Below are 67,597 nucleotides of genomic sequence, written 5' to 3'. Positions count from 1 at the left end.
CTCCTTTACCTTCCTCCCCCACAACAGACACCCTGTGAGGTGGGTGGGGCTGAGAGGACTCTCACAGCAGCTGCCCTTTCAAGGACAACCTCTGCCAGAGCTATGGCTGACCCAAGGCCATGCTAGCAGGTGCAAGTGGAGGAGTGGGGAATCAAACCCGGTTCTCCCAGATAAGAGTCCGCACACTTAACCACTACACCAGACTGGCTCTCCCTTAACTTTTGGCCAAATCTCTCTTGTCTTAATTCCAAAATGGCTCTTTGTCTGCACACACACATTCCTTTTCCTCAGCTGGGTGTGTGACATTTTCCTTTGATGGTTCAGATGGTTCCTTAAACAAGAGGGCAGTCTGACCATGTCCTGACAACTAGTACCTATTTCCCTCTCAGCCATTAACAGACATTAACATTTTTGCAGTTTATTTTAGTGTAATCGTTAAGTGCATGGTTAAGTGAACAGATGCTGGTACCAGTCCATAGCCCGGGGGGGTTGGGGACCACTGTTCTATATGGCTCTTACATTAAGGAGGCTTGGCCACCTCTGTCCTATAGAGACTGCTCACCTCGGGTATAATGGAGAAACGATCTGTGGGTATCTGAGGCTTTGAGGGGAGGGGACTGCTTTTTGTGGTAAAAGCGACACATTTTCAACATTGCGTCTAGCGCCTCTCTTAAAAAAAAAAATCCCTAACGTTTCAAAAAAATTGGATCAGAGAGTCCAGCTCTATGAGTCCCAAAAAGTTCCTCTGCCCTCCATTATTTCCAATGGAGGGAAGGCATTGAAAAGGTGTGCGGTCCCTTTATATGTGATGGTCAGAACTCCCTTGAGAGTTCAATTGTGCTCGTCACAACCTGGCTCCTGGCTCTGCCCCCCAAAAGTCTCCTGGCTCCACCCCCGAAGTCCCCAGATATTTCCTGAGTCAGAAATCTTCCCCTACCCTTTTCTCAGGAAAAGGGGGGAAACAGTGCATTCCTTGTCCTGGGACATAATGCACCGTTGGACCTCCCAGGGCAGTGCAAATGCAAAAGAAACGTGCGCCTGGACATCTGGAAAGGTCTTCAGAAAAACAGGCAACCGATGAATAGTTGAACACGGATGGTTTAAAATAAAAAAGAGACTCAGGGTAATGCATGGAGGGGTATTTGTGAAACCTAAAAAAGGTTTTCGCAGGTAATGTAAAGCACATCTATGCTTAAAAGTTCATTACCAAACGGGAGGGGGTCTTTTTTAAATGGATTGGCTCAGGATATTCTATAGCGGAGGAGCATTTTCAAAAATACTTCCATCTGGATTCCTCCTAACAAAGGTCCCCCCTCCCCCCCCAAAAAGGGGATTTGCTGCTTTTAACTCAAAAAAGCTGAAACTGAACACATGCAAACCTTTTAAAAATTGAATGGAAAGAAAGATTATTTTAAAAAACCCCAAACCTTAGGGCAGGGGTGTCAAACTTATTTGTTATGAGGGCCAGACTGACATAAATGAGGCCCTGTCGGGCCGGGTGTCTCATAAAATGGAATGCCAGGGAGCAGAGATCTAAACTTTATAAAGGAAACAGTTAAAGACAAAGCTATTTAAAAGCTTAAAATAAAACATGCTTAAAACATTAGCGCTCGTTGGTCTTAAAGGTGCTTTCTTTGTATCTCTCCCATGGGATCCAGGGAACTGGGCAAAGGAAGCTCTGGCTCTTTCCGTCCTTCCCCAGAGGACCAAGTGAGGGAGGAGCCTCAGCCAATAGAAGGAAAACTGGGCAAAGGAAGCTCTGGCTCTTTCCGTCCTTCCCCAGGGGACCAGGAGGGGGAGGAGCCTCAGCCAATAGAAGGAAAACTGGGCAAAGGAAGCTCTGGCACTTTCCGTCCTTCCCCAGGGGACCAGGAGGGGGAGGAGCCTCAGCCAATAGAAGGAAGAGGGGCTTGGCTCAGTAGCTCTGCTGTGCGATGAAGAGAGCCTGGGAAGGCAAGCTCTCCCTCTCCTCCTCCTCGGCCAATGGAGAAAACAGACTCCTTGCTTTGAAAGCGATGGGGAGTAGGTTTAGGACAGACAAAAGAAAATACGTTTTTTGCGCAGAGATTAAAATGTGAAAAGAGAAAATCCTCTGACAGAGATGTAGCGGCGGCCAAAGGAATAAGCAGCTTTAAAAGGGGATGAGATAGATTCCTGGGAGGATGTGGCAACTAGCCATGGTGGCTGAGGGAACCTCCATGTTCAGTGGCACTAATTCTCTGAACCCAATCCAGGAGTAGGGTTGCCAATCCCCAGGTGGGGGCAGGGGATCCCCCGGTTTGGAGGCCCTCCCCCTGCTTCAGGGTCTGCTGGGCACTCCATTATTCCCTATGGAGACCGATTTCCATAGGGTAAAATGGAGAATTGATCAGTGGGAATCTGGGGTTGGGGGGGGGGTTGTATTTTGAGGTAGAGGTACCAAATTTTCAGCATAACATCCAGTGCCTCTCCTGAAAACATTCTCCAAGTTTCAAAAAGATTGGACCAGGGGGTCCAATTCTATGAGCCCCAAAAGAAGGTGCCCCTACCCTTCAGTATTTCCAATGAACAGGAGGCATTTAAAAGGTGTGCAGTCCCTTTAAATGTGATGGCCAGAGCTCCCTTTGGAGTTCAGTTATGCTTGTCACACCTTTGCTCCTGGCTCCACCCCAAAGTCTCCTGGCTCCACCCCCAAAGTCTCCTGGCTCCACCCCCAAAGCCCCCAGATATTTCTTGAATTGGACCTGTTGTTGGCTGCCCAGAGGCCACTGTGAGACAGGAGGCTGGCCTACATAGCTAGTGGGATCCAAGAAGGCTGCTCGTAAAGGTTTGTGTTCTGCTGCTTCTGACCAATAAGGCTAACCCACCTGAATCTTTCATCTATTGTGTGTTCCTCCTTCCTGGAGATGCCGGGGATTGAACCTGGGACCTTCTGCTTACCAAGCAGATCTCAGGCTAGCATACATATGAACATATGAAGCTGCCTTATACTGAATCAGACCCTGGGTCCATCGAAGTCAGTACTCTCTTCTCAGACTGGCAGCGGCTCTCCAGGGTCTCCGGCTGAGGTTTTTCACTCCTACTTGCCTGGACCCTTTTTTGGAGATGCCTGGGATCGAACCTGGGACTTTCTGCTTACCAAGCAGATGCTCTGCCACTGAGCTACAGCCCCACTGTATGTCTCTCCAGGGTCTCAGGCTGAGGTCTTTCCCATCACCTCCTGCCTGGTCCTTTTAACTGGAGATGCCAGGGATTGAACCTGGGACTTTTTGCTTACCAAGCAGATGCTCTACCACTGAGCTACAGCCCCACTGTATGTCTCTCCAGGGTCTCAGCAGAGGTCTTTCCCATCGCCTACTGCCTGGTCCTTTTAACTGGAGATGCCAAGGATTGAACCTGGGACCTTCTGCTTACCAAGCAGATGCTCTACCACTGAGCCACCATCCCTCCCTCTTCCTCAGAACAACCCTCCACGTTATGTTAGGTTGGAAAAGGATGACAATCAACCTCGTAGCAGAGGGGAGAGCCTGCAATGGTTTTGCACATTCCACTATTGTGTTGTAGCAAAGGTAGTTCCACGCAAAGCCACCCCAGCAGCCCATGCTGCTTGCTTCAGTCTAGCCGTTTCCTTGAGGCACCATCACTCTTCCCCGCCCGCGACAGTGTATGGAAAAAGAAGTTTCACCGTAACTTTAAATCTCATTTGAGCGCTCTACCCTCACCGCGCAGGCGCATTCTCTGCTTGCAGCCAACCTCGAGAGCGCATGCGCCGTAAAATCTCTCCCGTTCTGTTTTTAGTACTACGAACAAAACTACATATTGCGCCTGCGTAGTAGCGTGGTGTCCGAGTGTCCCGCGCGGCTCCATTCGAGCCCATAGAGTTATGAAGGAAAGCTCTATGCAGAATCAGATTCCGGTTACAAGTTGAACGTGCGGGGAATGGGGGACTGAATCTACATCCAGTCGTTTTCCAAACACCGTTGCGGGCAAGGAAGACTGATCTCGCTTCAGGGAAACGGCTAGACTGAAGCAGACTGCTGGAGTTCCTTTGCTTGGAACTACCTTTGATACAACATAATAGTGGGATGCGTAAAACCGTCATAGGCTCTCCCCTTTGCCATGGGGTTGATTGTCATCCTTTCCCAATTGCTAACTGGTATTAATATTTGTCTGCAGCTGTCAAATAGCAACGCTTTAACAAAATTCGTTGCAGCTCCTTATGCAATAGGATTGGGATACATTTTCTTTTGAGTTCTCTACATTGCCGCTATGGAAAATAGGATATCGATTTCGGCTGTGCTGAAGAAGAAGAAGATCTGAGTGGTAGGATCGAGAGATATATTTTAGGGTTGTGTTCCCCCCTCTGCTATGCCATTATTTATTTATTTTTGCGGGGGGGGGGGGAGAAAAGTACAGCTAAAAGAATAAGATCGTGGTGATGAAGGAGAAACCACATTGGAACCAGAAGAAGCGATCGCTGGGGCCGGGGTGGCCAAACTTGCTTAATGCAAGAGCCACACAGAATAAAACGTCAGGTGCTCAAGAGCCGTGAGTCGTGAATGTCAGCTGTCTGCGAGCCGTGAGACAGGAATGAAGGAAGGCAGGTAGATAGATGGGGGAGAGGCAGGTGAAAAGAAAGCAACTTTAACTTGAAATGCCTTCTCCAAACCAGCCGAAAAGAGAGCGGCGAGGGCTTCGAGAGCCGCACAATATGCGTGAAAGAGCCACATGTGGCTCCCAAGCCACAGTTCGGCCACCCCTGGCCTCGGGCCACACATTCCAACGACTCCAGAATGTTCCCTCTAAGCTGAAGAGTCCTGTGAGCAAAAATTCTGCTTTGTGCGCGAAAGTCGTGAGCTCCTCCATGAACGAGTTTAACTTTAAACGCAGGACAGGACAGGAAGGAAGGGAAATAGATGGGGAGGGAGGGAGAGGAGGAAAGAAAGCAACTTTAACTTTAAACGCAAGAAGAACTCATCCTTCCTGAGCTAAGACGAAACTGTGTGAGCCGGAAGCTCAAAATCTGTGAGCCGGCTCAAGCTCACTCAGCTTAGAGGGAACACTGGTCCAGCGTGCGTGCATTAAGTTGCCTTCGGGGTTGGGTCAGGTGCGACGTTCCCTCTAAGCTGCGGAGCCTTGTGAGCAAAAATTCTACTTTATGAACTACTGGCATTAAAGTTGTCAGCGACTGCATCAACTAGAGTGCTCTGGGGCAGGGCTGTAGTCAGGATTTCATGTTTTGTGCGGCTCACAGCGGGATTTGTTATTTGGAGGGGCTAGGGGCCCACCCAGTTTGGGGGCCCTGGGCTCTCCGCACTGTAAGCTGCCTTGAGTTCCACAAGCTAACCCCCCTTCACCTGGGCAGGCACAGCAGCTCCGCTCCTCCCACCCCTTTCTTATGTACTCTGCTGTCAGAGAGAATCTCGAACTGCAGTTGTGTGCTTGGAAGGCTGACTGCAAGAAGACTCCCCCACCTTTGCTCTGCATGCTGTGTTAGGGAGGGAAAGGAAAGGTCCCCTGTGCAAGCACGAGTTGTTTCCCACTCTGGGGTGACGTTGCTTTCATGACGTTTTCCCGGCAGACTTTTGACGGGGTGGTTTGCTATTGCCTTCCCCAGTCCTCTACACTTTCCCCCCAGCAAGTTGGGGACTCATTTGACAGACCTCGGAAGGATGGAAGGCTGAGTCAACCTTGGGCCGGCTACCTGAATCCAGTTTCTGCTGGGATCGAACTCAGGTCGTGAGCAGAGAGTTCAGACCACAATACTGCAGCACTGCTGCTTTACCACACTGCGCCACAGGGCCGCTGCTTAATATAAGAGCCACGTAGAATAAACATCAGATGTTTGAGAGCCGCAGAACAGGAAGGAAGGAAGGAAGGAAGGAAGGAAGGAAGGAAGGAAGGAAGGAAGGAAGGAAGGAAGGAAGGAAGGAAGGAAGGAAGGAAGGAAGGAAGGAAGGAAGGAAGGAAGGAAGGAAAATAGATTGGGAGGGACGGAGAGGAGGAAGGAAAGCAACTTTAACTTTAAATGCATTCTCCAAGCAGCCAGCTTGGGCCCTCATTTGACCGACCTCGGAAGGATGGAAGACCGAGTCAACCTGGAGATGGCTACCTGAACCAGCTTCCGCCGGAATCGAACTCAGGTCATGAGCAGAGTTCAGACCGCAGTACTGCTGTCACCACTCTGCGCCACGGGGCCACTGCTTAATGTAAGAGTCACGTAGAATAAACATCAGATGTTTGAGCCGCAGGACAGGACAGGACAGGAAGGAAGGAAAATAGATGGGGAGGGAGGGAGAGAAGGAAAGAAAGCAACTTTAACTTTAAATGCATTCTCCAAGCAGCCAGCTTGGGCACTCTTTTGACCGACCTCGGAAGGATGGAAGGCTAAGGCAACCTCAAGCTGTCTACCTGAAAACCCAGCTACTGCCGGGGATCGAACTCAGATCGTGAGCAGAGGGCTCCGACCACAGTACTGCAGCTTTACCACTCTGCGCCACGGGGCTTCTGAGAGCTGCAAGGAAGGAAGGCAAATAGGCGGGGGGGGGAGATAGAAAGAAAGCAACTTTAAATGCATTTTCCACGTTGCCAGTGATTTAAAGAGAGAAACGCCTTTTTCCTAGCGGCTGGCTGATGGGGTGGCGGAGGCTTCAAGAGCCACACAACAAATGTGAAAGAGCCACACGTGGCTCCCGAGCCTCAGTCTGGCCACCCCTGGCTTAGAGCGGGAACCCTGCTCCAGGGCAAGAAATCCCGTTCGCCCCGCAGAGGCCGGCAGGCGGCGTTTCGAACGGAATCCGGAAGTGTCCACTCCCCCCTCGGCGCGGCAACTCTTAGCGGAGGGAAAGGGGCGGGGGGGGGACGCGGCAGCCGAGAGGGCGCGCGCGGCCTGGCCCGTTCCGATTGGTCGGCGGAGCAGCGGGCGGGTAGCCGCGGTGCATGCCGGGGCGGGAGGCGGCTGAGGCGGCGCTTCCCTCCCTGCGTCCCTCGGCCGAGGTGGCGCCGCTTCCCTCCGGCCGCGCGGGGCGTTTGAAGGCGCGGCCCTGCCGCCATGCCGAACTTCTGCGCCGCCCCCAACTGCACCCGCAAGAGCACCCAGAGCGACCTGGCCTTCTTCCGCTTCCCCAGAGACCCCGCCCGGTCAGTACCCGTGTCAGCGCCTTCGCACGTGACGCGGCTCCGAAACGCGGGTCTCGAAGCTGGCTGCGGCGAGGACGGCGCGGCTCTGCCTCTGCCGGGAGGCTCGCGCCTGCGCGGGGTCGCGCCTTGGCTTCTCCCCCGCGAGGCTGAGCGGGACGCGCGTTTCGGACGCTCTTCGCACGTGGGGACCGGGAGACACGCGCGCGCGCCTCTCCTTCTGCACGCTTTCGGACGCGCACGTGTGAATCTGGCGTTCGGCGCGGGTTCGCGGCCGCTCACGCGTGTCTTTTGGTGCGCACGCCTGTGTCATGGAGAGATTGCTGGAGAGCCGCGCGGGACTCTTTCACACACATGATGTGCACCCCGTCAGCAGGCTTGGAGAAGGCATTTCTCTCTTGCAATCACTGGCAACATGGAAAATGCATTGAAAGTTGCTTTCTTTCTACCTCTCCCCCCTCCCCGGTGTCTGTTTCCCTGCATCTCTCAGAAGCCCCGTGGCGCAGAGTGGTAAAGCAGCAGTACTGCAGTCGGAGCCCTCTGCTCACAACCTGAGTTCGATCCCGGTGGAAGCTGGGTTCAGGTAGCCGGCTCCAGGTTGACTCAGCCTTCCATTCTTCTGAGGTCGGTCAAAGGAGTCCCCAGCTTGCTGGGGGGAAAGCGTAGATGACTGGGCAAGGCAATGGCAGAGTGGTAAAGCTGCAGTACCGCGGTCGGAGCCCTCTGCTCACGACCTGAGTTCAATCCCGGTGGAAGCTGGTTCAGGTAGCCGGCTCCAGGTTGACGCAGCCTTCCATCCTTCTGAGGTCGGTCAAAGGAGTCCCCAGCTTGCTGGGGGGAAAGCGTAGATGACTGGGCAAGGCAATGGCAGAGTGGTAAAGCTGCAGTACCGCGGTCGGAGCCCTCTGCTCACAACCTGAGTTCGATCCCGGTGGAAGCTGGGTTCAGGTAGCCGGCTCCAGGTTGACTCAGCCTTCCATCCTTCCGAGGTCGGTCAAAGGAGTCCCCAGCTTGCTGGGGGGAAAGCGTAGATGACTGGGCAAGGCAATGGCAGAGTGGTAAGCTGCAGTACCGCGGGTCGGATGGCCCTCTGCTCACAAACTGAGTACGATCCCAGTGGAAGCTGGGTTCAGGTAGCCGGCTCCAGGTTGCCTTCCATCCTTCTGAGGTCGGTCAAAGGAGTCCCCAGCTTGCTGGGGGGAAAACGTAGATGACTGGGCAAGGCAATGGCAAACCACCCTGTAAAATGTCTGTCGTGAAAACGTGAAAGCAACGTCACTCCAGAGTCAGAAACGACCAGTGCTTGCACAGGGGACCTTTCTTTCCTTTCTTAGCTGGGGGGGGGGGAAGTGTAGATGACTGGGCAAGGCAATGGCAAACCACCCATAAAAAGTCTGCCATGAAAACGCTGTGAAAGCAACGTCACCCCAGAGTCGGGAACGACTGGTGCTTGCACAGGGGACTACCTTTACCTTTATGAATATAATAGAATTTGGTTTGCAAAGGATTTAAGTGGTCTTTACGTCTTTTTCAAGGAGCTCCGTGGCACAGAGTGTTAAAGCTGCAGTACTGCAGTCCTAAGCTCTGCTCACGACCTGAGTTCGATCCCAGCGGAAGCTGGTTCAGGTAGTTGGCTCAAGGTTGATTCAGCCTTCCATCCTTCCGAGGTTGGTCAAATGAGTACCCAGCTTGCTGGGGGGAAAGTGTAGTGACTGGGGAAGGCAGTGGCAAACTGCCCCATAAAAAGTCTGCTGTGAAAACGTGAAAGCAACGTCACCCCAGAGTCCAAAACGACTGATGCTTGCACATGGGACTACCTTTACCTTTTTTTTTACTTGCAGCTCTCAAACATCTAACGTTCACGTATTGCGGCTCTCAGTCACCTGACATTTATTCTGGGGTGGCTGTTACGTTAAGCAAGTTTGGCCACCCCTGCTTTATAGGCTAGCATTTGTGGCGGCTGCAGTCCGGCGGAGTTTGCATATGTATGTCGGTGTGTGAACCGGGAGACGTAAATATGCTAGTGCGAACCTGTGTTCCAGCATGCTTTCAGACGCGCATGAATTTTGGTTCACACGTGCGTGTCCCAGAGAGCCTTCTTTATTGACCAGCATTTTTTTGGAGGCTGCAGACTGGGCAGGTTAGCATAAGCACGTTGGTGTGTGAATAATAATAATAATAATAATAAATTTTTATTTATACCCCGCCGTCCCTGCCGAGGCAGGCTCAGGGCGGCGGATATGTCAGGGCGAACCTGTCTTCCAGTGTGCTTTCAGACACGCACGTCTGAATCTGGCCTTCAGCGTGGTTTTGCAGGCGCACGCGCGTCTTTTGATTCACACACGTGAGTCCCAGAGAGGCTTCTTTGTCAACTAGGAGGCTGCAGACTGGGCATATGCACATTGTTGGTGTGTGAATCAGGAGACGCAACTATGCCAGTGCGAACCTGTCTTCCAGCATTCTTTCAAATGTGCACGTGTGAATCTGGCTTTCAGTGTACATGTCTTTTGGTTCACAGACGTATGTTTTAGAGAGGCTTCTTTATAGGCTAACATTTTTTGGAGGCTGCAGACTGGGCAGGTTCACATATGCGCTTCGGTGTGCGAACCAGGAGACACAAATATGCCAGTGTGAGCCTGTCTTCCAGCATGTTTTCAAATGCGCGTAGCTTTTGGGTTCACACGTGCATGCCCCAGAGAGGCTTCTTTATTGACTAGCATTTTTTGGAAGCTGCAGACTAGGCAGGTTCACATACGCACGTCGGTGTGCGAACCGGGAGACACAAATACACCAGTGCAAACCAAGATTCCCTCCAAGCGTGGAGTCTTGTGAGCAAAAATTCTACTTTGTGAGCTGGCATTAAAGTTGCGAGCGACTGCATCAATCGGTTTGCTCTGGGCTGTTTTCCTGAGCTAAGACAAAAATGTGCGAGCCAGAGGCCAAAAATCTGTGAGCTAGCTCACACTAACTCCGCTTAGAAGAAACACTGGTGTGAACCTGTCTCCCAGCATGCTTTCAGATGCACGCGAGTGAATCTGGCTTTCAGTGTGGGTTCGCAGGCGCGCGCGTGTGTCTTTTGCTTCGCACATGTGTGTCCCAGAAAGGTTTCTTTATAGCAGGGGTGGCCAAACTTGCTTAACATAAGAACCACATAGAATAAATGTCAGATGTCCGAGAGCAGCAAGACATGAATGTCAGATGTTTGGGAGAAGGAAGGAAGGAAAATAGATGGGGGAGGGAGGGGGAAAGAAAGCAACTTTTAATGCATTCTCCAAACCACCAGCTGGCTTGGCTTGGAGAAGTGCTTTAAAGAGAGAAATGCCTTCTCCAAGCTGACTGACAAGGCGGCGGGGGCTTTGAGAGCCACACAATATGTGTGAAAGAGCCACAGTTTGGCCACCCCTATATAAGCTAGCATTTGTGGAGCCTGCAGACTGGGCAGGTTCGCGTATGCACGTCAGTGTGCGAACCGAGAGACACAAATATGCCAGCGCAAACCCGTCATCCAGCATGCTTTCAGACATGCGTGGCTTTTGGTTCACATGTGCGTGTCCCACAAACACTTTATTATTGACTAGCATTTTTGGAGGCTGCAGACTGGGCAGGTTCACATATGCGCGTCTGTGTGTGAATCTGGAGATGCAAATACACCAGTGCAAACCAGTGTTCCCTCTAAGCCATGGAGTTTTGTGAGCAAAAATTCTACTTTGTGAGCTTCTGGCATTAAAGTTGCGAGCTACTGCATAAATTAGTGTGCTCTGGGGCTATTTTTCCTGAGCTGAGACCAAAATGTGTGAGCCGGAGGCCAAAAATCTGCAAGCTAGCCCACACTAACTCTGCTTAGAGGGGACACTGGTGCAAACCTGTCTTCTAGGATGTGGAGCTAAAAGATGGGTTCACATGTGGGTGGGTATGTCTTTTACTTGACATTTGTGCGTCCCAGAGAGCTTCTTTAGGCGTGTTTTGGTTTCTAGCTAGCTCAGCGGTGGCCAAACTCGGTTAACGTAAGAGCCACGTAGAATAAATGTCAGATGTCTGAGAGCTGCAAGACGTGAACATCAGATGTTTGAGAGCAGGAGGGAAGGAAGGAAAATAGATGGAGGCAAGAAAGGAGGGAGAGGTGGAAAGAAAGCAACTTTAACTTTAAATGCATTCTCCAAGCCGCTTGCTGACTTGGCTCGGAGAAGTGATTTAAAGAGAGAAATGCCTTCTCCAAGCCCAGCCAATAAGGTGGTGGGGGCTTCAAGAGCTACACAAGATGATGATGATGATGATGATAATAATAATAATAATAATAATAATAATAATTATTATTATTATTATTATTATTATTATTATTTTATATCCCGCCCTCCCCGCCAAGGCAGGCTCAGGGCGGCTCACAGACATGGAAAGTGCCATGAATTACAGTAAATACATTGTACGATAAAATACAATAAAATACATTAAATAAAGATTAATTAATTAAAACCACAACAGATAAGGTGCTATAATACAAAACGATGTATATCAGATGGCTGGATGTCATTTCAGGATTCAATCTTGTAGGCCATTTGAAAAAGGGTAGTTTTACATGCCCTGCAGAACTGATTATAGTCCTGCAGGGCTCGAACCTCGGCTGGTAGTTGATTCCACCAATGGGGAGCTGTTACTGAGAAGGCCTGTTCTCGAGTTGTTTTCAGTTTGGCCTCCCTTGGTCCAGGGATTTTTACGAGATTTTGGGAGCTGGATCTCAGTGCTCTCTGGGGAATATATGGGGAGAGGCGGTCCCGAAGGTAGACAGGTCCTCGGCCATATAGGGCTTTAAAGGTAATAACCAGCACCTTGTAATGAACTCGGAACACAAGATGTGTGAAAGAGCCGCACGTGGATCCTGAGACACAGTTTGGCCCCTTCTGGGCTAGCTTTTGTGGATGCTGTAGACTGAGCAGGTTTGCACATGTATGTCTGTGTGTGAACCGGGAGACACAGATATGCACATACAAACCTGTCTTTTAGTATATGTAGATGCTCAGAAACAGGTATTTGCTTGCATGTCTATGTGTCTTAATTCGCATGTGCGTGTCGCAGGAGAGCAGGCTCGCCTGTGTATGGCTGAACAAAGTTTGAGTCCTGGGGGCACCTTTAACAACAACATAGTTTTATTCAAGGTATGAGCTTTTGCATGCGTGCACACTTCAGATACCAGAAGCATAGAATCATAGAGTTGGAAGGGACCTCCAGGGTCATCTAGTCCAACCCCCTGCACAATGCAGGAAACTCACAAACACCTCCCCCTAAATTCACAGGATCTTCATTGCTGTCAGATGGCCATCTAGCCTCTGTTTAAAAACCTCCAAGGAAGGAGAGCCCACCACCTCCCGAGGAAGCCTGTTCCACTGAGGAATCGCTCTAACGGTCAGGAAGTTCTTCCTAATGTTGAGCCGGAAACTCTTTTGATTTAATTTCAACCCATTGGTTCTGGTCCTACCTTCTGGGGCCACAGAAAACACTTCCACACCACCCTCTATAGGACAGCCCTTCAAGTATTTGAAGATGGTGATCCTCTCACCTCTCAGCCACCTCCTCTCCAGGCTGAACATCCCCAGCTCCTTCAACCTTTCCTCATAGGACTTGGTCTCCAGATCCCTCACCATCTTCGTCGTCCTCCTCTGGACCCGTTCCAGCTTGTCTAGATCCTTCTTAAAATGCGTTGCCCAAAACTGAACACAGTACTCCAGGCGAGGTCTCACCAGAGCAGAGGAAAGCGATACCATCACAGCCCGTGATCTGGACCCTATACTACATCCACGTATAAACTTATGCTCAGAATAAAACTTTGTTGGTCTTAAAGGTGCCACGGGTCTCAAATTTTGTCCAGGTGCTTCAGACCAACACAACCGGATAACCGAATCTATACAGCTAGCTATGTGCTGCCTTAATTTGCCGTTGTTTGCTGTGCCCTTTGGCGCATATTCGCACATGTGTGCCTCCATCGCTCATGAGGTTTTCTAGGCAAGAGACGTTCAGAGGTGGCTTGCCGTTGCCTCTCCCTGCCTCACGACCCTGGACTTCTTTGGAGGTCTCCCATCCAATTAGCCAGGGTTGCTAATTAAGTTCTCGCGCGCTCGTCTGTGTCTCTTGGTTTACACGTGTAAGGCTGCTTCTCGGCTTTGTGCTTTAACCTAAAGGGCAGATTCAAGTGTGTGTTCCTTTACCTTTCCACCCAGGGGCGGCAAACTCATTTGTTATGAGGGCCGCATCTGATATAGATGAGACTTTGTGGGCCAGGCCGTGAGTATACCTATTTAAGATTAGGTAGCAGAGATATAAACTTTATGAAGGACACTGACAAACATAAATAAATATTTTTTTTAAAAAAAAAAACCCTTAAAATATGCTTAAAACGTTAGCACTTGTTGGTCTTAATAATAATAATAATAATAAATTTTATTTATATCCCGCCCTCCCCACCTCGGCAGGCTCAGGGCGGCTAACAACATTTTATAAAAACATACAGTAGTTAAAAGCCTTTAGATTTAACAATATAAAACATTAAACACTAAACTTAACAACATTAAAACCAATCCAATGAGTACAGTTATTCAGCGGTATAGATCTTCAAATCGCATTGGCAGAGCCTTAAAGGTGCTTTCTTTGTATTTTTCCCATGGGATCCAGGGAACTGGGCAAAGGAAGTTCTAGCTATTTCCTTCCTTCCCAGGGGACCAGGAGGGGGAAGGAGGAGAGGCTTGGCTCAGTAGCTCTGCAGTGCGATTGAGAGAGACTGGGAAAAAAACAAGCTCTGCCATCCCCTCTTCCTCTCCAAGGAGGAGCCTCAGCCAATGGAGGAAACAGAGGTTTTGCTCTGTAGCTCCTGTGTGATTGATTAGCCTTGCAAAGCAAGCTGTGATGCAGAAGGAAGCGAGAGAGAGGGAAAAGGAAGCAGATTACAGCCAGTTGTTCAGGACCTGATAGGAGTCATCCAACGGGCTGATTCGGCCCCCGGGTCGCATGTTTGAAATCCCGTCTTAACGTTTCAATTTCTACACCTTACAGATTGAACTCAGTTCTCGATATCCCACTGCAGTTTCCAAACCTATGTCTTTGCTGTGTGGATGCGTTGGGTCTCATGATCTACTGGCTCTCCATTCACTTAGAGTGGACCAACAGCCACCGGCCAGAGCCCAGGCCTTTTCTGCTGCGGTTCCGGCTCTGTGGTGCGGGCCCCCTCCCTGTGCTCCAGAAGTGAGGGGGGCCCTCCCTTAGAGATGCAGAAGAAGAGGAAGACTGCAGATTTATACCCCACTCTTATATATGTGTGTTTGTGTTTGTGTGTGTGTGTATACACACACATATTGGCCACTGTGTGACACAGAGTGTTGGACTGGATGGGCCATTGGCCTGATCCAGCATGGCTTCTCTTATGTTCTCTCTGGATCAGAGACTCAGAGTGGCTTACAATCACCTTCTTCCACAACAGACGCCCTGCGAGGTGGGTGGGGCTGAGAGGGCTCTCACAGCAGCTGCCCTTTTAAGGACAACCTCTGCGACTGACCCAAGGCCATTCCAGCAGCTACAAGTGGAGGAGTGGGAATCAAACCCGGTTCTCCAGATAAGAGAGCTCTGGCTGACCCAAGGCATTCCAGCAGGTGCAAGTGGAGGAGTGGGAATCAAACCCGGTTCTCCCAGATAAGAGAGCTCTGGCTGACCCAAGGCCATTCCAGCAGGTGTAAGTGGAGGAGTGGGGAATCAAACTGGTTCTCCCAGAGAAGAGAGCTCTGGCTGACCCAAGGCCATTCCAGCAGCTGCAAGTGGAGGAGTGGGGAATCAAACCCGGTTCTCCCAGATAAGAGAGCTCTGGCTGACCCAAGGCCATTCCAGCAGCTGCAAGAGGAGGAGTGGGGAATCAAACCCGGTTCTCCCAGATAAGAGACCTCTGGCTGACCCAAGGCCATTCCAGCAGGTGCAAGCGGAGGAGTGGGGAATCAAACCCGGTTCTCCCAGATAAGAGAGCTCTGGCTGACCTAACGCCATTCCAGCAGCTGCAAGTGGAGGAGTGGGGGAATCAAACCGGTTCTCCAAGATAAGAGAGCTCTGGCTGACCCAAGGCCATTCCAGCAGCTGCAAGTGGAGGAGGGGGGAATCAAACCCGGTTCTCCAAGATAAGAGAGCTCTGGCTGACCCAAGGCCATTCCAGCAGCTGCAAGTGGAGGAGGGGGGAATCAAACCCGGTTCTCCAAGATAAGAGAGCTCTGGCTGACCCAAGGCCATTCCAGCAGCTGCAAGTGGAGGAGTGGGGGAATCAAACCCGGTTCTCCAAGATAAGAGAGCTCTGGCTGACCCAAGGCCATTCCAGCAGCTGCAAGTGGAGGAGCGGGGAATCAAACCCGGTTCTCCCAGAGAAGAGAGCTCTGGCTGACCCAAGGCCATTCCAGCAGCTGCAAGCGGAGGAGTGGGGAATCAAACCCGGTTCTCCCAGATAAGAGAGCTCTGGCTGACCCAAGGCCATTCCAGCAGCTGCAAGCGGAGGAGTGGGGAATCAAACCCGGTTCTCCCAGATAAGAGAGCTCTGGCTGACCCAAGGCCATTCCAGCAGGTGCAAGCGGAGGAGTGGGGAATCAAACCCGGTTCTCCCAGATAAGAGAGCTCTGGCTGACCCAAGGCCATTCCAGCAGCTGCAAGTGGAGGAGTGGGGGAATCAAACCCGGTTCTCCAAGATAAGAGAGCTCTGGCTGACCCAAGGCCATTCCAGCAGCTGCAAGTGGAGGAGGGGGGGATCAAACCCGGTTCTCCAAGATAAGAGAGCTCTGGCTGACCCAAGGCCATTCCAGCAGCTGCAAGTGGAGGAGGGGGGAATCAAACCCGGTTCTCCAAGATAAGAGAGCTCTGGCTGACCCAAGGCCATTCCAGCAGCTGCAAGTGGTGGAGCAGGGAATCAAACCTGGTTCTCCCAGAGAAGCGAGCTCTGGCTGACCCAAGGCCATTCCAGCAGCTGCAAGTGGAGGAGGGGGGAATCAAACCCGGTTTTCCCAGATAAGAGAGCTCTGGCTGACCCAAGGCCATTCCAGCAGCTGCAACTGGAGGAGTGGGGGAATCAAACCCGGTTCTTCCAGATAAGAGAGCTCTGGCTGACCCAAGACCATTCCAGCAGCTCAAGTGGAGGAGCAGGGAATCAAACCCGGTTCTCCCAGAGAAGAGAGCTCTGGCTGACCCAAGACCATTCCAGCAGCTCAAGTGGAGGAGCAGGGAATCAAACCCGGTTCTCCCAGAGAAGAGAGCTCTGGCTGACCCAAGGCCATTCCAGCAGCTGCAAGTGGAGGAGGGGGGAATCAAATCCGGTTCTCCAAGATAAGAGTCCACATGCTTAACCATGACACCAAACTGGCTCTTGGGTAGCAAAGGGGGTTAGATGTCCAAGAGACACTGCGAGGTCTGCCTTTTTGCAAGGGCTTTTGAGGTGTGGGGGGTGAGCACATGAAGCTGCCTTCTACCGAAACAGACCTTTGGTCCGTCAGAGTCATCATCGTCTTCTCAGACCGGCAGCGCTCTCCAGGATCTCAATCAGAGGTCTTTCACCTCCTCCCTGACCCTTCTGACTGGAGATGCTAAGGATCAAACCTGGGACCTTCTGCGTGCCAAGCAGATGCTTGGCCACTGAGCCGTAGGTGGAAAGCGTTGGGGCTTTTTGTCTTAGCTGACCCTAGGTGGCCAAGATTAGCTTGATTGGTCGGATCTCAGGAGCTAAGCATGGTGGCTCTGGTTCGTATTTGCTTGGGGCACTCTAGCTTGGAGAAACATCAGCTGAGGGGTGACATGATAGAGCAGGGGTGGCCAACGGTAGCTCTCCAGATGTTTTTTGCCTACAACTCCCATCAGCCCCAGCCAGCATGGCCAATGGCTGGGGCTGATGGGAGTTGTAGGCAAAAAGCATCTGGAGAGCTACCGTTGGCCACCCCTGTGATAGAGGTTTACAAGATTATGCATGGGATAGAGAAGGTGGAGAAAGAAAGACTTTTCTCCCTTCACAATACGAGAACTCGTGGGCACTCCATTAAATGGTTGAGCGGTCGGGTCAGAACGTATAAAAGGATAAAATAGTTGAGCGGTCGAGTTGGAACAGATAAAATCACCCAAAGGTTGATTCACACGTGGAATTCACTGCCACAGGAAGCGGTGGTGGCTACAAGCATAGCCGGCTTCAAGGGAGGATTGGATAAGCATCTGGAGCAGAGGTCCATCAGTGGCTCTTAGCCACAGCGTATTGTTGGAACTCTCTGTCTGGGGCAGTGATGCTCTGTATTCTTGGTGCTTTGGGTGCGGGGGGGGGACAACATAGGAGGGCTTCTAGTGTCCTGGCCCCACTGATGGACCTCCTGGTGGCACCTGGGTTTTTTTGGCCATTGTGTGACAGAGTATTGGACTGGATGGGCCATTGGCCTGATCCAACATGGCTTCTCTTATGTTCTTGTGTCTGGGGCAAGTGATGCTCTGTATTCTTGTGCTTGGAGGGGGCACAGTGGGAGGGCTTCTAGCCCCACTGGTGGACCTCTTGATGGCACTTGGGGTTTTTTTGCCTCTGTGTGACACAGAGTGTTGGACTGGATGGGCCATTGGCCTGATCCAACATGGCTTCTCTGATGTTCTTGTGTCTGGGGCAAGTGATGCTCTGTATTCTTGTGCTTGGAGGGGGCACAGTGGGAGGGCTTCTAGCCCCACTGGTGGACCTCTTGATGGGACTTGGGGTTTTTTTGTTTCTGTGTGACACAGCCGGGCCCTTCACAATACGCTGCGTCAAATAGCCACTGATTGACCTCTTATTCTATAATATCGTATTTATTTATTTTTTAGTAGGCTTATATTCCGTCTTTTCCCATAAACGGGCACAGAATATCATTCTGTGCTGCGGGGTCAGTGTGTCGAAAGCAATTGAGATCGGTTTAGTTGCTAGCGTGTCCAATTCAAAGGATCTTGGGTAGCAAAGGGGGTTCGGTGTTCGGGAAAGAGGTCTGTTGATGGGCACGAGCCATAGCTGCAGCCTCTCTCTGCAGAGGCAGTCGGCCTCTGAATCCCAGGGCCAGGAGGCAGAAGCGGGGAAAGACCTCAGCTTCTACGCAAAGTTGTTGGCCCTCCAGACGAACTGGTAGATCAGTGCGTGAGACAGGAAGTTGGCATAGATGGACCCCTGGTCTGATCCAGAAGGGCTGGTCTGATCTTTGAATCGTAGAGTTGGAAGGGACCTCCAGGGTCATCTAGCCCAACCCCCTGCACAATTCAGGAAACTCACAAACACCTCCCCCTAAATTCACAGGATCCTCTTTGCTGTCATATGGCCATCTAGCGTCTGTTGAAAAACCTCCAAGAAAGGAGAGCCCACCACCTCCCCAGGAAGCCTGTTCCATTGAGGAACCACTCTAACAGGAAATTCTTCCTAATATTGAGCCGGAAACTCTTTAATTTCAACCTATTGGTTCCGGTCCTACCTTCTGAGGCCACAGAAAACAATTCCACACCATCCTCTCTATGACAGCCCTTCAAATACTTGAAGGTGGTGGTCATTTCACCTCTCAGCCGCCTCCTCTCCAGGCTGGACACTAGACTTCTGTTGATACAGCCCAAAATTCTTCTTCTTTTTCTTCTTCTTCTCCTCCCTTCCTTCTTCTCCCTCCTTCCTTCTTCTTCTCCTTCCTTCTCCTCCTCTTCTTCCTCCTCCTCCTTTTCTTCTTCTTCTTCTTCTTCTTCTTCTTCTTCTTCTTCTTCCTCTTCTTCTTCTTCTTCTTCTTCTTCTTCTTCTTCTTCTTCTTCTTCTTCTTCTTCTTCTTCTTCCTCTATTCCTACCTGATCTATACGACAGCCCTTCAGGTACTTCCAACTCTTATGATTCTATACTTTGTGAGCTATTGACATTAAGATTGTGAGCTGCTGCATAAATTAGTTTGCTCTGGGCTAAGACAAAAATGTCTGAGCTGGAGCCTGAAAAACTGTGAGCTAGCTCACACTGGCTCAGCTTAGAGGGCACACTGATCCCTATCCCTTTTCGGGTTAAACAAGAGCCAGCTTTCATCAATGGCTGCAGGCTAGAAGGAAGGTATTTCTTGTGAAACTGATAGCTTTTTTCTTAGTCTCTTTTTTCTACAGAAGGTTGAAGTGTTTGAGGCAATGAATAATCAAGCCAAGCCGCATCGCTCCAGGTTCCCTAGTGAGACCTATTTGTGTTTTGTTCTACCTCTTTAAGGCCGGTAATTAATGCAGATTTCCGGCTTTGATTTCCGCGAAAGAAGCAGGCGATATTTCATAGCCTCCATCTTGAGGTTTCCATTTTAAAGCAGTGTTTCTCAAATACTTTGAGAGCTTAGGGGAGATTCCTTTGTCAGGAGTTAAAATCGGAAGTGACTTTTCTTGGTTCATTAGAAAAGGTTTGCTTGTCGAGTCAGCTGTCTGCCTTGTCTTTGTGTAAGAATGGAATTTTTTTTTTGAGAGCAACGATTCAGGCGTGTCAGATGCAGAGACTGCACATTCGTTCAGATTCGGGAGAGCTGATTGGGAAAGGGGCATGGTGAGAACAGTGACTCATTCAGAGACCAAGCGGTAAAACTCCTTCCTTTGGAAGGGTACTTGGGGCTCAGAGAAGCTTTCAGTTGAGTAACTGCTGGCCTGCAGTAGAAGAACAAATTATAGTCCAGTAGTTACTTAAACATAAACGAGATTTCCATGACAGAAGTTTTCAAAAGTAAAAAGTTTTCTTTGTCCGAGGGATCTCTATTCCTATTCATATCCGACGAAAGTAGCTTTGGCTCTCCAAAACATATGTCTAGGTTTTCTTGTTGGCCTTTAAGGTGCTGAAAAGGTAAAGGTAGTAGCTCCGTGGTGCAGAGTGGTAAAGCTGCAGTACTGCAGTCCCAGCTCTCCGCTCACGACCTGAGTTCGATCCCGGCAAAAGCTGGGTTCAGGTAACCGGCTCAGCCTTCCATCCTTCCGAGGTCGGTCGAATGAGTTCCCAGCTTGCTGGGGGGAAAGTATAGATGACTGGGGAAGGCAATGGCAAGCCACCCCGTTAAAAAGTCTGCCGTGAAAACGTCGTGATGCGACGTCATCCCATGGGTCAGTAACAACTCGGTGCTTGCATAGGCGAACTACCTTTACCTTAGAGCCCCAAGGTGCAGAGTGGTAAGGCTGCAGTACTGCCGTCCTAAACTCTGCTCACAACCTGTTCGATCCCGGCAGAAGCTGGGTTCAGGTAGCTGGCTCAAGGTTGACGCAGCCTTCCATCCTTCCGAGGTCGGTCAAACGAGTCCCCAGCTTGCTGGGGGGAAATCGTAGATGACTGGGGAAGGCAATGGCAATTCTGGCAGAAGCTGGGTTCAGGTAGCTGGCTCCAGGTTGACTCAGCCTTCCATCCTTCCAAGGTCGGTCAAACGAGTCCCCAGCTTGCTGGGGGAAAATCGTAGATGGCTGGGGAAGGCAATGGCAATCCTGGCAGAAGCTGGGTTCAGGTAGCTGGCTCCAGGTTGACTCAGCCTTCCATCCTTCCGAGGTCGGTCAAACGAGTCCCCAGCTTGCTGGGGGAAAATCGTAGATGGCTGGGGAAGGCAATGGCAATTCTGGCAGAAGCTGGGTTCAGGTAGCTGGCTCAAGGTTGACTCAGCCTTCCATCCTTCCGAGGTCGGTCAAACGAGTCCCCAGCTCGCTGGTGGGAAAGTGCAGAGGACTGGGGAAGGCAATGGCAAACCACCCCGTTAAAAAGTCTGCCGTGAAAACATCGTGATGCGACGTCACCCCAGAGTCGGAAACGACCGGTGTTTGCACAGGGGACTACCTTTACTGGACTGGAATCTTGGCCTTTGATTTTTCACTTGCTTGTGGTGTGCAATCTGGAAATTACTGCCTCGGCACTTTGCGACAGCTAAAAAATTCTATGTCTCCCGCAGATGCCAGCGGTGGGTCGAGAACTGCCGAAGGGCCGATCTGGAAGATAAGACTCCCGACCAACTGAACAAGCATTACCGGCTGTGCGCGAAGCACTTCGAAGCTTCAATGATATGCAGAAGCGTAAGTGGAAAGAGGGGAATCGCCTGCGCGCCTCTGAAGTGTAACTAGGTTTTCCTTTGCATGCTTTAGTGACGTTAACGGCAGCAGGGAATTTCTTCAGCGTTCGGGTCTCGTCAAACGGGATGCGTTTCTCATGGCTTGATTTATGGCCTGTAGCTAATTGGCCTACCCCTCTCCACGATAGCGAGAAGTTCAAGATCTCAGATTCCCATCTTCTCCCGCGCATGCCAAACCCGTGTATTTCAGTGCCTGGAAACCTCTCCGGGTTACTTAAATGCAAAAACATGCGGGGGCCGATTGGTGTTCTGGGAATGCCCGCAACATGTGGTGAAGCAGCGTAATCATGGGGCCTTCCCCCTGAGGATACCACATTTCAATAAAAGAAGCTCATCTGAAAGTCTTCGGGGGGGGGAATTGCACTTTCGAAAAGAGAACAGCATCCCCGTGACCCCCGGAATGCTTCTACGATAACAGAGTCTCCGAAATGGCCCAATGAATTAATGACTCCAGAGGCTGTGGGCTTTTGCGTTCACTGCAGCTGTCAAGAACCCAAGAATATTTTAATGAGAGGGGTTGTCCTGCATAGCCCTTTGAGAAATCGCTTGGAGGAGTTACAGATGCATTAGTAGAACTTCTTCTACAGTGCAGGTTTTTCCCTCCCGGCACTTAAAATCCCAAATACTCTGTTCATCATGCAGGGTCTGAAGGTATAAAAAATTACACCAATTTTCCAGCTAAAATAGATTAAGTAACGCCCCCCCCCCCCCCCGCCCGGAAAAAAAAAGTTGAGTGGGCAAGCTCAAACAATATTTGTAGATAGAGAACCACTTTATTGATTTGCTTTTATTTATTCACAGAGTTTTGTGTCTTGCCTTTCTGTTCTTATTTAGGAGAAGATGTATACCCCGCCCTTCTCTCTGAATCAGAGACTCAGAGCGGCTTACAATCTCCTATATCTTCTCCCCCCACAACAGACACCCTGTGAGGTGGGTGGGGCTGAGAGGGCTCTCCCAGCAGCTGCCCTTTCAAGTTCAACTCCTGCGAGAGCGATGGCTAACCCAAGGCCATTCCAGCAGCTGCTAATGGAGGAGTGGGGAATCAAACCCGGTTCTCCCATTAAGAGAGCTATGGCTGACCCAAGGCCATTCCAGCAGCTGCAAGTGAGGAGTGGGGAATCAAATCCGGTTCTCCCAGATAAGAGAGCTCTGGCTGACCCAAGCCCATTCCAGCAGCTGCAAGTGGAGGAGAGGGGAATCAAACCCAGTTCTCCCAGATAAGAGTCCACACACTTAACCACTACACCAAAAAACTCTTGCGAGAGCTCTGGCTGATCCAAGCCCATTCCAGCAGCTGCAAGTGGAGGAGTGGGGAATCAAACCCGGTTCTCCCAGATAAGAGAGCTCTGGCTGACCCAAGGCCATTCCAGCAGCTGCCTCACAGGGTGTCTGTTATGGGGGAGGAAGGGAAAGGAGATTATGAGCCGCTCTGAGACTCTTTGGAGTGGAGGGCGGGATATAAATCCAGTATCTTCATCTACCTCACGGGGTGTCTGTTGTGGGGGAGGAAGGTAAAGGAGATTGTGAGCCGCTCTGAGACTCTTCGGAGTGGGATATAAATCCAATATCTTCATCTACCTCACAGGGTGTCTGTTGTGGGGGAGGAAGGTAAAGGAGATTGTGAGCCGCTCTGAGACTCTTCGGAGTGGAGGGCGGGATATAAATCCGATGTTGTCTTCGTCTTCTTCAAGACCAGCACCTTGAATCGAGCCCAGAAACAGACCAGGAGCCAGTATAGATGTTATAATAAAACGTGCACAACAGTAAGCAGCTCAACACAATAACAATCACTTCCCCGGCACTACACGTCCAGCAAACCGGTATATACAATTAATGCAGCGGCACAATAATCCGTTGTACACTTTTTAAACAGGCCTACGGTAACTAATGGAAGAAGGCTGCCGTTTCTGTGCTGTTGGGCAATTCCACCAGAAGGACCACCAACAGATAACCCTGTTCTCCCAGATAAGAGAGCTATGGCTGACCCAAGGCCATTCCAGCAGCTGCAAATGGGGGAATCAAACCCGGTTCTCCCAGATAAGAGAGCTCTGGCTGACCCAAGGCCATTCCAGCAGCTGCAAGTGAGGAGTGGGGAATCAAACCCGGTTCTCCCAGAGAAGAGAGCTCTGGCTGACCCAAGGCCATTCCAGCAGCTACAAGTGGAGGAGTGGGAAATCAAACCTGGTTCTCCCAGAGAAGAGAGCTCTGGCTGACCCAAGGCCATTCCAGCAGCTGCAAGTGGAGCAGTGGGGAATCAAACCCGGTTCTCCCAGATAAGAGAGCTCTGGCTGACCCAAGGCCATTCCAGCAGCTACAAGTGGAGGAGTGGGGAATCAAACCTGGTTCTCCCAGATAAGAGAGCTCTGGCTGACCCAAGGCCATTCCAGCAGCTGCAAGTGGAGGAGTTGGGAATCAAACCCGGTTCTCCCAGAGAAGAGAGCTATGGCTGACCCAAGGCCATTCCAGCAGGTGCAAGTGAAGGAGGGGGGAATCAAACCCGGTTCTCCCAGATAAGAGTCCACACACTTAACCACTGCACCAAACTGGCTCTCCTTTGCATATTAGGCCGCACCTCCCTCATGTAGCCAGTCCTCCTGGAGCTTGCAGTAGGCCCTGTACGGAGAGCCCTGGAAGCTCTTGTGGGATTGGCTACATCAGGGCTGTGTGGCCTGATACGCAAACGAGTTCTTGCTACAAAAAAAGCCCTGTTCCTCCCCGACCCTTTTAACTGGAGATACCAGGGATTGATCCTGGGACCTCCTGAATGCAAAGCAGAGGCTGTAGCACTGAACCCACAGCCCCTCCTTCCTTTGTGTATTTTATTTTTGGGGTATTGTATTTTCGTGTGTTTGTGGAAGTCATGGTAACCTCTGGTGATTGACCCTTACTGGGGGCCTGGGGGATATTCAGAGAGGTAGCTGAATAAAGCCTGCCCCCGCTTCCCGACTTCTGGTATTTCAGGGAGGTCTCCCATCCAAGGACTTGCCAGAGTTGACCCTGCTTAGCTTCCAAGGTCTGATGCGATCGGGCTTGCCTGGCCAATCCAGGTCAGGGGCCCCTCCTTTCTGAGAGTTCCCTTCCTCGAAAGGACCTGGAAACAAAGGCCTGTCTTGTCTTTTGCAGAGTCCCTACAGGACGGTCTTACGAGACAACGCCGTGCCCACCATCTTCGACCTGACGAGCCATCTAAACAACCCGCACAGCAGGCACAGAAAGAGAATCAAAGAGCTGGTAAGTCAGATCCTTCCAGTCGGAGTTAACACAGAACAGGATCAAAAAGTCAGTAATCCATAAGAACATAAGAGAAGCCATGTTTGATCAGGCCAGTGGCCCATCCAGTCCAACATTCTGTGTCACTTAAGAACATAAGAGAAGCCTTGTTGGATCAGGCCAATGGCCCATCCAGTCCAACACTCTGTGTGACATAAGAACATAAGAGAAGCCATGTTGGATCAGGCCAGTGGCCCATCCAGTCCAACACTCTGTGTCACATAAGAACATAAGAGTGCGCGGTTGAAGGAGCTGGGCATGAGGAAGGTAAAGGAGATTGTGAGCCGCTCTGAGACTCTTTGGAGTGGAGGGCGGGATATAAATCCAGTATCTTCATCTACCTCACAGGGTGTCTGCTGTGGTGTCTGTTGAGGGGGAGGAAGGTAAAGGAGATTGTGAGCCGCTCTGAGACTCTTTGGAGTGGAGGGCGGGATATAAATCCAGTATCTTCATCTACCTCACAGGGTGTCTGCTTTGGTGTCTGTTGAGGGGAAGGGAGGTAAAGGAGATTGTGAGCCGCTCTGAGACTCTTTGGAGTGGAGGGCAGGATATAAATCCAATATCTTCATCTACCTCACAGGGTGTCTGCTGTGGTGTCTGTTGAGGGGGAGGAAGGTAAAGGAGATTGTGAGCCTCTCTGAGACTCTTCGGAGTGGAGGGTGGGATATAAATCCAGTATCTTCATCTGACAGCAATGCTGATCCTGTGAACTTTGGGGGGCGGTGTTTGTGAATTTCCTGCATTGTGCATGGGGTTGGACTAGATGACCCCGGGGGGAGGCCCCTTCCAACTAAGGAAGAACCGGAGCAGATCTTCCTTTCCGCTTCTGGTGGCACGAACTGAGACAAATCTGCTGGTTCTCCGAATACCTGCTGAAAACGGGTTGGATTTGGTTTCTCTAGCCTGATGCAGTAGAAATTCCTTCATGAACACGTGGACCTGCCTTGTACTGAATCAGACCTTAGGTCCGTCAATTTTTAGTATTGTCTATACAGACTGGCAGGAGTTCTCCGGGGTCTCAGGCAATGTTCCCTCTAAGCCAGTGGCCCTCCAACCTTTTTGTCATCAGGGACCAGTTTTGTGGAAGACGGTTTTTCCATGGACTCGGGGGGCGGGGAGGCGGCACTGGCGGTTTTGCCATCCCAGGGTCCCCCCCGCCACATCCCTGCCCCCCATGGGGATAGGCTTAGGTCATGGCAGCGCTGCCCCTTCTACTGGTCCGGGACCCTGAAAGGGGAGGCAGTCTTGGAGTGAGGCTGTGCTGCTTCTTTAGTCCGGGGCTCACTCCGCGGACCAGCGATTGGGGACCCCTGGTCTTAAGTAAGGGAAGATCTTGCCTCACTAACCTGTTACATTTCTTTGAGGGGGTGAACAAACATGTGGACAAAGGAGACCCGATAGATATTGTTTACCTTGACTTCCAGAAAGCTTTTGATAAAGCTCCTCATCAAAGGCTCCTTAGTAAGCTCGAGAGTCATGGAGTAAAAGGACAGGTCCTCTTGTGGCTCAAAAACTGGCTAATTAATAGGAAGCAGAGAGTGAGTATAAATGGGCAGTCTTCGCAGTGGAGGACGGTAAGCAGTGGGGTGCCGCAGGGCTCGGTACTGGGTCCCATGCTCTTTAACTTGTTCATAAATGATTTAGAGTTGGGAGTGAGCAGTGAAGTGGCCAAGTTTGCGGATGACACTAAATTGTTCAGGGTGGTGAGAACCAGAGAGGATTGTGAGGAACTCCAAAGGGATCTGTTGAGGCTGGGTGAGTGGGCGTCGACGTGGCAGATGCGGTTCAGTGTGGCCAAGTGCAAAGTAATGCACATTGGGGCCAAGAATCCCAGCTACAAATACAAGTTGATGGGGTGTGAACTGGCAGAGACTGACCAAGAGAGAGATCTTTGGGTCGTGGTAGATAACTCACTGAAAATGTCAAGACAGTGTGCAATTGCAATAAAAAAGAAGAAGATATTCGATTTATATCCTGCCCTCCACTCCGAAGAGTCTCAGAGTGGCTCACAATCTCCTTTACCTTCCTCCCCCACAACAGACACCCTATGAGGTGGGTGGGGCTGGAGAGGGCTCTAACAGCAGCTGCCCTTTCAAGGACAACCTCTGCAAGAGCTATGGCTGACCCAAGGCCATGCTAGCAGGTGCAAGTGGAGGAGTGGGGAATCAAACCCGGTTCTCCCAGATAAGAGTCTGCACACTTAACCACTACACCAAACTGGCTCTCCAACGCCATGCTGGGAATTATTAGGAAGGGAATTGAAAACAAATCAGCTAGTATCATAATGCCCGTGTATAAATCGATGATTAGGTCTCATTTGGAATACTGTGTGCAATTCTGGTCACCGCACCTCAAAAAGGATATTATAGCATTGGAAAAAGTGCAGAAAAGGGCAACTATAATGATTACAGGTTTGGAACATTTTCCCTATGAAGAAAGGTTAAAATGCTTGGGGCTCTTTAGCTTGGAGAAACGTCGACTGCGGGGTGACATGATAGAGGTTTACAAGATTATGCATGGGATGGAGAAGGTAGAGAAAGAAGTCCTTTCTCCCTTTCTCACAATACCAGAACTCGTGGGCATTCGATGAAATTGCTGAGCAGTCGTGTTAGAACAGATAAAAGGAAGTACTTCTTCAACCAAAGAGTGATTAACATGTGGAATTCACTGCCACAGGAGGTGGTGGTGGCTACAAGCATAGCCAGCTTCAAGAGGGGGTTAGATAAAAATATAGAGCCTCAGAGCGGCTCACAATCTCCTTTCCCTTCCTCCCCCACAACAGACACCCTGTGAGGTAGATGAAGATATTGGATTTATATCCCGCCCTCCACGCCGAAGAGCCTCAGCCCCACCCACCTCACAGGGTGTCTGTTGTGGGGAAGGAAGGGATATAAATCCAATATCATCTTCAATTTGTAGTCTGCCCTTTCCCGTGGCGGGCTCAGGTTGGATTCCAGCATAGTAAACCATTAAAACTAACAATAAGCAATCTGACAAATAGTAAAACAATCAAACGGTTAAAGCAGATTAAAAGATTAAAAATAGCAATACAGAATAATTTTATGTTTCTGTTATAGGTATCTACAATACTCCCTTAAACTCAGCGGGTGTCTAGCTCATTTGTTACGAGGGCCAGATCTGACACAAATGAGACCTTGTCGAGCTGGGCCATGTGTGTCATGAAATATAATGCCGGGTAGCAGAGATATAAACTTTATAAAGGACACAGACAAACCCAATTAAAGATTGTTTTTAAAAAAATACTTAAAGTAAAAATATGATTAAAACATTAGCGCTTGTTGGTCTTAAAGGTGTTTTCTTGGTATCTCTCCCATGGGATCCAGGGAACCGGGCAAAGGAAGCTCTGCCTCTTCCCTTCCTTCCCCAGGGGACCAGGAGGGGGAGGAGCCTCAGCCAATAGAAGGAAGAGAGACATGGCTCAGTAGCTCTGCTGTGTGATTGAGAAAGCCTGGCAAAGCAACTATTCCTCCCACTTTTCCTCCCCGAGGGAGGAGCCTCAACAAATTGAGAAAATAGAGGTTGTATTAAGAAAGCAAGAGAGAGGGAGAAGGAAGTAGACAACAGGAAGTTACTCTGGGGGGCTGATAGGAGCACTCTGAGGGCCTAATTTGGCCCCCAGCCTGCATGTTTGACACCCCTGCTCTAAGCTGTGGAGTCTTGTGAGCAAAACTTCTACTTTGTGAGCTACTGGCGTTAAAGTTGTGAGCTCCTGCATAAATTAGTTTGCTCCGGGGCCATTTCTCCTGAGCTAAGACAAAACAGCGTGAGCCAGAAGCTAAAAAGCCGTGAGCTAGCTCACGGTAATTCAGTTTAGAGGGAACACTGGATACGTACAATGTACTTTCAAAAACACGTGACTTAATTTTGTCTGCAGAATCCTATCGCTTGTCCTAATGAAGCACTATTGAAGTATTTCACGTTTTCAGGTCTGCAGAGTTTACATTTCAGGGGGCACCCCATGTTGGTCTGCGGTTGAAGATTGGAGTCTGGTGAAACCTTAGAAAGCAACAGGATTTTTTTTGGCTTGTATGAGTTGTCCGAAGCGCCAGAGCTCCCTTCGTTACGCACGGGATAGAGAAGGTAGAGAAAGAAATACTTTTCTCCCTTTCTCACAATACAAGAACTTGTGAGCACTCCATGAAATTGCTGAGCAGTCGGGTTAGAACAGATTAAAGGAAGTCCTTCTTTTCACCCAAAGGGTGATTAACACATGGAATTCACTGCCACAGGGCAACAGTGGGAGGGCTTCTAGTGTCCTGACCCCACTGATGGACCTCCAGATGGCACCTGGGTTTCTTGACCACTGTGTGACACAGAGTGTTGGACTGGATGGGCCATTGGCCTGATCGAACACGACTTCTTTTATGTGACACAGAGTGTTGGACAGGATGGGCCATTGTCCTGATCCAACACGGCTTCTCTTATGTTCTTAAGTGACACAGAGTGTTGGACTGGATGGGCCATTGGCCTGATCCAACATGGCTTCTCTTATGTTCTAATGTGACACACAGTGTTGGACTGGATGGGCCACTGGCCTGATCCAACATGGCTTTTCTTATGTGACACAGAGTGTTGGACTGGATGGGCCATTGGCCTGATCCAACACGGCTTCTTTTATGTGACACAGAGTGTTGGACTCGGTGGGCCATTGGCCTGATCCAACACGGCTTCTCTTATGTTCTTATGTGATACAGAGTGTTGGACTGGATGGGCCATTGGCCTGATCCAACATGGCTTCTTTTATGTGACACAGAGTGTTGGACTGGATGGGCCATTGGCCTGATCCAACATGGCTTCTCTTACGTTCTTATGTCAAATACCAGAGGCAGTCTGCATCCTTTAGATGTCTAATAAAGGCTTTGATTCATAGGGGCTCTCTGGTTTATTGAATGTGATTGCTTTGTAGACTTACCAAACGGTGTCACTGAGCGCTTTTTTTCTTTCCCCAGAGTGAAGAGGAAATAAGAACGTTAAAGCAGCACAAGAGTAAGTGTTTTTCCTGCTGCCAATCAGTTGCCCCAGTTTGGTGTGTAGTGGTTAAGTGTGTGGACTCTTTATTTGGGAGAACCGGGTTTGATTCCCCACTCCTTGACTTGCAGCTGCTGTAATGGCCTTGGATCAGCCATAGCTCTCATAGAAGTTGTCCTTGAAACAGCAGCTTTTGTCAGAGTTCTCTCAGCCCCATCCACCTCACAGGGTGTCTGTTGTGGGGGAAGAAGATAAAGGAGATTATAAGCTGCTCTGAGTTCAGAGTGAAGGGTGGGGTATAAATCCAACATCATCTTCAGTGGGTCTGCTAAGGGGTTTTCTTCATTCCCAAAGCCGCTTTCTTTCTCAGAGGTTGGCAGCATTTAGCAGAGGTGTACCAAATTCACACAACTCTGGAGTTTTTTTCCGAGGCCATATTATTTCCGGATTTTTGAACGTATGAACCTATGAAGCTGCCTTCTACTGAATCAGACTCTTGGTCCATCAAAGTCAGTCTTCTCTACTCAGACTGGCAGAGGCTCTCCAGGGACTCAAGCTGAGATTTTTCACGCCTACTTGCCTGGACCCTTTTTAGTTGGAGATGCCGGGGATTGAACCTGGGACCTTCTACTTACCAAGCGGATGCTCTACCACTAAGCCACAGCCCCTCCCTGTGTCTCTCCAGGGTCTCAAGCTGAGATTTTTCATGCCTACTTGCCTGGACCCTTTTTAGTTGGAAATGCCAGGGTTTGAACCTGGGGCCTTCTGCTTCCCAAGCAGATGCTCTGCCACTGAGCCACAGCCCCATTCATGGCTCTCCAGGGTCTCCAGCTGAGGTTATTCACGCCTACTTGCCTGTTCTCTTTTTAGTTGGAGATGCCAGGGATTCAACCTGGGACCTTCTGTTTACCAAGCAGATGCTCTACCACTAAGCCACAGCCCCTCCCTGTGTCTCTCCAGGGTCTCAAGCTGAGATTTTTCACACCTACTTGCCTGGACCCTTTTTAGTTGGAAATGCCAGGGATTGAACCTGGGGCCTTTTGCTTACCAAGCAGATGCTCTATTACTGAGCCACAGCCCCATTCATGGCTCTCCAGGGTCTCCAGCTGAGGTTTTTCACGTCTATTTGCCTGTTCCCTTTTTAGTTGGAGATGCCAGGGATTGAACCTGGGACCTTCTGTTTACCAAACAGATGCTCTACCACTGAGCCACCGTCCCTCCCCTAAAGGTGAAGGTTTTAGTTTTGTGTGCTGGATAGGATCTAGCCAAGCTGATGGCACTCAAGTGTGCTTGGTTTTTAGTGGATGAAATTAGCACAGGAATCCCCAACCTGGTGTTTGTAGACGTCGTGGTGCCCGCCGAAGCCTTTCCTGGAGCCCAGCAAAGTGTTTTAGACTGGAGGTCCCTTCCAACTCTGTGATCCCATCAATATAATTTTCAATGTGGCCCCGTCTGTGGATGCTTAAGACTGGAGACTGGGGGCATGAGCAGACAAGACAGATATCGGACAAGACATGGCCTTTTCAGCCCTGGCCCCTGCCCGGTGGAATGAGCTCCCCCTGGAGATCTGGGCCCTGCGAGATCTGTTTCAATTCCGCAGGGCCTGTAAAACAGGGCTCTTTCGCCAGCCTTTCAGCTGAGGCAGCGGACGTCACTTGTTACCGGCCTCCCCCCCTTCATTCCATCCCAGCGCTATAAGACCTGCTGGAACTGGACAATAGACCATGTCTGTGAGGCAGAATTTGCCGTTTTAGTACCTATTGTTACTCTGTAATTTTAAATTTTATATATAAAAAAATATTTTTTACTGTTGATTGTTTTTATGATGTAACCCACTCTGAGCCTGTTCTACAGGAAGGGTGGGCTAAAAATCAAATGAAATAAATAAGTATGTTTGCAAACTCTCAAAGAAGTTCAAGTTTGCCAAAAAAAATGGAATTTTTTTTTTTGGGGGGGGGGATACCAATGAAAACTTAGGTGCTAAAATCCCCAGAATAATGCAAGCAGCACCTGAAGCTTTAAGAAACAAATGACTGCACGGTGGCTGTTGCTAGGCAACGTCAAAGGTATTGCTAGCCTTCCAGCTTTGGTTTCTGTCAGTAAAAGGTAGTGGGAGAGGCCAGGGCTCATTCCAGGCTTGTTTTGGACTTTGATGGAGGACTCTCAGGACTAGGCCTGGCAGCAACCATTGGGCAACGATACCACCTGACTTGCATGACTCGCCCAGTGCTGGCTGCTGTTAGTGTGGTATACAGTGTTTGGAGAATAGGGAATCCCAATTTTCCATTTTCCAATTTATTACGGTCAATGGACCAGCAATAAACATACAAAATCTCATAGTCACAGGCCGTAATTTCTGACTACAATAAAAGCATCCTTATTTATTTATTTATTTATTTAGGGTTTATATCCCACCCTTCCCACAAGTGGCTCAGAGCGGCTTCCAACAATTAGTCGAACATAAAAATTGAACAATATTTAAATATATAAACAGTTAAACATTTAAAACAGATAAAACCTTAAAAACTAATAAACTAATCCTCATTCAAATTCCACCCATTTAAACCTTAAAAATGCATTATTAACCATCTTTCTACTTGATTAAAAACTTCCGCTTTTTTATGGCCAAAAAACAGTACTTTGCTACTGCGCGAGTTACAGTAGCACAACATCTGCAAATTTCAGATAATTATCCAGAGATTTAAATTTAGAGAGTAATAGAAATATTAACTGATGCCTCTCTCTGGAATAGAACTCGCAATGTAAAAGAAAGAATAGGGAATAAATATAGTTGAAGACAAGGGAGTAGGTTGGAGACGGGAAGAAGAAAAGGAATCAGGTAAAGGTGAACACAGGGTTACCAAGAGGTGGGAAAGAGGAAATTGTGTGAGTGGAGGATACAGGGGGAAATAAAGTGGTCTCTGGAAGTCCTTGTGAGTTCCCCACTGCACGACTGGGCACGGTGTAGCAGCCAGAGCCAACCGAAATTGCCAAGGGGAAGGGAAGACTGAAGGCAGGGATACATATAAAGGTAGGTTGTCTGGGTGGGAAGGGGAGAAGGAAGCTGGAAAAGTGGAGAGACTATATAGGGGCTATCAGTGAAAAGGGAGGGGAAAATGAGACTGGGTTCCCCGCTTGTAAAGGTTGGATTCCATGGATTCAGTCCACTGATGGTAGCACTTCCCACCTGAGCAGCAAACCTTTCCTTGACTCAAGAGAGACCCTCTAGCATTAGTGAAGGTTCCATTGCACCAGATGAAAATGTCAGCGTTTTTGGAACGGATCTGTGAGGTCCAACCTATAAACGCTCTAGACTGTAAAAGTATGCATGTATTCTTCGTATCATTTCACTCATGAATTCTGTCAGTCACCAGTAAGGGGGGGGGGGATTTGCTTGTTTGTTTTGAGGCTTAAAGGTTTTGGAGAAAGTTTTGTCCGGCATTTTCAAATTGCAGTTTCAAGTGTGTCTTCTCTCACCTTCTCTAGTTGATGAAGTTTACGAGCAAGAAAAGAGCAACCTGGAGTCTGTAGAAAACGAGCTTCAGAATCCGGCTTCTGAGGAAGGAGGAGACGAGCCCGCGAAAGACGACGTTCCTTTGACGCAAGAAGAGCGGGAAAACAAAGATTATCTAAAATCTTTGTTTGAAATTCTGATCCTGATGGGGAGACAGAATATCCCTCTGGATGGCCATGGCACTGACGAACTCCCAGAAGGCATTTTTACTCCAGACAACTTCCAGGCTCTCTTGGAATTCAGAATCAATTCGGGTGACGAGGTTCTGAGGAAGCGGTTCGAGACTACGGCAGTGAACCTGGCTTATTGCTCGCAAGCCCAGCAGAAGCAAATGCTAGATATCTGCGAGAGCTGCATCCGAGAGGAGACACTCAGGGAGATCAGAGACTCTAATTTCTTCTCCATCATCACCGAGGAAGTTGTGGACCTGGCCGGAGAAGTCCACTTGCCCGTGCTGGTGAGATTTGTCGACGATTCTCACAACCTGAGGGAAGAGTTCATCGGGTTTTTGCCGTACGAGGCGGATCCTGAGGTGCTGGCTGTCAGATTCCATACCACCATCATTGAAAAGTGGGGCTTGAACATGGAGTATTGTCGAGGCCAGGCCTATATAGTCTCAAGCGGGTTCGCTTCAAAGATGAAGACTGTAGCCATGAGAATCTTGGAAAAATACCCTCAGGCCGTGTATACGCTTTCCTCGTCCTGTGCCTTGAATATATGGCTCGCCAAGTCCGTTCCGGTTTTGGGCATTTCCATCGCACTGGGGACGATAGAAGAAGTTTGTTCGTTCTTTCACCAATCGCAGGTGTTAGCCGATTTGGACAGCGTCATCTCCCTTCTGTTCCAGAATAGCGAGGAAAGGGGGAAGGAGCTGAAGGACCTCGTCCGTTCCAGTTGGACAGGCCGGCATGACACCTTTGAGATTATGGTTGACCTCATGCAGGCCCTGGTGTTATGCTTAGATGGCATCAACGAGGCCTCCAGCCGGTGGAACTCTTTAGTCGCCGGCCGAGCGTACATCCTCTCTAGCGCGCTGGCTGACTTTGATTTCGTGGTCACCATCGTGATCGTCAAGAACATCCTTTCATTCACGAGAGCCTTCGGCAAGAACCTCCAGGGCCAGACGTCGGATGTCTTCTTTGCCGCCAGCAGCTTAACCGCTGTGCTGCACTCCCTGAATGAAGTGATGGAGAATATCGAGGTTTACCATGAATTCTGGTTCGAGGAAGCGATGAACTTGGCCACCAAGCTGGACTTGCCCGTAAAGCTCCCCGGGAAATTTTGCAGAGCACAGCAAGGGACCTTGGACTCAGAGGTCACACCGGAGAACTACTACAAAGAAGTTCTCAGTATTCCGACTGTGGAGCACATAATCCAGGAACTGAAAGACATCTTTTCCGAGCAGCATTTGAGGGCCCTGAAATGCCTCTCCCTGGTGCCCTCGGTCATGGGGCAGCTGAAATTCAACACCTCCGAGGAGCATCACGCAGACATGTACAAAAACGACCTCCCGAATCCGGATACGCTGTCGGCGGAGCTCCACTGCTGGCGAATCAAATGGAAACACCGAGGGAAGGATATCGATCTCCCGACGACAATCTACGAGGCGCTCCACCTGCCCGATATCAAGTTTTTCCCCAACGTGTACGCATTGCTCAAAGTCCTGTGCATCCTGCCGGTGATGAAGGTGGAGAACGAGAAATTCGAAGTCGGCCGCCGGCGTTTGAAGGCCTACTTGAGGAACACTTTGACGGAGCAGAGGTCAGGTAACTTGGCCTTGCTCAACATAAACTTCGATATCAAACATGACTTGGACTTGATGGTAGACACTTACATCAAACTGTACCCCGAAAAAGGAGAATTCCAGGAGGAATTTCTCTCCTCCAACAGTTCGGACATCAAAGAAGAGACTTAACAGAAGGCGGGGGGAGAAGGGGACCTCTCCAGAAAACAAACCCCCTTTCCTTGTTGCAGATGCTTCGTTTCACCCTTTACAAACAAAAAAAAAACCCCTGGGGCTTAAAACTGAGAAAGGAACGATTAATTATCTGAAGCGTGCGTCTGCTTCAGGCGCGTGTCGTCTTCGAATGAGTTGTAAACGAAGCCGACCTTGTTGAGATTCTGTTGCTTGTGGATCTGTTTTGTAAAGGATATATATATATATATACATATATATATATTATAAAAAAGTCGGAAGTCAACTTTTTTCGGCTGCCCGTATGTTATAGTTTTATTTTGTCACTTTAGGGAAACTGATTCAGCGTCATGAGAGAGTTCTTCCGGCTGTACAGATTGTTACAAATAGCAGGCGGGAATTCAGAGTGTTTTGTGTTTTTTTTTTAATTAAATGAACAGTATACATTAGTTAACTGTTCAGAGCAGGACATTCTTTTTGTAGGGGGAACTCCTTTGCATATTAGGCCATGCCCCCTTGATGTAGCCAGTCCTCCGAGAGCTTACAGGGTTCTTAGTACTGGGCCTACTGTAAGCTCCAGGAGGACTGGCTACATCAGGGGGGCATGGCCTAATATGCAAAGGAGCTTCTGCTAGAATTCCACCCCTGGGCCACACACCCCTGATGTAGCCAATCCTCCAAGAGCTTACAGGGCTCTTAGAACAGGGTCTGCTGTAAGCTCCAGGAGGATTGGCTACATCAGGGGGGCATGGCCTAATATGCAAAGGAGCTTCTGCTAGAATTCCACCCTTGGGCTACACACCGCTGATGTAGCCAATCCTCCAAGAGCTTACAGGGTTCTTAGTACAGGGCCTACTGTAAGCTCCAGGAGGATTGGCTACATCAGGGGTGTGTGGCCTAATATGCAAAGGAGTTCCCCCTACAAAAAAAGAGCCCTGATATTAGGCCATACCCCCTTGATGTAGCCAGTCCTCCAAGAGCTTCCAGTGCTCTTCGTACAGGGCCTACTGTAAGCTCCAGGAGGATTGGCTACATCAGGGGAGCGTGGCCTGATATGCAAAGGAACTCCTACTAAAAAAAAAAAAAAGCCCTGTTTTGGAGTTTCTTCATTCCCTCGGCCTCCTCCCATTCCCCGGAAAAATACTCTAGATGGTTTGAATTGAAATGAACCACTGGAAGGATCTAAGGCTGACCTAAATCCATATAAAGGGGAGTGCCGGCATCCACCCTGCCGCACTTTTGGGTTTCCACTGAGATCTCTGGGGCTCCCCCATGCTTGCGTAGGGAGGATTTTAGACGAAGAGGCAACCTTGTAAGCGACGCATCCACACTCTGGGCTCCTTCCCAGTGGTCCTTGCTTGGCTCTCTGAAAAGAATGTTTTTGGGAGTCCAGAAGTCTGTTCGGATATCGGTACGGTTTGAACCAGTCACCCTCGTGCGCATTCCACCATGCTGTGTGCCTGTCGATCCCTTTTCATGCTTTTACGCAGGGGTGGAATTCTAGCAGGAGCTCCTTTGCGTGTTAGTCCACGCACACACACACACTGATGTAGCCAATCCTCCTAGAGCTCTTTTTTTGTAATCTCTTGGAGGATTGGCTACATCAGGGGTGTGTGGCCTAATATGCAAAGGAGCTCCTGCTGGAACTCCACCCCCTGCTTTTACGAATGGGGAAAGACCTCCCTCTCCCCGAGAAACTAAGCTATTTCATGGGGGTGGGATGGGGGAAATTTGGTTATGCTATGGGCATTCGACTCACTGCATTCAGCCAAGTTCCGTGCAGAATTACGTGTCCTCCCGGACAGGGCCTTTTTTTTGTAGCAGGGACTCCTTTGCCTATTAGGCCACGCCCCTCTGATGTAGCCAATCCACCTGGAGCTTCCAGTAGGGCCTGTACTAAGAGCCCTGTAAGCTCTTGGAGGATTGGCTACATCCGGGGTATGTGGCCCAGGGGTGGAATTCTAGCAGAAGCTCCTTTGCATAATAGGCCACACCTCCCTGATGTAGCCAGTCTTCCTGGAGCTTACAGTAGGCCCTGTACTAAGAGCTCTATAAGCTCTTGGAGGATTGGCTACATCCGGGGTGTGTGACCCAGGAGTGGAATTCTAGCAGAAGCTCCTTTGCGTATTAGGCCACACCTCCCTGATGTAGCCAATCCACCTGGAGCTTCCAGTAGGGCCTGTACTAAGAGCCTTGTGAGCTCTCGAAGGATTGGCTACATCCGTGGGTGTGGCCTAATATGCAAAGGAGGTCCTGCTACAAGGACAAAGCCCTGCTCCTGGATATGAATTGTAAATCCGAAGCTGGTAGCAAGGGGGAAAGGGATTTGTTGGGGGGAGGGGGGGCGTTTGGTTATGTTTTGCGTAGAAATTTTATGGGATGTTTCTGCTGATTAGGGGGGGCGGAAGGGGGGGGGAACAACCTCCCTATTTTGTATAGTTTATTTCCATCCAGAATAAAATGTGAATTTTCTATTTTAGTGTTATTAATCAGCCGTAGTTGCAGAGCCATCTCTTGATTTCTGTGTTGTGTGTATAACCGCACTATTTTTGTTGTCGTTCAGTCGCACGGTCGAGTCTGACTCTTTGTGAGCCCTGTGGACCAAGTCAGGCCAGGCCCTCCTGTCTTCCACCATCCTCCGAAGTCTGCTCAAATTCATGTTAGTTATAATCAGTCGCACTGTCCGGTCATCTCCTCTTTTGCCGTCCTCTTCTTTTTTTGCCTTCTGTCTTTCCCAGCATCAGAATCTTCTCCAGTGAGGGCTTCCTTCTCATTGGGTGGCCAAAGTTTTTGAGCTTCAGCATCTGACCTTCCAGGGAACAGTCAAGGTTGATTTCCCTTAGGGACTGACTGACTTGATCTTCTTGCAGTCCAAGGGACTCTCAAGAGTCTTCTCCAGGGAGTTCTCCCTTCTCATTTGGTGGCCAAAGTATTGGAGCTTCAGCTTCAGCGTCTGACCTTCCAGGGAACAGTCTGGGTTGATTTCCTTTAGGATCGACTGATTGAATCTTCTTGCAGTCCAAGGGACTCTCAAGAGTCTTCTCCAGGGAGTTCTCCCTTCTCATTTGGTGGCCAAAGTATTGGAGCTTCAGCATCTGACCTTCCAGGGAACAGTCAGGGTTGATTTCCCTTAGAACTGACTGATTGGATCTTCTTGTGGTCCAAGGGACTCTCAGGAGTCTTCTCCAGCACCACAGCTCAAAAGCATCTTTTCTTCTTCTGTTGTTCTTCTATTATTTTATAGCACTTAGTGGAGGGATTCTATTCTTCCCCACTATCGGGACCCCAGAAATTCGATCCTGCATCTCAGTTGGTGGTTTTGCTAAGTTTCTACTGCAGAAGAATATGTGAATTTAGACAGGTCGCGAGAAGGAGGGTAGGAAGGGTCACATCAGTGCTATGTTCTCATGGCCCTTTCTTACACACCCAAGGAAATGCTGATGGCCACTTTTGGGTCAGAAAGGAATCTTGCTCCAGGCCAGCTTGGGCAGAGGTCCTGGAGGCTTTTTAACCATCTTCTGGGCATGAAGCAGGGGTCACTGGGTGTGTGTGAGGGGAAGGGGAAAAGAGATTCTTGATACTACACTCAGGGGAAGATCTTAGAAGAGCTGACACAACAGGTTAGAAAGGACCTCCAGAGTCATCTAGTCCAACCAGTTCCTTTGGAGGGCCAACAACAGGGCATGGAGGCTGAGGCCTTCCTAAGAACATCAGAAGAGGTCTGCTGGATCAGACCAGTGAGGGTCTATCTAGTCCAGCATCCTGTCTCACACAGTGGCCTCAGCCAGTTCCTCTGGAGGGCCAACAACAGGATGCGGAGGCCGAGGCCTTTCTCTGAGAAGAACCTTGGAAGAGCCCTGCTGGATCAGACCAGTGAGGGTCCATCTAGTCCAGCATCCTGTCTCACACAGTGGCCAACCAGTTCCTCCGGAGGACCAACAACAGGGCACAGAGGCCGAGGCCTTCCCCTGAGGAGAGCAAAAGAAGAGCCCTGCTGGATCAGAGCAGTGAGGGTCCATCTAGTCCAGCATCCCGTCTCACACAGTGGCCAACCAGTTCCTCTGGAGGGCCAACAAGGCATAGAGGCCAAGGCCTTCGTAAGAACTTAAGAGCCCTGCTGGGTCAGCCCAGTGGTCCATCTAGTTCAGCATCCTGCCTCACACAGTGGCCAACCAGTTCCTCTTCAGGACTAACAACAAGGCATAGAGGCCGAGGCCTTCATAAGAACATCAGAAGAGCTGGATCAGACCAGTGGATCATAAGAACATCAGAAGAGCTGGATCAGACCAGTGGATCAGACCAGTGAGGGTTCATCTAGTCCAGCCTCCTGTCTCACACAGTGGCCAACCAGTTCCTCTGGAGGGTCAACAACAGAACATAGAGGCTGAGGCCTTCCCCTGAGGAGAACAAAAGAAGAGCCCTGCTGGATCAGACCAGTGAGGGTCCATCTAGTCCAGCATCCCGTCTCACACAGTGGCCAACCAGTTCCTCTGGAGGGCCAACAACAAGGCATGGAGGCCGAGGCCTTCATAAGAACATCAGAAGAGCCCTGCTGAGTCAGACCAGGGAGGGTCCATCTAGTCCAGCATCCCGTCTCACACAGTGGCCAACCAGTTCCTCTGGAGGACCAACAATGGCAGAGAGGCTGAGGCCTTCCCCTGAGAAGAACATCAGAAGAGCCCTGCTGGGTCAGCTCAGTGGTCCATCTAGTTCAGCATCCTGCCTCACACAGTGGCCAACCAGTTCCTCTGGAGGGCTAACAACAAGGCATGGAGGCCGAGGCCTTCATAAGAACATCAGAAGAGCCCTGCTGGGTCAGACCAGGGAGGGTCCATCTAGTCCAGCATCCCGTCTCACGCAGTGGCCAACCAGTTCCTCTGGAGGACCAACAACGGCAGAGAGGCTGAGGCCTTCCCCTTAGGTTGCCTCCTGACTCTCAGATTCAGAGGTTGGCAGCCTCTGAACGTGGAGGTTCCTTTTAATTACCATGGCTAGTAACCACTCACAGACCTCTCCATGAATCCATCTAATCTCCTTTGAGATTATTTCTGTGGCCATCACTACATCCTCCGGCAACAAATTTCCACATTTTAATCACTCTCCGTTGTAAAGTATTTCCTTTTTTTTCTGTCCTGAATCTTTTGGCCAATTCTATCCTTGAACTTTTTTCACTTTGAAACAACCCGACACACACACACACTTTTGACAGAGAGGGAGCCAGAGATTTACGACAGTCCTGCTTAACCAAAAGATTACCAACCTTTTTTAAAAACTGTAAACCAAATGGTTTAAATTTGTACGGTGTCATGGCTGTTGCGAAGACCTGAGTTCGATCCCCGGCGGAAGCTGGGCTTTCAGATAGCCGGCTCGAGGTTGACTCAGCCTTCCATCCTTCTGAGGTCGGTAAAATGAGTCCCCAGCTTGCTGGGGTGAAACTGTAGAGGACTGGGGAAGGCAATGGCAAACCACCCCATTTAAAAAGTCTGCTATGAAAACGTTGCAAAAGCAACCTCACCCCAGAGTCGGAAACGACTGGTGCTTGCACAGGGGACTACCTTTACATTTACTTTATATTGTTGTAACTGTCTATCAGTTATCTATCTATCTATCTATCTATCTATCTATCTATCTATCTATCTATCTATCTATCTATCTATCTATCTATCTATCTATCTATCTATCTATCATCTATCTATCTATCTATCATCTCTCTCTGTCTCTCTCTCTCACTCATCTCTCTCTCTATCTATCTATCTATCATCTCTCTCTCTCTGTCTCTCTCTCATCTCTCTCTCTCTATCTATCTATCTATCATCTCTCTCTCTGTCTCTCTCTGTCTCTCTCTCTCATCTCTCTCTCTCTCTATCTATCTATCATCTCTCTCTCTCTGTCTCTCTCTCATCTCTCTCTCTCTATCTATCTATCTATCTATCTATCTATCATCTCTCTCTCTGTCTCTCTCTCTCTCTCTCTCATCTCTCTCTCTCTATCTATCTATCTATCATCTCTCTCTCTCTGTCTCTCTCTCTATCTATCTATCTATCATCTCTCTCTCTGTCTCTCTCTCTCTCTCTCACCTCTCTCTCTCTCTCTATCTATCATCTCTCTCTCTCTGTCTCTCTCTCATCTCTCTCTCTCTCTATCTATCTATCTATCATCTCTCTCTCTGTCTCTCTCTCTCTCTCTCTCATCTCTCTCTCTCTATCTATCATCTCTCTCTCTCTGTCTCTCTCTCTCTCTCTCTGTCTCTCTCTCTCTCTCATCTCTCTCTCTCTCTCTATCTATCTATCTATCTATCTATCTATCTATCTATCTATCTATCTATCTATCTATCTATCTATCTATCTATCTATCTATCATCTCTCTCTCTCATCTCTCTCTCTCTCTCTCTCACTCATCTCTCTCTCTCTCTCTCTCACTCATATCTATCTATCTATCTATCTATCTATCTATCTATCTATCTATCTATCTATCTATCTATCTATCTATCTATCTATCTATCTATCTTCTTTCTAGCGATAGATCACATGTATGGGTTAATGAAAAAGCCCCGTGGCACAGAGTGGTTAAGCTGCAGTACTGCAGTCCTAAGCTCTGCTCACAACCTGAGTTCGATCCCCGGTGGAAGCTGGGTTCAGATAGCTGGCTCAAGGTTGACTCAGCCTTCCATCCTTCTGAGGTTGGTAAAATGAGTCCCCAGCTTGCTGGGAGGGAAGCGTAAATGACTGGGGAAGGCAATGGCAAACCACCCCGTCAAAAGTCTGCTGTGAAAACGTCGTGAAAGCAACGTCACCCCAGAGTCGGAAACGACTGGTGCTTGCACAGGGGACCTTTCCTTTCCGTGGCTGTTGCACTTTTTTCACATCGATTGGAGACAAGCCTCGCTGGGAAAGGCATTGACGCTAGGAAAAGCTGACGGCAGCGGGAAAATTAAGACCCACTGAGAGAGATGGACTGATTCAATCAAGGAAGCCAGAAGGGCCCTTCAGTTTTCAAGACCACTGCAAGGCTGCTAATGATAGGATGTTTCGGAGGTTGTTAAGTCATGTCAGAAATGAATAATAAGGAGATATTGGATTTATATCCCGCCCTATACTCTGACTCTCAGAGTGATGGTATCGCTTTGCTCTGCTCTGGTAAGACCTCACCTGGAGTATTGTGTTTTTAAGAAGGATATACACAAGCTGGAATGGGTTCAGAGGCAGGCAACAAAGATGGTGAGGAGACCAAGTTCTATGAGGAAAGGTTGAGGGAGCTGGGGATGTTTATCCCAGAGAGGAGGCAGCTGAGAGGTGATAGGATCACCATCTTCAAGGACTTGAAAGGCTGTCGTATAGAGGATGGTGTGGAATTGTTTTCTGTGGCCCTGGAAGGTAGGACCAGAACCAACGGTTTGAAATTAAATCAAGAGTTTCCGGCTCAACATTAGGAAGAACTTCCTAACAGTTAGAGCAGTTCCTCAGTGGAACAGGCTTCCTCGGGAGGTGGTGGGCTCTCCTTCCTTGGAGGTTTTTCAACAGAGGCTAGATGGCCATCTGACAGCAATGAGGATCCTGTGAATTTAGGGGGAGGTGTTTGTGAGTTTAGAGCAGATCTTCTTCGTGGTCTCTGTGCATCACACTGATGGGATATAGGCGCCCGCGCCGATCTCGATCGGTATTCTTGAAAGCTGCGGATTTCCGCGCCCCAGGCCCAGTGCGCATGCGCAGAAGCCCCACCGCGCATGCTCACAGGGACCGGAGCGGACATCCCGCCAGTTCTCTTCTGACCGCCGCTTGGATCAGTCGATCTCTCGCCACGGTCGGTGGAATCCTTTCTTGGAAGTTGCTTTTCTTGGATTTTGACAAAATTTGTTTTGGCTTGGACCACACAACAGTCTTTGTAAAGACTAGGGAGCGGGAAGACTAAATCTTTTCGGGACTTTCTCCTCAAATCTCTCTTCCCGCCCTTTCCCCCCCCCCCCCGCATGGAACAACGGTGGGGATTTTTCAAACGGTGCAAGAACTGCGGCAGCAAAATCGCTCCCACAGACGGGCACGTTCTTTGCCTTTTTTGCCTAGGAGAAGCACACATCCCTGACGCGTGTGCTCACTGCGCGAAGTTTTTCCGCCAGACGAAGAAAAACCGCGCGGGCCGTTTGGCGGCGGCACTGATGGAGAAGGCTCTGTCGCCTAAGAAAATGTCGGCGCCGTCGCACAAGCCGTCGACATCGGAATCGCTTGGCACCGACAAGAGTGCCCCCGACGCCGACCGCCCCACAAAAACGGGCTCGGCATCAAAGTCCGCCTCCTCCACTCCTGCAAAACGGCTAAGGGAGGAGAAGGGACTCCAGTCGGAAGCGAAGAAGAGGAAAAAGTCGGACAAACATCGATCGTCCGCAACTTCACTCCCGACGTCGCCGTCGGAATCGGCAGCGAGAGTACCGCCGTTGAAGCTGTTCGCTTCCCCTCGCCGCCGTCCAAGCCCCCCGGCATTGGCATCGATGTCGACGCAAATCGCCATCTCTTCGGATTCGGACCGCGACTTCGATCTGTCGCAACGGTCGGGAGCGGAGGGCAGTCCACTAGAAATACATACTGTAGAGGACACTGCTCAGCCCCGAACACCGGCCCGAGACCCGTCGGTCAGCCCTGACGATCGGCGAACCCGAAGCCCCAAGAAGGATCGATCCACCACGCCTAGGAAAGATCCCAGGCGCGACGACTCAAGCAGCCCTCGGCGTAGCCCTCGGGGCCGACATCGATCCCGAGATTCAGAGGAAAGCTCTCGCAACAGAGATCGCTCTCCTCGGAAACCACCGCCCCCAATGTCGTGGGATCAAAGGCAATGGCAATACCTATATGGGTCTTGCCCCATGCCCTCCATGTTCCCCTGGTTCCCACCTAGACACCTAGATTGGGACCAGCAGTCCGAAGCCTCGGTCAGATCCCGGACATCTTACCGACCAAGACACACAGCGTCGGCGTCGGTGTCCAAACCACCTGACACACCGCCAAAGACACAGAAAACTTCCCCTCGACGGCGGAGTTCGGAGAGCCGGAAGACCCCTGAGTCGCCGAGAGCGTCGGAGACGCCCAAACACTCTTCGGAGCACTCGGAATCCATAGAAGGCTCCCCCGGATCGGAGGAAGGCTCCCCGCGGGAAAACCAAGACATTTCCTCCCCAGAGGAACCGGCACCATCGAGTAAGGTGGGCGAGGAGCTCCCCATATCCCCATCCGAGGACCTAAAATCGTATGGGGACCTAATTAGAAGGATGGCACACACCCTGTCGCTACCGACGGTCCAGCCGGAGCCGGTAGTCACCGACAACGTGTTCGATGTCGTCCAGCTAGACACCTCGACGGCAGTCGCTTTACCGCTTACAACAGTCATGCTCCACACCACAAAATCGTCGTGGGACAAACCAGCTTCAACACCGATAAGCTCCCGAAGGCTGGACCATATGTACCGAGTCCAGGAGTCCACAGCAGAGTTTTTATTTACACACCCGAAACCAAACTCGATAGTAGTAGCGTCATCCTCTAAGGCCAGAAAGACACACGCCGCTCCCCCAGACAAAGAGGGAAAAAAGCTAGACAACCTGGGCAGAAGGTTCTACACAGCAGGTTCGTTAGGAATAAAAGTTGCAAATTATGGAGCGTGTATGGGCCGTTACCAATACGCCCTATGGGACCAATTATCGGCTCTACCAGACCTGTCCGAACAAACTAAACAGGCAATGAAGAAGATACAAAGGGAAGGCATTGCATTAGCGAAACAACAAATCAATTCGGCAAAACACGCAGGTGACATTGCAGCAAAGACACTTACCTCAGCGATCACCTTAAGACGTCACTCTTGGCTGAGATCTACAGCGCTCCAGCCGGATACTCAATCCTGCATCGAAGATCTCCCATTCGATGGAAGTGGATTATTCAGCTCCACTACAGATGCCACGCTACAGGAGATGGATAAAAGCATTAAAACATCTCGCAATTTGGGGGTTCCCATCTCATCTAGGACCCAAAGCAGACGTTCCTGGAGCAAACCGTGGAGCAAGAAGCCGTTCTCCAAGCAACCCGCAGAACAACAATGGAGGCCCAAAGGCTCCACATCTTACTCCAAACCTCCGTACAACCCCAAGACGAAGTACTCACCTACTCCGTCACAGCAATCCAGACAAAAGGGGAATAGACCGTCTAAACAGGGTCTTTGACTGCCCTTCCCCCCCTTTTACCCCCTCCCCTTTGGACCCGGACCGTACCAGACTTTTCCCATATTACCAGGCATGGTCCACAATCACTACGGACAAATGGGTGTTGTCGATAATCCGGATGGGTTATCAAATAGAATTCAGAGAAAACCCGACAGTTCCCACAGTCATCCACACCAGGGTATCCCCCACACTAAGGACAGAGGTTCAATCCCTTCTCCAAAAAGACGCAATAGAACGGGTACCAACCAACCAGATTGGACAAGGCTTCTACTCCCGATATTTTACCATCCCCAAAAAGGATGGAGGCCTTCGACCCATTATGGACCTACGAGACCTGAACCAGTTCATTCCAAACCAAAAATTCAGAATGGTCTCTCTGCAAAACATCCTACCCCTCCTGAACCAAGGCGATTGGATGGCCACGCTAGACCTGCAAGACGCCTACTTTCATGTAACGATACATCAGGACTGCAGGAAGTTTCTCAGGTTTGCAATTGGAGACTCCCACTACCAATACAAAGCTTTGCCCTTTGGCCTCTCCACGGCACCGAGAGTGTTTACAAAAACCATGGTGGTGGTGGCAGCCCATCTACGTCTACAAGGAATCACTATCTTTCCTTACATAGACGATTGGCTACTGGTGGCGAGCTCAGAACCTCTATTACTACAGCATATAGAGGTCACCTTAACCCTTCTGCGAAACTTAGGCTTACAGGTCAACCTAAAGAAATCGGCACTGCAGCCCTCTCAGAGGGTACGGTTCATAGGGGCCATTCTGGACTCACAAACCTGCAAGGCATTCCTCCCGACACAAAGGGCGGAGGACATCAGGTCTCTGATTCATGTATTTCTAACCAACCCTACAGTCACAGCGTTCCAAGTCCAACGCCTCCTGGGACTGATGGCAGCGACAACGGCAGTGTTGAAATTCGCCAGGTTCCACATGCGAATACTACAGTTGTGGTTCCTGCGCGTGTTCAACTGTCAGACAGATCTCCCCTCGCGCCAACTGACTGTCCCTACGACGGTAGTCTGGACCCTATCCTGGTGGCAGGAGGAGCACAACCTCCTCCAAGGGGCCCCGTTCCACAGACAGACCCCTACGTTGACCATAACGACGGATGCATCCTTATGGGGCTGGGGAGCACACGCAGAAGGCATGTGTGTGGGGGGCAGATGGCCTCAGAATCTTCTGCACTGCCACATCAATTTCCTGGAGCTGCTGGCCATACATCATTCCATTCTCTCATTCAGACACCTGATTGTGGGGAAAACAGTAGCGATCTTGACAGACAACACCACAGCCCTATCTTACGTGCACAGGCAGGGCGGTACAGTCTCACGAAAGTTATGCCTTCTAGCACTAAAGATTTGGGAAATCTGCAGAGAATCGGACACTACCCTAGTAGCCACGCACTTACCGGGCAATCTGAATGCCTGTGCAGATTACCTCAGTCGAGGAGGGGCCTCACTCCACGAGTGGGAACTCAATTGGGAGTTCCTCCAACCGGTATTCCAGAAGTGGGGCACACCGGAAGTGGATGTCTTCGCCACACGCAACACCTCGAAATGCGCCAAATTTTGCTGCAGAGGGGATGCGGACCCCCTATCGTTAGGAGACGGGTTACTGATCCCATGGGCTCGCTTACATGTGTACCTCTTCCCACCGATCCCACTAATCACAAGGGTGGTTCACAAGATTCAATTCGAACGCCCCAAGGGGATTCTCATCACACCATGGTGGCCCAGACAACAATGGTTCTCCCCGATACTGAAGCTGTCCTGCGGAATGTTCCACCACTTTCCAACGAACTCAGACCTTCTGCTATCACACGAGGGACGAGTGATTCACCACGACGTGCCTCACTTGAAACTCACGGCGTGGAGACTGGTGTGACAAGGTTATCTGATAGAGCCCTGGATGTCATGCTAAACAGTAGAAAATCATCCACTAGGAAGTCGTATGGATATAAATGGGCGAGGTTTAGCCAATTTGTGGTCAGAACTAATAGGGAACCCAAGACTGCAGGTCTCCCACTAATACTAGACTTTCTACTCTCACTCCTCGACAAGGGACTGACAGTGTCATCTGTGAGAGTGTACTTAGCCGCCATATCGGCTAATCATGAGCAACTTGAAGGCCACTCGGTGTTCTCACACCCTGATACGAAACGGTTCTTAAAGGGCCTGGCAAGATTGTACCCCGCGGTACGAGCCCCTGCTCCCGCTTGGGACCTCCCAGCAGTGTTGCGGGCTTTAACAGGGAAACCCTTCGAGCCTATGGCGACGTGTTCCTTGCAATTACTATCCTGGAAGACAGCCTTCTTAGTGGCCGTTACCTCTGCTCGCAGGGTCGGTGAACTGGCAGCGTTGCGCTGCGACAACCCATACTTGAGATTCAGCGCGGAGGGAGTGGGGCTACGCCCTGATATAACTTTTCTCCCGAAAGTAACATCCGCCTTTCACCTGAACGCGGAAATTTACCTACCCACGTACTTTCCTAATCCAAGTACGGAATCGGAAAGGAGACTCCACACACTAGATGTGAAGAGGGCACTCTCGTTTTACTTGCATAGAGTAAGGCCTGAACGTAAGGACCCTAGACTCTTTGTCTCATATTCCACAACGTCGCAAGGTGTGAGAGTTTCGTCACAGCGGATCTCGAAGTGGATAACTGAGACTATAAAACTGTGCTACCTGTTGAACAAACAACCCCTGCCAAGACAGGTTAGAGCTCATTCCACTAGAGCCCTAGCGACCTCGGCAGCCTTTATGAGAGGAGTACCACTGAAAGACATTTGTGATGCTGCCACTTGGTCCTCCTCGCATACGTTTGTGAGCCATTATGCGTTGGACCTGGACTGGCGTAGACGTGTATCAGTGGGCCGTGCGGTGCTTCAAGAGGTTTCTCGCTGATGGACCGTTGCACCCTCCTCCAGGTAGGACTCTGGCTTGCTAATCTCCCATCAGTGTGATGCACAGAGACCACGAAGAAGATAAACAGGTTTCCTACCTGTAACTGATGATCTTCGAGTGGTCATCTGTGCAGTCACACTACCCGCCCTCCTTCCCCTCCGCTGCCGGTCCATCTCTAGGGCTTACGCAGCGGTCAGAAGGAACTGGCGGGATGTCCGCTCCGGTCCCTGTGAGCATGCGCGGTGGGGCTTCTGCGCATGCGCACTGGGCCTGGGGCGCGGAAATCCGCAGCTTTCAAGAATACCGATCGAGATCGGCGCGGGCGCCTATATCCCATCAGTGTGACTGCACAGATGACCACTCGAAGATCATCAGTTACAGGTAGGAAACCTGTTTTTCCTCAGTGGAACAGGCTTCCTCTGGAGGTGGTGGGCTCTCCTTCCTTGGAGGTTTTTCAACAGAGGCTAGATGGCCATCTGACAGCAATGAGGATCCTGTGAATTTAGGGGGAGGTGTTTGTGAGTTTAGAGCAGTTCCTCAGTGGAACAGGCTTCCTCGGGAGGTGGTGGGCTCTCCTTCCTTGGAGGTTTTTCAACAGAGGCTAGATGGCCATCTGACAGCAATGAGGATCCTGTGAATTTAGGGGGAGGTGTTTGTGAGTTTAGAGCAGTTCCTCAGTGGAACAGGCTTCCTCTGAAGGTGGTGGGCTCTCCTTCCTTGGAGGTTTTTCAACAGAGGCTAGATCAGCAATGCTGATTCTGCAAAATTTAGTTGATCATGAGGAGGACGGGAAGGGTTGCTTAGTTCTCCTGGTCCTTTCTTACATGCCCAGGGAAATGCTGATCGCCACTTTGGGTTTGGCCAAGGATCCTGGAGGTTCTCTCCGCCCGCCATCTTGGGGTGTGTGCGTGGGGAGGTATTTGTGAACTTTCTGCGTTGTGCAGGGGGATTGGAGGGCCTTCCAACTCTATGATTCTCTGAGAACTGGAGGAGAGCCATATACAGCAGGGATGGCCAAAGGTAGCTCTCCAGATGCTTTTTTTTGCCTACAACTCCCATCAGCCCCAGCCAGTATGGCCAATGGCTGGGGCTGATGGGAGTTGTAGGCAAAAAAAAAGCATCTGGAGAGCTACCGTTGGCCACCCTTGACATACAGTGTTCTGAGCTCCGTGGAGCTCAGGGTGGGGGTGTCTTTGAAGGTACAGAACGAAAATGCTAGAAATGAGTCTTTGAGTCAGAATGCTGGGACTTGAACCAGAAACTTTCCCCATGCAAAGCAAGCCTTCCCCCACTGAGCCACAGCCTAAAGTCCCCCTCTTTCGATGTACAAATTAGACCTCTCTCCCACCTTTATATCTCAGTTGCAGAAAGAGGCCTGCCCTCTCCTGTCTAGCTTTTCGTTGCCACCTGTGGCTCGTGAGAATTTTATCCACCTGAATGTCTCTTAGACCAGCATAAGTGTCCCGCAGATCTCAACTCTACGCTGGCTGGGTTCCAAGGGGCTTAGAGCTAATTTAAAAATCAGTCGTTTAAGTGCCATTCTAAAAGCAGGCATTAATATTCGATGGCTTCCAGACCTTTAATGGGTCTTCCATTCTCTCCTGTTTGCCCCTGCCCCACGGGAAATAATTCTGGCTGAGCGTACCCAGAAGATCGCAATTGCTGGCACCGCTTTCCCAAAGCAGGAATGTTGTCCGAAGCAACCGGGGAGGTGTTGGAGACGGCTCGAAGGTTTCGAGTGTCTGCAACCTGACAATGGGGCCTTTGGAAGCGCTCGGGGGACGGCGTGGCAAAACGTTCAGCCGAAAACCGGAATGCGATCTGAAAGCTGCCTGGGCGTGCTATCTGTGGCGAGGCAGAGCGGTGAGTTACATCATTGCCTTTTTCATCAAAGCATCCTAAAAAAGGAAGGGGATTTTTACATGCATATTTGTGCATGGAAGGGCGGGATATAAATCTAATGCTGCGACCTCCTCTTGAAGCTGTCTTTGCTTGTAGTCACCACCACTTCCTGAGATAGTGAAGGCTATGTGTTAAGGACTCTTTGAAGAAGATGACGACGTTGGATTTATATCCCGCCCTCCACTCTGTCTCAGAGCCGCTCACCGTCTCCTTTCTCTTCCTTCCCCACAACAGACACCCTGTGTGGTGGGTGGGGCTGAAAGGGTTCTCACAGCAGCTGCCCTTTCAAGGACAACCTCTGCCAGAGCTATGGCTGACCCAAGGCCATTCCAGCAGGAGGAAGTGGAGGAGTGGGGGAATCAAGCCCGGTTCTCCCAGATAAGAGAGCTCTGGCTGACCCAAGGCCATTCCAGCAGCTGCAAGTGGAGGAGTGGGGAATCGAACCCGGTTCTCCCAGATAAGAGTCTGCGCACTTAACCACTACACCAAACTGGGTGAAGAAGTACTTCCTTTGATCATTTCTAAGCCTACCGCTCCTTAATTTCATTGAGTGTCCGCAAGTCCTTGCACTGTAAAAGAGAAAATAACTTACCGTATTTTTTGCACCATAAGACTCACTTTTCCCCCCCAAAAAAGTGGAGGGAAAAGTGTGTGCGTCTTAAGGAGCGAATACTGCAAAAAATTCACACAAATGCCTCTAAATTCACACAAACAGCTCTAAAAACTAGGTGTGTCTTATGCTCAGGTGCGTCTTATGGAGCGAAAAATACGGTAATTCTCTGCCTTCCCTATCCCATGCGTCATTTTGTAAATCTCCTATCATGTCACCCTTTGGTAGTCATTTCTCCAAGCTAAAGAGCCCTAATCTCTCTAGGAAAGGAAAGGTCCCCTGTGCAAGCACCAGTCGTTTCCGACTCTGAGGTGACGTTGCTTTCATGTTTGCACGGCAGACTTTTTACGGGGTGGTTTGCCGTTGCCCTCCCCAGTCTTTTACACTTTCCCTCCAGCAAGCTGGGGACTCATTAGACCGACCTCGGAAGGATGGAAGGCTGAGTCAGCCTTGGGCCAGCTACCTGAACCAGCTTCCGCTGGAATCGAACTCAGGTTGTGAGCAGAGAGTTCAGACCACAGTACTGCAGTACTGCTGCTTTAGCACTCTGCCCCACGGGGCCACTCTCTAATCTCTCTAACCCTCCCCTTTATCATTTTAATTACCCTTTGTTGCACCTTTCTCAATGCCGTAATATCTTTTTGGGGGGTGCAGTGACCAGAATTGTGCATACTATTCCAAGTGAGCCTGCACCATCTCAAAAAACGAGTCGAATGCACAAGATCGTGTCACTGAGTTGAAGGCGGCCGGGACAGCTGATACTGCAAGGCGGGCCTCGTTTTGTCTCGCAAGCGCAGAAAATAAATCGGAGGATTGCTTTCTAATGCGCTCTGCATGTGCCAATTTCCTGCTGTTCCCAAACTGAGGAGAGTTCTCTTAACGGATTTGCCAGATGCGCCCATTTGCATGCAAGCTATGATCTTGTTTGGTTATCCTTCCTGACGGCCCTGTTTGTTCTCGATGCAGTGAGCTGCTGAACTCGAACAATAAAAACAGAAGAGAAGCCATGTTGGATCGGGCCAGTGCCCCATTCAGCCCAACGCTCTGTGTCACACAGTGGCCAAAACCCAGGAGCCATCAGGAGGTCCACCAGCAGGGCCAGAGCTCCAGAAGCCCTCTCACTGTGGCTCCCCAAGCACCAAGAAGACAGAGCATCACTGCCCCAGACATAAGAACATACCACAAGCCCTGTTGGATCAGGCCAGTGGCCCATCCAGTCCAACACTCTGTGTCACATAAGAATATAAGAGAAGCCATGTTGGATCAGGCCAATGGCCCATCCAGTCCAACACTCTGTGTCACATAAGAATATAAGAGAAGCCATGTTGGATCAGGCCAGTGGCCCATCCAGTCCAACACTCTGTGTCACATAAGAATATAAGAGAAGCCATGTTGGATCAGGCCAGTGGCCCATCCAGTCCAACACTCTGTGTCACATAAGAATATAAGAGAAGCCATGTTGGATCAGGCCAGTGGCCCATCCAGTCCAATACTCTGTGTCACATAAGAATAAAAGAGAAGCCATGTTGGATCAGGCCAGTGGCCCATCCAGTCCAACACTCTGTGTCACATAAGAATATAAGAGAAGCCATGTTGGATCAGGCCAATGGCCCATCCAGTCCAACACTCTGTGTCCCATAAGAACATAAGAGAAGCCATGTTGGATCAGGCCAGTGGCCCCTCCAGTCCAACACTCTGTGTCACATAAGAACATAAGAGAAGCCATGTTGGATCAGGCCAATGGCCCATCCAGTCCAACACTCTGTGTCACATAAGAACATAAGAGAAGCCATGTTGGATCAGGCCAGTGGCCCATCCAGTCCAACACTCTGTGTCACATAAGAATATAAGAGAAGCCATGTTGGATCAGGCCAATGGCCCATCCAGTCCAACACTCAGTATCACACAATGTTTAAAATCCAGGGGCCATCAGGAGGTCCACCAGCAGGGCCAGAAGCCCCCTCCCACTGTTGCCCTCAAGCACCAAGAAGACAGAGCGTCACTGCCTCAGACAAGAACATCAGAGAAGCCATGCTGGCTCAGGCCAATGGCCCTTCCAGTTCAGTACTATATGTCACGCAGTGGCCAAACCGAAGTGCCTTTAGAAGGTCCACCAGTGGGGCCAGAACTCCAGAAGGCCTCCCACTGCTGCCTCTCTAGAACCAAGAACCCAGAGCATCACTGCGCCAGACATAATTTTATTTAATTTTTTTTATCTATACCCCACCCTATCCCATAAATGTTCTATCTATCTCTTGTGCCCAATAGCCACTGATGGACCTCTGCTCCAGATGTTGTCTATGACTGTAGCAGCCACCACTTCTTGTAGCCATGAGCTCCATGCGTTAATGACTCTTTGGATGATGAAGTACTTCCTTTCCTCTGAAGCTTAATGGTGGAGTGTTCTTCGGATAATCAAACTATGCTTATTATTTTGATCCCTTAGAGCAGAGGCTTTGAACTCGTTTGTTATGACCTCGTCGGGCTGGGCCGTGTGTGTCTTTAAAAGTAACGCCAGGTAGGGGAGATTTTAAGTTTTATAAAAGACACAGTCCAACGCAAACACTCAGCCAAACCCACCTCACTGGTGTAGTGGCTAAGTGCCAGTTTGGTGTAGTAGTTAAGTGTGCGGACTCTTATCTGGGAGAACCGGGTTTGATTCCCCACTCCTCCACTTGCACCTGCTAGAATGGCCTTGGGTCAGCCATAGCTCTGGCAGAGGTTGTCCTTGAAAGGGCAGCTGCTGTGAGAGCCCTCTCCGGCCCCACCCACCTCACAGGGTGTCTGTTGTGGGGGGGGGGGAAGGTAAAGGAGATTGTGAGCCGCTCTGAGACTCTTTGGAGTGGAGGGCGGGATATAAATCCAATATCATCTTCTTCTTCTAAACCTCAGCCAACAGAACGAAGAGAGACTTGGCTCAGTAGCGCTGCCGTGCAATCGAAAGAGCCTGGCAAAGCTAGCTCTCCTTCCCCCACTTCCGCCTCGAGTTTTGCTCTGTAGCTCTGCTGTGCGATTGAGCAAGCCTGGCAAAGCAAGCTGGGATGCGGAAGGAAGCAAGAGGGGGAGAAGGAAGCAGACAACAGTGAGTTGCTCAGGGGTCTGATAGGAGCCCTCCAGGGGCCTGCTTCGGCCTCTGGGTCGCATGTTTGACACCCCTGCTTTATGGGGCTACTGAACTCTTGTGCTTTTCTATTGAGAGATTCGGCTTCTCTCTCTGTCCTCTCACTCACTTCACATGGCCTTCCATGGAGACCCATGTCTCTGCAGGTCTGTCCTGCAGAGACAATGCCCTCATACTCCCCACACGCGTGAGGCCGAACTAGCTGAATGTGAACTGGATCTGCTTGAATAAATGTAAGTTTACCCTTTTTGCAACATAGTCCTTGGGAGATTTATTGACTGCGCTCAGGATCACGCTTCTATGACTCAGCAAACTCTGCTATATTAACCAAATATCCCAATAGGGGCGGGGAAAAAGCTATATATAGCTGGTTAGCCTGAAGGATTTCATGAAGGACGGGCCGTCTATTAATCATACTGTCGTAACTTCTGGATGTGAACTGCCCTATCTTTGCCCGCGTTCTCATTTTTTGCCCATGGTTGTTAAATTTGATCTAAGCGATGAAATAATAAAGTCCAGGAGTGTCCCACTTCTGGGACAGCTATTTTATCGGGGAAAGAATAAAACTGGAGCCTCCAGAGGCTGGGATGGGATCTTGCCAGGTCTGAAGCCAAACGGAGAAGCTGTACGACAATGTAGAATTAGGGATGCTTTTGGCTTTCTCATCCCCGATTTTTGGAACTCCCTCCAATCCTGCCTTCAATTTCACGTCTCCCTTGTGTTGACGCAACCCGTGATTCTTTATCGTTGCGGCTTTTGCCGTTCTCTTCCACAGATTGCTTTCCGGATGGAAAATGTGCACGCTATATGTTCTCTTCATCAACAAATCCACGTTACGCTGGGTCTGTATCAATTGAGAACCCCCAAGGAATTGGGGGGCGGAGGTAATTTGGAAGTCTCCTTCTCAATGTTGGGGATTTACGCAGCATGATGCATATCGGCGGAACGACTAACAGAGCAATGGTGCACAACCTGATTAAGGAGCAGATAAAAAGTTTCTTTAGGAACTCATCTACTTGATAGTAAAGATGAAAGACAGAGATAGGGTCCTAACGAGCGTTCCCTCTGAAGTGAGTTAGTGTGAGCGAGCTCACGGGTTTTTTGCCTCCGGCTCACACATTTTTTGCCTTAGTGCAGGAAAAACAGCTCCAGAGCAAACTGGCTGACGCAGCAGCTCCCAACTTTAATGCCAGTAGCTCACAAAGTACAATTTTTGGTCACAAGACTCCTCAACTTAGAAGGGAGCATTAGTCCTAACCAGGGCCTTCTTTTGTAGAAAAAGTCCAGCAGGAACTCATTATCACATTAGGCCACACCCCCTGACAGCACCGTTGTTTGCTGTTTGCTTTTGTTAGCTCATTTGCATATTATGCCACACCCCCTGATGCCAAGCCAGCCGCAACTGTGTTCCTGCTCAAAAAAAGCCCTGGTCCTAACTACATCTCTGGGGGAGAGGGAGGGTAAATGTGGCCCTTCTGAGAAGAAGGGGGAAATTGCCCTGCGAGTAGAAATCTGGAGGCAGACAAGGAATGACACTGAACAGGAGAGAGAAGGTGCTGACCCAACCGGAGAGCCGGTTTGGTGTAGTGGTTAAGTGTGCGGATTCTTATCTGGGAGAACCGGGTTTGATTCCCCACTCCTCCACTTGCACCTGCTGGAATGGCCTTGGGTCAGCCAGAGCTCTCTTATCTGGGAGAACCGAGTTTGATTCCCCACTCCTTCACTTGCAGCTGCTGGAATGGCCTTGGGTCAGCCATAGCTCTGGCAGAGGTTGTCCTTGAAAGGGCAGCTGCTGTGAGAGCCCACTCCAGCCCCACCCACCTCACAGGGTGTCTGTTGTGGGGGGGGGAAGGTAAAGGAGATTGTGAGCCGCTCTGAGACTCTTCGGAGTGAAGGGCGGGATATAAATCCAATATCTTCTTCTTCTACTACTTTCACTGCTGAGTCCAAATTTTTTAGCTGCAAAAGAGAAGGAAGAAGAAGAAGAATTGCAGATTTATACCCCGCCCTTCTCTCTGAATCAGAGACTCAGAGCGGCTTACAATCTCCTATATCTTCCTCCACAACAGACACCCTGTGAAGTGGGTGGGGGTGAGAGAGCTCTGACAGAAGCTGCCCTTTCAAGGACAGCTGTGTGAGAGCTATGGCTGACCAAGGCCATTCCAATAGCTGCAAGTGGAGGAGTGGGGGAATCAGACCCGGTTCTCTCAGATAAGAGAGCTATGGCTGACCCAAGGCCATTCCAACAGCTGCAAGTGGAGGAGTGGGGGAATCAGACCCGGTTCTCCCAGATAAGAGAGCTATGGCTGACCCAAGCACTTAACTGCTACACCAAACTGGCCCTCCCATTTGGGGCTGGAAAACCACCATTCCCCAATTCCGAATCTGGATCGATCCGTTGCACTGCTGCAGCTGCAGCTGAATTTTCCTAGCTAGCCCTAAAACACCTGCGCCTTTTACACTCCAATCTGGTTTTAAGCTTCCCCCGGATCGAGTTTCTTTGCTGCTAATGTCATGGCTGGTGTTGATTTCCCAGCAGCCGTGGCCAGCCTTGAAGTGTCAACTTTACATAACCCGAATGGCACAGTAACCCTTTTGACACCCTTTTCGGCTGCAGTCGGGGGGGCTGTGCTTTCTAGGGTTTCCTCGACTCAGCGGTTGATTGACACACAGGCCAGTTGCCCTTTGGGCTTCAAGAGAAAAAAGAAGAGATGCTCCAGTCACACCCAAAGGACAGATTGATTTGGAGGTGGTCAGATTAGTGCAGTGACTGAATAATCCCAGACATAAGAACCTAAGAACATAAGAGAAGCCATGTTGGATCAGGCCGATGGCCCATCCAGTCCAACACTCTGTGTCACATAAGAACATAAGAGAAGCCCTGTTGGATCAGGCCAATGGCCCATCCAGTCCAACACTCTGTGTCACATAAGAACATAAGAGAAGCCCTGTTGGATCAGGCCAATGGCCCATCCAGTCCAACACTCTGTGTCACATAAGAACATAAGAGAAGCCCTGTTGGATCAGGCCAATGGCCCATCCAGTCCAACACTCTGTGTCACATAAGAACATAAAAGAAGCCATGATGGATCAGGCCAATGACCCATCCAGTCCAACACTCTGTGTCACATAAAGACATAAGAGAAGCCATGTTGGATCAGGCCAGTAGCCCATCCAGTCCAACACTCTGTGTCACATAAGAACATAAGAGAAGCCATGTTGGATCAGGCCAATGGCCCATCCAGTCCAACACTCTGTGTCACATAAGAACATAAGAGAAGCCATGTTGGATCAGGCCAATGGCCCCTCCAGTCCAACTCTCTGTGTCACATAAGAACATAAGAGAAGCCATGTTGGATCAGGCCAATGGCCCCTCCAGTCCAACACTGTGTCACACAGTGGCAAAAAAACCCCAGGTGCCATCAGGAGGTCCACCAGTTCAGCCAGGACATTAGAAGTCCTTCCATTGTGCCCCCGCAAGCACCCAGAATACAGAGCATCTCTGCCCCAGACATAAGAGAAGCCATCTTGGGTCAGGCCAATGGTCCATCCAGTCCAACACTCTGTGTCACACAGTGGCCCAAAAAAACCAAGTGCCATCAGGAGGTCCACCAGTGCGGCCAGGACATTAGAAGTCCTCCCACTGTGCCCCCCCCCACAAAGCACCAGGAATACAGAGCATCACTGCCCCAGACAGAGAATTCCAACAATACACTGCAGCTAATACCCACTGATGGACCTCTGCTCCAGATGCTTATCCAATTTCCTCTTGAAGGTGTGCCCCTCTTGAAAACTAGAGATGCCAACTGTGGGTTGGCAAATCCTTGGCAATTTGGGGGATGAAGTTTGGGAAAGGAGTCCAGCAAGGATTTTTTTTTGTTTCAAATGTTTTATTTGCTTTTAAAGAACTCAGAAATTAAGAAAGAAAGAAGCAAAAATAACAGAACAGAGAAATACATAGACACGCCTCTTCTACATTTGCAATTACAATGCAGCTCATGGAAAACTTTAACAGTGCATTCATAGAATCATAGAGTTGGAAGGGACCTCCAGGGTCATCTAGTCCAACCCCCACCTGCACAATTCAGGAAACTCACAAATACCTCCTCCTAAATTCACAGGATCCTCATTGCTGTCAGATGGCTATCTAGCCTCTGTTGAAAAACCTCCAAGGAAGGAGAGCCCACCAGTTCCCGAGGAAGCCTGTTCCACTGAGGAATCACTCTTACGGTCAGGAAGTTCTTCCTAATGTTGAGCCGGAAACTCTTTTGATTTAATTTCAACCCATTGGTTCTGGTCCTACCTTCCGGGGCCACAGAAAACAATTCCATACCATCCTCCATATGATAGCCCTTCAAGTACTTGAAGATGGTGATCATGTCACCTCTCAGCCACCTCCTCTCCAGGCTAAACATGCCCAGCTCCTTCAACCTTTCCTCATAGGACTTGGTCTCCAGACCCCTCATTATCTTCGTCGCCCTCATCTGGATCCGTTCCAGCTTGTCTAGATCCTTCTTAAATTGTGGTGGCCAAAACTGAACCCAATACTCTAGGGTTCTTACCACGGCCTCTGAGCATGGAACTTCAGATGGCCACCTAGGATCATGGAGGTGTCAGACAGCCATCTAGCCTCTGTTGAAAAACCTCCCAGGAAGGAGAGCCCACCACCTCCCGAGGAAGCCTGTTCCACTGAGGAACCGCTCTAACAGGAAGTTGTTCCTCATGTTGAGCTGGAAACTCTTTTGATTTAATTTCAACCTGTTGGTTCTGGTCCTACCTTCTGGGGCCAGAATTCAGTTATTGTCATAATATGACAAATCCAGTCTTCTAACACTTTAATTTCTCTTAAACAATACAATAGCATTATTTCCTTCGTTTCATCCAGTAAATGTGTTGTTAGATTCATTTTACATTTCTTCCCCCGCTAGTGATAAACATGGAGATCCCCCCCTTCTGCAATTAACAGTTCCAACACATCACGTAGATAACACTAAGAATCGGGGCTTTTTTTGTAACAGGAACTCCTTTGCCTATTAGGCCAAACACTCCTGATGCAGCCAATCCTCCAAGAGCTTACAGGGCTCTTCTTACAGGGCCTACTGTAAGCTCTAAGAGGATTGGTTACATCAGGGGGTGTGGCCTAATATGCAAAGGCGCTTCTGCTAGAATTCCACCCCTGGGCCACACACCCCTGATGTAGCCAATCCTCCAAGAGCTTACAGGGCTGTTAGTACAGAGCCTACTGTAAGCTCTAAGAGGATTGGCTACATCAAGGGGTGTGGCCTAATATGCAAAGTTGCCTCTGCTAGAATTCCACCCCTGGGCCACACACCCCTGATGTAGCAAATCCTCCAAGAGCTTACAGGGCCTACTGTAAACTCTAAGAGGATTGGCTACATCAGGGTGTGTGGCCTAATATGCAAAGGAGTTTCTGCTAGAATTCCACCCCTGGGCCACACACCCCTGATGTAGCCAATCCTCCAGGAGCTTACAGGGCTCTTAGTACAGGGCCTACTGTAAGCTACAGGAGGATTGGCTACATCAGGAGGGTGTGGCCTAATAGGCAAAGGAGTTCCTGCTACCAAAAAAGGCCCTGTGTATAATTCTTCCAATTCTTGTCATGATGTTACAAATCCTATCTTCTATCACTTTAATTTCTCTTAGGCCCCGTTTAATAGCATTATTTCCTTAATTCCATTATTGTTATCATAATTTTCTTCACCATTGCTGCCTATCTCTTAGTTCATGTCTTAATTACTTAAATTTCAACCAATTTCCTAAGACGTTTGGACATTCATTTGTTTTTCAGTGACTTTGGGTGACGGTTTGGGCGTCCTTTATGTACTATTTACTGGAGTCATTTATTGTTCAGGATTAGAGACAATTTAGTAAATAATTGTTTAGTAAATAATATTTTGTATGCTTTTGGAGGCTGGTTTTCACGGAGGGTTTAATGACCTTTTCCCCTGCTCTGCCAGAGCGCAGCAACCTTTTGAGGAACTTAAAAATTAAAACAAATCTTGTGTTTTTAAGTGGTGGGAAGTACCAAGGGCAGTACTGCCAATGGGTTTAGAGCCAGTTTGGTATAGTGGTGAAGTGTGCAGACTCTTATCTGGGAGAACCGGGTTTGATTCCCCCCTCCTCCACTTGCACCTGCTGGCATGGCCTTGGGTCAGCCAGAGCTCTCGCAGAGGTTGTCCTTGAAAGGGCAGCTGCTGTGAGAGCCCACTCCAGCCCCACCCACCTCACAGGGTGTCTGTTTTGGGGGAGGAAGGGAAAGGAGATTGTAGGCCGCTCTGAGACTCTTCAGAGTGGAGGGCGGGATATAAATCCAATATCATCATCTTCTTCTTTTATCTGGGAGAACCAGATTTGCTTCCCCACTCCTCCACTTGAAGCTGCTGGAATGGCCTTGGGTCAGCCAGAGCACTCTTATGTGGGAGAACTGGGTTTGATTCCCCCCTCCTCCACTTGCAGCTGCTGGAATGGCTTGGGTCAGCCATAGCTCTCTTATGTGGGAGAACTGGGTTTGATTCCCCACTCCTCCACTTGCAGCTGCTGGAATGGCCTTCGGTCAGCCAGAGCTCTCTTATCTGGGAGAACCGGGTTTGATTCCCCACTCCTCCACTTGCAACTGCTGGAATGGCCTTGGGTCAGCCAGAGCTCTCTTATGTGGGAGAACCGGGTTTGATTCCCCACTCCTCCACTTGCAGCTGCCGGAATGGCCTTGGGTCAGCCATAGCTCTGTTATCTGGGAGAACCGGTTTGAATCCTCACTCCACCACTTGCAGCTGCTGGAATGGCCTTGGGTCAGCCAGAGTTCTCTTATGTGGGAGAACCCGGTTTGATTCCCCTACTCCTCCACTTGCAGCTGCTGGAATGGCCTTGGGTCAGCCAGAGCTCTCTTATGTGGGAGAACCCAGTTTGATTCCCCCACTCCTCCACTTGCAGCTGCTGGAATGGCCTTGGGTCAGCCAGAGGTCTCTTATCTGGAGAACCGGGTTTGATTCTCCACTCTCCACTTGCAGCTGCTGGAATGGCCTTGGGTCAGCCAGAGTTCTCTTATCTGGGAGAACCGGGTTTGATTCCCCCACTCTTCCACTTGCAGCTGCTGGAATGGCCTTGGGTCAGCCAGAGCTCTCTTACGTGGGAGAACCCGGTTTGATTCCCCCACTCTTCCACTTGCAGCTGCTGGAATGGCCTTGGGTCAGTCAGAGGTCTTTTATCTGGGAGAACCGGGTTTGATTCCCCACTCTCCACTTGCAGCTGCTGGAATGGCCTTGGGTCAGCCAGAGCTCTCTTATCAGGGAGAACCGGGTTTGATTCACCACTACTCCACTTGCAGCTGCTGGAATGGCCTTGGGTCAGCCAGAGCTCTCTTATCTGGGAGAACCGGGTTTGATTCCCCATTCCTCCACTTGCAACTGCTGGAATGGCCTTGGGTCAGCCAGAGCTCTCTTATGTGGGAGAACTGGGTTTGATTCCCCACTCCTCCACTTGCAGCTGCCGGAATGGCCTTGGGTCAGCCATAGCTCTGTTATCTGGGAGAACCGGTTTGAATCCTCACTCCTCCACTTGCAGCTGCTGGAATGGCCTTGGGTCAGCCAGAGCTCTCTTATGTGGGAGAACCCGGTTTGATTCCCCTACTCCTCCACTTGCAGCTGCTGGAATGGCCTTGGGTCAGCCAGAGCTCTCTTATGTGGGAGAACCCAGTTTGATACCCCACTCCTCCACTTGCAGCTGCTGGAATGACCTTGAGTCAGCCATAGCTCTCGCAAGAGTTGTCCTTGAAAGGGCAGCTTCTGTCAAAACTCTCTCAGCCCCACCTACCTCACAGGGCGTCCATGGGGGGGGGGGAAGGTAAAGGAGATTGTGACAGCTCTGAGACTCAAGAGTGTAGGGTGGGATATAAATCCAATATCTTCTATCTTCTTCTTTGGAAGTGGAGAGATCAGTAGGGTTGCCAATTCCCAGGTGGGGGCAGGGGATCCTCTGGTTTGGAGGCCCTCCCCCTGCTTCAGGGTCATCAGAAAGCAGGGAGGGGAGAGAAATGTCTGCTGGATATTCCATTATTCCCTATGGAGACCAATTCCCTTAGGGTATAATGGAGAATTGATTCGCGGGTATCTGGGGCTCTAGGGGCAGGTGGTTTTTTGAGGTAGAGGCACCAAATTTGGAGCATAGCATCCAGTTCCTCTCTTCAAAATACCCTCAAAGTTTCGAAAGGATTGGACGAGGGGGACCAATTCTATGAGCCCCCAAAGAAGGTCCCCCTATCCTTCATTACTCCAAATGGAGGGTAGGCATTTAAAAGATGTGCGGTCCCTTTAAATGTGATGGTTGGAACTCCCTTTGGAATTCAATTTTGCTTGTCACACGCTTGCTCCTGGCTCCACCCCCAAAGTCTCTTGGCTCCACCCCCAAAGTCCCCGGATATTTCTTGAATTGGACTTGGGGACCCTGAGATAAGTGGTGTTTTTTGAGCGCTTGTTTTATTTACGAATGTCGAATTAGAGGGGCGATGGGAACAAAGCTCTTGGAGGGAAGAAGAGATTGGATTTCAATTCGGCCCTTCACTCAGAGTCACTTACAATCTCCTTTATCTTCCTCTCCGCACAATTGACACCCTGTGAAGTAGGTGGGGCTGAGAAAGCTCTTTGGAGAACTGCTCTGGAGAGAACAGCTCGGAGAGAACTGTTAACTGGCAACATCCATGCCACAACTGAATGAAGGGGTTTGAATCCTGATTTGCATGTCCCTGGCTGGGTGCTCCAGCTCTTAAAATGCCCCTTTTGCATGATTCATTAGACTTTTGTGAATGGGAAAGATGCAGATTGAGTTGGGCTCTGTATGCCAGTAGGTGGCGGCGTGATCCTAGAAATGGACTCTTGTCTTTCGCGGAAGGAAAGACCAGGTGTCCAGTAGCACCTACTACACTAACAAAATCTCGGGCCGGGATGAGATTGAGAGCCAGTTTAGTGTAGTGGTTAAGGGTGTAGACTCTTATCTGGGAGAACCGGGTTTGATTCCTCCATTTGCAGCTGCTGGAATGGCCTTGGGTCAGCCGTAGCTCTGGCAGAACTATCCTTGAAAGGGCAGCTTCTGGGAGAGCGCTCTCAGCCCCACCCACCTCACAGGGTGTCTGTTGTGAGGGAGGACAGTAAAGGAGATTGTGAGCTGCTCTGAGACTCCGAGATTCCGAGTGGAGGGCAGGATATAAATCCAATGTCATCATCTTCTTCTCCTCTTTCTTCTCCTCTTTCTCCTTCTCCTTCTCGTCCTCCTCCTTCTCTATCCTTCCTTCCTTCCTTCCTTCCTTCCTTCCTTCCTTCCTTCCTTCCTTCCTTCCTTCCTTCCTTCCTTCCTTCCTTCCTTCCTTCCTTCCTTCCTTCCTTCCTTCCCTCCCTCCCTCCCTCCCTCCCTCCCTCCCTTCCTTCTTCTTCGTTCCCTGCTGCCATAAATTGTTAGACTTGGAGGTGCTACTGAACTCCTGTTTTTTTTCTTTTGCTACAGACCGACGGAAATGGCTTCCTCATCTTGATCTCTGCCCTCAGGTATACCAAAACTCTAAGGAAGCTTGCTTGACTATGACTTGGTATTTAAAAGACCCTGTTCAGTTTCTCTGAGAGCCAGTTTGGTGTAGTGGTTAAGTGCGCAGACTCTTATCTGGGAGAACTGGGTTTGATTCCCCACTCCTCCACTTGCAGCTGCTGGAATGGCCTTGGGTCAGCCATAGCTCTCTTCTCTGGGAGAACTGGGTTTGATTCCCCACTCCTCCACTTGCACCTGCTGTAATGGCCTTGGGTCAGCCAGAGCTCTCTTATCTGGGAGAACCGGGTTTGATTCCCCACTCCTCCACTTGCACCTGCTGGAATGGCCTTGGGTCAGCCAGAGCTCTCTTATCTGGGAGAATCGGGTTTGATTCCCCACTCCTCCACTTGCAGCTGCTGGAATGGCCTTGGGTCAGCCATAGCTCTCTTATCTGGGAGAACTGGGTTTGATTCCCCACTCCTCCACTTGCACCTGCTGTAATGGCCTTGGGTCAGCCATAGCTCTCTTCTCTGGGAGAACGGGGTTTGATTCCCCACTCCTCCACTTGCAGCTGCTGGAATGGCCTTGGGTCAGCCATAGCTCTCTTCTCTGGGAGAACGGGGTTTGATTCCCCACTCCTCCACTTGCAGCTGCTGGAATGGCCTTGGGTCAGCCAGATCTCTCTTATCTGGGAGAACCGGTTTGATTCCCCACTCCTCCACTTGCAGCTTCTGGAATGGCCTTGGGTCAGCCAGAGCTCTCTTATCTGGGAGAACAGGGTTTGATTCCCCACTCCTCCACTTGCAGCTGCTGGAATGGCCTTGGGTCAGCCAGAGCTCTCTTATCTGGGAGAACCGGGTTTGATTCCCCACTCCTCCACTTGCAGCTGCTGGAATGGCCTTGGGTCAGCCATAGCTCTGGCAGAGTTGTCCTTGAAAGAGCAGCTTCTGGGAGAGCTCTCTCAGCCCCACCCACATCACGGTGTCTGTTTTGGGGGAGGAAGATAAAGGAGATTGTGAGCTACTCTGAGATTCGGAGTGGAGGGCAGGATATAAATCGATGGTGCGGTCTCATTTGGAGTACTGTGTGCAGTTCTGGTCGCCGCACCTCAAAAAGGATATTATAGCTTTAGAGAAGGTGCAGAGAAGGGCAACTAGAATGATTAAAGGGCTGGAGCACTTTCCCTATGAAGAAAGGTTGAAACGCTTGGGACTCTTTAGCTTGGAGAAACGTCGACTGCGGGGTGACATGATAGAGGTTTACAAGATAATGCATGGAATGGAGAAAGTAGAGAAAGAAGTACTTTTCTCCCTTTCTCACAATACAAGAACTCGTGGGCATTCGATGAAATTGCTGAGCAGACAGGTTAAAACGGATAAAAGGAAGTACTTCTTCACCCAAAGGGTGATTAACATGTGGAATTCACTGCCACAGGAGGTGGTGGCGGCCACAAGTATAGCCACCTTCAAGAGGGGTTTAGATAAAAATATGGAGCACAGGTCCATCAGTGGCTATTAGCCACAGTGTATGTGTGTATATAACATTTTTTGCCACTGTGTGACACAGAGTGTTGGACTTGATGGGCCGTTGGCCTGATCCAACATGGCTTCTCTTATGTTCTTATGTTCTTAAATCCAATATCATCTTCGTCTTCTTCGTCATCATCTTCTAAAATTACTTTCTCCTATGTGGTCGCAGTGGCATGATGAAGGTTTCCATCTGTCTGCTTTTTTATATGTTTCCTCATTTTTTGTGGGAGATCAGTTGTAGCCCTCAGAAGGGCTCCAGCCACTTTGGGGTTGGTTGCCAGGTCTGTGTCGGAAAATACCTCAAGACTTTTAGGGTGGATCCAGGAGAGGTTGGGGTTTGAGGACGGGGGGGGGGGGAGCTTTAGTAGGGTATAGTGCCATAAGCCTTCAAAGTAGCCATTTTCTCTGGGGGAGCTGATCTCTGCCAGCTGGGGATACGGTTGTCCGGTCCAACTCAGGAAATATCTGGGGAGGGGACTTGGAGGGTGGAGCCAGGGTGTGACAAGCACCATCGAACTCCAAAGGGCAAATCGCATCGAAAGGGACTGTATACCTTGCTGCTGTTGCACATAGGGTTGCCAATCCCCAGGTGGGGGCAGGGGATCCCCCGGTTTGGAGGCCCTCCCCCCGCTTCAGGGTCGTCAGAAAACGGGGGGAGGGGAGGGAAATGTCTGCTGGGAACTCTTTTATTCCCTAGGGAGATTTATTCCCATAGAAAATAATAGAAAATTGATCTGCGGGTATCTGGGGCTCTGGGGGGGCTGTTTTTTGAGGTAAAGGCACCAAATTTTCAGTATAGCATCTAGTGCCTCTCCCCAAAATACCCCCTCCAGTTTCAAACAGATTGGACCAGGGGTTCCAATTCTATGAGCCCCCAAAGAAGGTGCCTGTATCCTTCATTATTTCTTATGGAAGGAAGGCATTGAAAAGGTGTGCCGTCCCTTTAAATGTGATGACCAGAACTCCCTTTGGAGTTCAATGATGCTTGTCACAGCCTTGATCTTGGCTCCACCCCTAATGTCTCCTGGCTCCACCCCCAAAGTCTCCTGGCTCCACCCCCAAAGCCCCCAGATATTTCTTAAATTGGACTTGGCAACCCTAGTTGCACAGGAAGTGATGTCATCACGCCAGCGACGTTCAGGCAACGATCTGGAATGAGGGCAAAACTCTGTGTAAAACTGGCTTCTGCCGTAGAGCTTTTGCCCAAATACCAGAGTATCACCTGGACGTCGCTGGCGTGATGACATCACTTCCCATGCGACACTGGCAACAAGGCCTGGTTTTCTCTTTCTCTAGGAAAGTGCCCCCCATTGGCCGGCCGATCAGACTCCCGCCTCCCCCAGGGGTCTGGCGACCCTACCCGAAGCGGCCATTTTTCTCCAGGCTAACCCATCTCCATCAGTCGTAATCCCAGGAGATCTCGAACGACCACCTGGAAATTGACTACCCTACCTAATCTGCCTGAATTTGCCCTCAGGTGTCCAATCTGCAGCCAGTCACAGGGTTACCACCCTTACGGCTGCCAAGCCCCCAGTCTGGGTGGGGTTTCTCCTGCCTGGGAGGTTCCCAATCAACCGGCCCACACTGGGTCGGTGGGGGGAACCAACGCCCAAGATCACCAGCACGATGACGTCACCTGTGACTGATGTCAGCACGCCAGCGGTGCTGCATGCCGGCCACTCTAGGTGTTGCCGGGAAGACTCTTATTGTATTCCCAGACGCCCTAGCGATTTGGGAGGGAAAACTCTGTGGTACGACAGGTGCCGAGTTTTTCCCTCCCGAAACGCTAGAGCGTCCGGGAAAACCATAACGTTTTCCTGGAAAGACCTAGAGCGGCTGGGACATGACGTCGCTGGCGCGGTGACGTCAATCGCGGGAGAGCCAGTTTGGTGTAGTGGTTAAGTGTGTGGACTCTTATCTGGGAAAACCAGGTTTGATTCCCCACTCCTCCACTTGAACCTGCTGGAATGGCCTTGGGTCAGCCATAGCTCTGGCAGAGGTTGTCCTTGAAAGGGCAGCTGCTGTGAGAGCCCTCTCCAGCCTCACCTCCCACCTCACAGGGTGTCTGTTGTGGGGGAGGAAGGTAAAGGAGATTGTGAGCTGCTCTGAGACTCTTCGGAGCGGAGGGCGGGATATAAATCTAATATCTTCTTCTTCTTCATTGCGCCCCGCGTGCTTTGCGCGTGTGAAACCAGTCCCTTGCCAGAGGCTGGGGGGGGGGGGACTTGGCAACCCTAACCAACCTCCAGGTGAGGCCTGGAGACTGCCTGGAATTCCATCTGCTCTCCAGACTCAGTTCTCCTGGAGGAAATAGCTGTATTGGAGGGTTGACCCCATGGCATTATAACCCCATTGAAATTCTTCCCCTAACCACAATCCCCCAGGCTTCATCCCCAGATCTCCAGGAATTCCCTAACCCACAGTTGGCAACCCTAAACCAGCGGCTTCTCCTTCCCTTGCTGTGCGTGTCAGTCTTTTCCCAGCATCCCGCTGACCGGCAAAGTGCGGCCTGTGTGGCTTCCCCACTGAAACCTCTTTCTCTCGCTCTCTTCTCCGCCGCCCCACCCCAAGCAATTAGCCATGTTTGTCTGAGGAAACTCATAACTCTTCACTTCCAAATGATTTATGAGTTCTCCCCAAGTTCCGGCCTTGGCTGGAAGCAGTCGGACTTCTCAGGCCAACTTCCAGTCAGTTCTTCCTCGCCGGGGGGGGGGGGAACCGGGGACCACCACGTCTCCCCTCCACTCCGACGGCCTGGTCTCGAGCCCAGATAAGCCCCAATCGCTAGACTCCGGGCCGAAGGGGACGGGATTGACTTCGATCCAAGTCTGGGGATTAATGTCGAAGGGAAGGGGACGGGATTGACTTTGATCCAAGTCTGGGGATTAATGAAATCGGGGGG

At 50.1% G+C, this 67,597-nt stretch overlaps 1 protein-coding gene across 1 annotated transcript; it reads left to right on the top strand.

Annotated features, from left to right (window-relative positions):
* Positions 1-6,947: 6,947 nt before the first annotated feature.
* On the top strand, positions 6,948-35,178 carry THAP12 (THAP domain containing 12). Its single transcript, XM_060235029.1, has 5 exons — positions 6,948-7,119; positions 21,024-21,144; positions 24,324-24,431; positions 29,441-29,477; positions 32,946-35,178. Exons 1-5 carry the CDS (start codon positions 7,031-7,033, stop codon positions 34,886-34,888), a joined length of 2,298 nt encoding a protein of 765 aa, XP_060091012.1. The 5' UTR covers positions 6,948-7,030; the 3' UTR covers positions 34,889-35,178.
* Positions 35,179-67,597: the final 32,419 nt, after the last annotated feature.

The sequence above is a fragment of the Heteronotia binoei genome, chromosome 3, assembly GCF_032191835.1.
Source record: "Heteronotia binoei isolate CCM8104 ecotype False Entrance Well chromosome 3, APGP_CSIRO_Hbin_v1, whole genome shotgun sequence".
Taxonomy (NCBI): Eukaryota; Metazoa; Chordata; class Lepidosauria; order Squamata; family Gekkonidae; genus Heteronotia; species Heteronotia binoei.
This window is presented reverse-complemented; position numbering and strand designations above follow the sequence as displayed.

Coding starts and splice junctions, on each gene's coding strand:
- THAP12 (XM_060235029.1), top strand. CDS start 7,031: ATGCCGAACTTCTGCGCCGCCCCCAACTGCACCCGCAAGAGCACCCAG. Junction 7,120..21,023: donor TTCCCCAGAGACCCCGCCCG/GTCAGTACCCGT, acceptor TGTCTCCCGCAG/ATGCCAGCGGTGGGTCGAGA. Junction 29,478..32,945: donor AACGTTAAAGCAGCACAAGA/GTAAGTGTTTTT, acceptor CACCTTCTCTAG/TTGATGAAGTTTACGAGCAA.